This window comes from Pleurodeles waltl, chromosome 4_2, assembly GCF_031143425.1.
Source record: "Pleurodeles waltl isolate 20211129_DDA chromosome 4_2, aPleWal1.hap1.20221129, whole genome shotgun sequence".
Classification (NCBI taxonomy): domain Eukaryota; kingdom Metazoa; phylum Chordata; class Amphibia; order Caudata; family Salamandridae; genus Pleurodeles; species Pleurodeles waltl.
In genome coordinates, this window is record NC_090443.1 from 660,791,345 (window position 1) to 660,863,433 (window position 72,089).

The following is a 72,089-nucleotide window of genomic DNA, read 5'->3' on the forward strand; positions in this document are numbered from 1 at the left end:
TGTGTGTAACCTACGTATTTTACACCAGTTATTCATTCACAACATGTTTTGCACGTGTATGTGTCCCTCATATGTGTTCTTTCCTCCCCATAGGTACAGACACATGTGCGAGGGAGGGCCCCATCTCTGAACAGACCTCTTGTTGATTTGGATACCATGGTGGAACGTGACATAATTGTCACCTACAGACTCAATCGTTCAACAATCTAGGACCTATGTACTTTACTGGATCCTGTACTGAGACCGGCTAATCGAAATCAACATGCCATCCCTACTGAAGTGCAAGTGCTGCGATCTGTAATCCATTTTTGGGCTACGGGCTCATTTCAGGTGACAGTGGGCATGGGTGTAGGGTTCTCACAGCCAGTGTTCAGCCTCATCCTGTCCAAATTCCTGGATGCATTTGTACAACACCTGCAGACATATGTCCAGTTTCCCCAAAGGGCTGAACTCCCGGCCATCAAGTTTGGATTGCATGCCTTTGCTAACATACCTCATGTGATAAGTGCCATTGATGGAACCCACATAGCTTTCACCCCCCCAAGAGTGAATGAACAGGAGTACAGGAACAGAAAGAACTTCCACTCAATGAACATACAATTGGTGTGCACTGCTGACCAGTACATATCACATGTAAATGCCAGGTTTCCAGGCTCAGTTCACGATTCCTTTGTCCTGAGGAACAGCAGTGTGCCACAAATGATTGAACAACTACAAGGGGACAGAGGTTGGCTCATAGGTGAGTGTGTATGACACTGGATCAGTACATAGCTGACAGCCAGGCTGTATGCAAGTAATGGCAGTTTGTCTAAGTCCTCTTATGCCCACTTTTGCAGGTGATTCTGGCTACCCCAACTTGCAATGTCTCCTGACACCTGTGAGGAATCCCAGGACAGATGCAGAGAGGAAATATAATGAGGCCCATGGATGTACTAGGAGGGTGATTGAGCGCACTATAGGTCTCCTGAAGGCTAGATTTCATTGCCTCCATCTCTCTGGGGATCCCTGTGCTATGGCCCTGAAAAGGTGTGTAGAATAGTGGTGGTCTGCTGCATGCTGCACAACTTGGCTGTGAGGAGAGCTATCCCCCTACTAGAGGAGGAGGGTGCTGGACATCCAGGCCTGCTACCTCTGAGAGGGGATGAGAGTGATGGTGAGGATGAAGAGGGGGAAGATGTCTACTCCAGGAACCAGCTGATCCACCAATACGTCCAGTGACTATGAGGTACTGTTCACTGATGCTGTTGTCTGCACTGCATAATGTTTGTCTGACTCATTTGTTTGGGGCTGTGGTGTCTATAGTCGTTGACTTTGTTACCTGAAGACTGAGGTGGCATGTGCCATGGAGACAACCATGGTGTACATTTTGAGTTATTCTGTACACTGTTGTGCATGGGGTACCATTCCTGCAATAAAGGTATGATTATGAAATGTACTTGCTAATGCATTCACACTAACAATTGAATAATCAATGTGATAGGGGACAGACAAATTGGTGTTCATGTGTTTTATTACGTGTCACAATTTCATAGGTGCGCTGTACAGTGAGAGGGAGTGGGCTCATGGTGCATGTCCATACCAGGTACATGGGCTCAGCGATTGGTGGCAGTGGGTATTGGTTCATATGTCCCTTGCAAGTTGGCAGGTGTTCCAGTGCCATATCTGGGTCTGAGGGCATGTTTGAGTGACTGGTGCTGGGCTGCAGGGCTAGGGGTGCTGGTCTCCTATGTGTCCTCTGCCATTTCCACCAGTCCAGTTGCTGCTGCAGACGTAGAGAGCAGGTCTGTGTCCTGGGCAGTGGTAGGGGCTTCCAGGTGTGTGGGAGTCTCAGGCTAGCTTGGGTAGTGGTTCTGCAGCACCCCTGCAATGGTGGCCATGGTGGCTTTGAGTTGTTTCCATTGCTCCATGGCCTCTTGGTGTTGTACTATCTGCAGCCTTTGATTCTGCTCCAGGGTGGCCAGGATCTGGCCCATCCTGTCTTAGGTATGGTGGTATGCTCCCAGAACCACGGATATCACCTTCTGGGCTGCAGCATCCATCCTTTGGCCTCCCCCTTCGGCCACTGATGCCATCCCACTGGGCCTAGCCCCCTGTGCCTGTGTCCCCTGCACAGGTCTGGCAGTCACACTTGCACTGGGGCCATCATCATCCTGTCTGTTAGTTGGTGGAGACTCTGGCCTCTGTACATGTGGTCTGCCAGTCTGTGGCCTGGAGACACTGCTATGGGCTCGGTTGGCCAGAGCTGATAATGGTGGCTGGGTGGTAGGGGTGTCAGTGGTACCCTGGGTGGGGCTGCTGGAGGGTGACAGTCCAGGACTGTGTGACGGGCCAGGGTATTCCTGACTGTCCATACATCCCTCTTCAGTCTCCTGAGTGGGGCCTCTGTCTTCGTGTGGGGTGCTGGCACTCTTTGGCCTTTCTGTCCAGGTAGCATGGGTGGTGGTGCCTATAGGGGGGTGAGTGCACAGCCCTGCCATATTTTATGCTGTTTATTCCCCTGTCGGGCCATGCAGGGACTTTTTGTGGGATTATCCTTTCATTTTGGGATGTGGAGGTGCATTGTGGGTGCAGTAGTGCCATTGTGATTCCTTGCAGGGGTAGGGGACTGTGCACAGGGAGAGGGATGTGGGCCTGTTAGTGGGTTTATGGACATGCAGGGTGACTGGATGGTTATTGTGGCCTGGGTGGGGTAGTGTCCTGGTGGTAGTTGGAGGGGGGGGTTGGTACAGGCATTACATGTGTGGTGGATATGAAGTAATTGTAGATGACTTACCAGAGTCCATTCCTCCAGTGAGTCCAGTGAAGCCCTCCGGGTGCAGGATAGCCAGTACCTTCTCTTCCCAGTCGGTGTAGTCGGGGTGTAGGTGGGGGTCCTCCCCCAGTCTTCTGTACTACAATGTTGTGCCTGGATGCAATAGACCTCACCTTTCCGCACAAGTCTTTCCATCTCTTGCAGATGTCATCCCTTGTGCGTGGATGGTTTCCCACTGCATTGACCTTGTTTACAATCGTCTGCCATAACTCCATCTTCCTGGCAATGGGAGTGTGCTGGACCTGTGCCCGAAGATTTGTGGCTCGACTTTAAAAATTTCATCTGCCATGGTCCTTAGCACCCTCTCTGTGAAGCGTGGGTGCCATGGTGTGCGTTATGGGTGTGGTGTTCTCGGTGTATTGGTGAGGGTGCTTTTGTGTATATGTATGTGTGCCTTTTGTTATGTTGTATACAGTGAATGCGTGTAGTGTTGTCAGTCTGATTCGTGCAATTGGCGTTGCAAAGGATTGTTAGGGTGTGTATGTGAGTGTTTTTTAGAGTTGTGGATGTGTGTCAGATGTGTGGGTTTCAAACTTGCCAATGTGTGCATTTCTTACTGTTGGGGCCCAATGCAGGCTGTGGCAGTCCATACCGCCAATGGTCGTTCAACATCCACTGTCCGCCACAGTGATTTATGCATCATTATTTGGTAGGCGGAGGATTTGTCTGCTTGGCGGGGTGTACAGCCTTTCTGCCATCATGGGCCCTGGCGGTGGCTGGAGGTTGCAGAATCTTTGGAGATTTCTGTTTTTGCCATCATTATATGGCGGTGTGCTGTTCACCACCACTGGCGGTCTTCTGTTCACCGTCACCACGGAGGTCAGCGGTATTTCCCACCGTGTTCATAATGACTGCCTAAGTGTTTGTCAGAGAGTTCACAATCTAAAACTCCTGAATTGAGTTAGGTATGAAAAAGAGAAATGTTTGGCACTGACAGAATATTATGTGTGTAGGAAGATTGTTTTTTTTTTTAAATCTTACTGATGAAGCATAGGTTAGTGATGCGCCAGTTGGTGAGCTGGTGAGGTCATAAGAGTCTATAGTGGCTTCTGCAGGAGTGGGAAGAGCTAGACCACCTTTAGAGATTCTGATAAAAAACTCTAAATGATGCCCTGAGTGAGGAAGGATTTGACAATTGTAAGTAAGGTGGGAGAACTTCTCCAGATGTGCCTTTGATGAAGATGAGGATCAGACATCATCTTAATTTGTCTGCAAGAGGAAGGAGACTGAAAGAAGAACACTGTAGCATGAAAATTCCCAAATTAAAAGTGGAATGATGAAAAGTGGAATGCAGGCATTTTGACTCTTGTTTCCATCCACAGAGTAGAATTTCTTATGAATAATTTATGAATAAGATTTCATTTATTCTAGAAATAGATTAATTGGTGAAAATCTTATGAACTATATTGTATATAATGGTTTGATGAAATCCTCCTTGGAGTAAGTTAATTTTGTTATACTAAAATGTGTTGTTTCCTTTTGGGATGTATATAATTTCTATGTAAATAATTAGCATGTGAACTTAGTGATCATTATACAATTTCTTTATACTATTGCATGTGTGCTAATACCGTTTATTTGACTACAGGTAACTTTAGGTTACCTCTTTAGGGGAGATTGGAGGGTGCAACCCCAGTATTTGGCACCGTGCATTATAATATTATTGTTGTTATATTCATAGAGGAAGGAGCGCCATATCACTCTTAATCCACCAATAAGCAAGAAGTACAGTTGCTTTTAGGAAACAGCAACAAATGTAATTGTTAGACATTTTGAAATATGTATTACAAGGAAGCCTAATTGACTTGTGAATTCGAATTTGGGATAATTATTTTGGAAAATGTACTTTAAGTAAGTTACCTTTTCCCTGTCTAAGGCCTCTGGCGACCCATTTGCTTGTGCTTCAACTACTACTTGACAGCTGAAGAGCCCCCTTGATGAGGTGTAAAAACTTCACCTAGAGCAGGTCAAAGGCTTGGGTGTGGGAACATCTTCTTTTCCTGTGACAGGATGACTATGGATGCTTTGCCCAGGACGTTGATTAACTTCAAAGAGGCCTGCCCTATCACAGGAAATGTTAGCTGACACCTGGGCATGGCCTTTCGTTGTTTCCCTAGCCAGAAAGGCACCCATCCCAGTGTCAGAGGAGCTGCCTGCAGAACTGGTTTAGAGTAATCACAGAGGACAGGTTGGTCATTTCCCTGACCAAACCTCTGGAGTGGGCACACAGGTTCTGCATTAGGAGAGAAGAGTTTCACCATTTTGTATTTAGGCAGGGGGGCACAGTGGGATTGTTAGCAGTAGGATACACATGAAGTACTGCAAAATTGGGTAGAGTTGCCCCTAGGACATTTTATCCTATTGGTTAGAGAGAGGTGTGGAGTCACCCCTACCCATTCGCTGGTGCCAGGCATCAATGTAGCACCTGCAGTACTATCCTCAAAACACTTTCTGGCCCTTTGGAATAACAGAAGAGGACTGGAACTGCTGTCTGTGACCTGAGTAGAACCTAGTAGAGGGACCTGCTCTCTGTGGAGTCCAAGAGTCATAAGGCTGACATCCTGTTCAAGCTACAGGTACACAAAAAGCTACAAATTGTGTTTTCCGCAGCTGTCCAGATAACCAGTTCGGAATAGGCCTGCCCTGATCTCTGCTGCTTGCCTCTGTTGGTGTAAGTCTAATCTCCTATTGCTGTTCTCAAGGTCATGGATCTTAGACTAGTGTTAAATGGTTCTCCCCCTCAATTCCCCCTAACTTTTCCTGAAACCTGGGACCTAGACACTTATTGGTAAACATGCCAAACCTATCTGTCAAAGGTGGGTTGTAGGTAGACTGCAGGGCAATCTTGGTATGAAAAACATAATGGGATGTAAACTAGACACACTGTCATTGACTGGTATGTATCTCTACAGTTTTCAGAAATACTCAGGATTTCTGGGGTCCCCTTGATGCCAGCTAACCCCATGCTCGTAAGTGGGTGTTTTAATGAAAAGTTATTGCATTTATGAAATATTTTGACATTTGCAGGGTGTTCTGGGTAAGAACATATATTAGGATTGACGGAAGTTACAGTTCCATGGATTCTGCTAGGTGTCTAGTTTCAGGAATAAACTGTCTTGGGTGATGGCCAATTGTGAACTTGAATAATGCAACTATATTCTATGAAAGCAAATGAAAACAGGATGAAATCATATACAGTTTCAAGATGCACAGGCCATTCTGGGTAAGGCAATTTGCAGGGATTCAAGCTAGTCAAATTATACTTAATTATCAAGGGCTCTTATTACAAATGCTAAGGTATAATATTATTTCTCATATTACGGAAGGCATGAGCCCAAATGTTGCAGTTGTAGGAAAGTGAGCATATTTCGGAGTTTCTATGATCATTGTTTTGATATGAGCCAGCTGAGCCAGGGGATGAACACCTAAGCCCAGTCTCCATCTTCCGGGGACACAACACCTTTAAGGTAAAAAGGACAGAAGGTGCGGCTAGATGCCAAGACAGGACACCACCTACCTATGCTTTTTCATGCATTTCTTGTGTCTAGTGGGCCCCAGGTGGAGTGGGAAAAGTATGGGCTAAACCCCCAATGTACACTCCTAAAGTGTCAGAAAGACTGTTTTCGGGATGAGGTGTTGGGATGCAGTCAGCTGGTAGGATGTGCAAATATCACAACTTTCGCTTTAACGTTTTTCTTTCTAGTGACCTTGTGGGCTTTATGTGCTCCTGAAGCAGGCAGATTGGGAGTAAATACTGCAAAGTTTTCCGCAGGTTGACAAAAAGGCTTTCTGGGACACATTGAATTAGAGGGGCTGCCTTATAACAGAACGAGCTACTCACACCAACTGAGTGCACAGATTTAAGGTGAATATATCATCATCTCAATATGCCCACTAATGAATGGGAGCATAAAAGCTATCTGGTTCTTAGGTAAGTGGGTATGTGATAATGGAAGGATTTTCTTTTAAATGTTTTTCTCGTTATGGTCCAGTATTGTCTTGTATAACCTCCTAAATTGACACATTAGGGGTATGTCCCCCTGGCGGCACAAATACTCTCTAGGGCACAACTTGATGGCAGATGGTCCAGACCCCCTTCTCATTCCTTTTTCCTATATCTAATGGGGTTTTTGCCTATTAGGGCAAGGCTACTGGAATAAACCCCCAGATTACAACCTCTGCATCACTGAAAATACAAAAATGCTGAACAGCCTACAGGAGAAGCTCTAAAATTGCAGTCTGAGGTAGGGACCTAAATAGGGACCAAAGGGATTTATAACCCTGACCCTGAACATGACCTCTGCAATCACTGCTCTGCAGAAGTAGAATACATGATAATGAGGACACATTCACAGCAATCTCAGCAATGAGTTAAGTTAGTTCTGGTTCACTAGTCATTTTAAACTTCAATATATTATTTAGACTTCTTCATTCTTTTGAGTGGTTTTGTACCCTAGGGTTTCAGATTCTAGCGGTCTGTTTCCAGTATGTTTTCAAGGCTGACCACTGCCTATTTTAAAGTCACCACTTTGCGCTTTTTTATGAGACAAGTTGCCTTCTGGTAGCAGCTACTATATTCTTTGGTAAGTTCTGAGTTTGACCTCATCATTTTACAGCCCCTTTCCCTATTTTCAGGAACCTCAGATGAATCTGCACTGTTGTCTGGATTTTGTGTGCCATCACAGCCCAACCCCAGGGACAAAATTACTCAAAATTGTGAGGGAAGCTGCTCAGCCCCCCGCTTCCCCCAGCCATCACAGGTTCCGGCAAGCCCACTCAAAGAGCCAAAATTTGTCAAAATGGGAAGGGGCCCCACCTCTTCAAGTCTCTAAAGGCCAAAGGGATCCAATCCCCTGAGGCTGCTAAACTTTGTAAAAAGGAGGGGGCTATGCAGCCCCCTGTCCCTGAGTCTACTATGGCACTAGGGACACCGTCCCATGGGGGCGGCTCACTAGCTATATCCCAGGGAGGCCAGCCTTGAACCATAGCGGTTTACCTGTCCACACTGGTGAAGGAAGGGAAACCTTTGTTTGCACCCACCAGCTGACGGGAGTTTCAAAAATGTTCCTGCTGGCTGGGAGCAGACTTTTGATCTCCCTCAGTGTAGGCAGGGAAACAGATACAAATATTGCTTCCACCTGGAGGGAGCAGCATTAGTAGCTGCTCCCTCTGGCAGGGAGCAATACCAGCTCCTGCTTCATGCAAGGATCTGGCTGGGGCTCTGGAGGCCTGGGTGCTTGTGAGAAAGTAGCCTCTTTCTAGCATGGTTACCCCCACTTTTGGCCTGTTTGTGAATGTGTGTCAGTGTGTTTTTACTGTGTCACTGGGATCCTTCTAGCCAGGACCTCAGTGCTCATAGATACAAATCTGTATGTCAGTATGTTTTGCCTGTCTCACTGGGATCCTGCTAGCCTGGACCCCAGTGCTCATAGTTTGTGGCCTAATATGTATGCCTGTGTAGTGCCTAACTGTGTCTCTGAGGCTCTACTAATCAGAACCTCAGTGCTTATGCTCTTTCTGCTTTTAAATTTGTCACTGTAGGCCAGTGACTTCATTTACCAATTTCAATTGGCACACTGGACCCCCCTTATAAGTCCCTAGTATATGGTACCGATGTACCCGGGGCATTGGGGTGCCAGGAGATTCATATTGGCTGCAGCATTTCTTTTGCCACCCATAGGGAGCTTAGACAAACCCTTACACGGGACTGCCATTGCAGCCTGCGTGAAATAGTGCACACACTATTTCACAGCCATTTTCACTGCACTTAAGTCACCTATATGTCTAACCTTCACTTGCTGAAGGTTAGGTGCAAAGGTACTAGGTGTGAGGGCACCCTTGCATTAGCAAAGGTACCCCATATAGTTCACTGCCATTTCCCTGGACCTTGTGAGTGCGGGGACGCCATTACACACGTGCACTACATATAGGTCAATACCTATATGTAGCTTCACAATGGCAACTCCGAATATGGCCAAGTAACATGTCTAGGATCATGGAATTGTACCCTCATTCCAAATCTGGTATTGGGGAGCCAATTCCATCCATCCTGGGGGTTCCACCATCGACCCCTAGTACTGCCAAACCAGCTCTCTGAGGCTTGCGCTGCAGCTACAGCTGCTGCCACCTCACAGACAGGGTTCTGCCCTCCTGGGGTCTGGGCAGCCCAGTCCCAGGAAGGCAGAACAAAGCATTTCCTCTGAGAGCAGGGTGTTACACCCTCTCCCTTTGGAAATAGGTGTAACAGGCTGGGGAGGGGTAGCCTCCCCAGGCTCTGGAAATACTTTGAAGGGCACAGATGGTGCCCTCCTTGCATAAACCAGTCTACACCGGTTCTGGGACCCCTTCTCCCCTGCTCTGGCAGGAAACTGGACAAAGGAAAGGGGAGTGACCACTCCCCTGTCAATCATCACCCCAGGGGTGGTGCCCAGAGCTCCTCTAGTGTGTCCCAGACTTCAACCATCTTGCTTTGCAAGATGTAGGGGCATTCTGGAGGGCTGTGAGTGGCCAGTGCCAGCAGGTGAAGTCAGAGACCCCACCTGATAGGTCAATACCTGATAAGGTAGCCAGTCCCCTTCTCAGGGCTATTTAGGGTCTCTCCTATGGGTTCTCTTCAGATTCTGCTTGCAAGTTTTCTTCAGGAATCCTCTGCAACAACTTCAGACTCTTCTGACCTCGGATCAACCGCAGCCTGCTCCAATAAATGCTGTAACTGCAACAAAGTGTCTACAAGAGATACTTTTTTTCAGCAGCCTCAGCTCCAAGTCAGCAACTGCAACAGTTTCCACTGTGTGCCTGCTCTGGGGACTCCATGTCATCATCCTGCATCAGAAGACCTGAAGAAATCTCCCATGGAGTGACAGAGTCACTCCCCTGCTCCAAGCAGGCACCTTCCAAGATGACGACTGGTACCCTGGGACTCCTCTCACAATGACAAGCGTGCTCCTAAGGACACAGAGGGTGGAAATCATCATCTTCGACTGTCCTGAGGTCCTGCTGATGCAATTTGGACGAGGTAGGACCTTGCCTTCACCAAGAACGGCAGTACCCCTATGTACTGTATCTTCTTCGCATCCTGAGGCCTCTGTGCACTCTTCGCAAAATTCCTTTGTGCACAGCCTGGCCCAGGCACCCAGCACTCTATCCTGTGATGCTCAACTCGCTGAGTTGTTCTTCGGAGGCGTGGGACCTTCTTTTGTTGTGCTGCATGAACTGTGTTTTGCACCTCCTTTGAACCCAGATCCTGCGACTCCTGGGGGTGCTGGCTGGCATCTTGAGGGCTCTCTAAAGAGCTGAGAGCCCCCTCTTCCTCCTCACATAGAATTGAGGCCTCCAGGACCCTCCTGGGTCCATCCAGCACCATTTTGATGCAAAATTTACTTTTGTCATAGCCAAGGCTTGTTGGCGCCTTCCAGCATGAAATCTCATTTGCAACGATCTTCACACTGTGGGACATCTTTTGCATTATGCAAGAACCCACTGGCATCTTCCTAGGGTGGATTTCTGCAGTCTTCAACTAACTGGGGACACTTCTTTTGCATCCTCTTCTTGGTTGGCAGGGGCTGCTGTCCTTCCTGGAACGTCTTTCGACTTCTGGACTTGGTCCCCTTCCTTTGCAGGTCTTCAGGTCCAATAATCCAGCAGTTGTTCTTTGCAGACGTGGTTGGCTGCTGCAAAATCCCCAAAACGAAGTGTAGTGTGTCCTAAGGAAACTTGCAGTACTTTACTCCTGCTTTTCTGGGCTCTGAGGTGGGGTAATTTACTTACCTTTACTGTATTCTTACTCTCCCAGCGATTCTGCACACACTACACTTGTCTAGGAGGGAATTTGTGATTCACATTCCGCTTTTTTAGTATATGGTTTGTGTTGGCCCTAGACCTTTTTTCTCCCTTTACATTCTATAGGATTTCCTACTGGTCGCATTGTTCTATGACTATTTACTTGTCTAATTTTGGTGTCTAGTGTATATATTGTGTATAATACTTACCTCCGGAAGGAGTATTGTCTTTAAGATATTTTTGGTACTGTGTCACACAAATAAATACCTTTATTTTTGGTAACACTAAGTATTGTCTTTACTTGTGTATAAGTACTGTGTAACCATAAGTGGTATTGCTTGAGCTTTGCATGTCTCCTAGTTCAGCCTAAGTTGCTTTGCTATAGCTACCTCTATCAGCCTAAGCTGCTAAGACACTACTACTTCACTAATAAGGGATAATTGGACCTGTAATGCGGTGTAAGTACCCAAGGTACCCACTACAAACCAGGCCAGCCTCCTACAGTTTTCCCCTACTGCCCCCCAGTGAATGTATTGTGAGTGCCCTAGGTCTGCAACAGGGCACCCACTTTTAATTATGCAGAGCTAACTATAACCTGCGCCCTCACCTTGCACTGCTAATGACCTCACATATTACATCACTCATTGCATGTTCTATGACATCACTGATGACATCTCAAATGATATCCTTATTAGTCCCGAACCCCATCCCCGGGGCTGCAGTTAACTTAAAGTGGAGGGGGCTTGCTGTCCCCTGCTTGAGACTTAATAGGTCAGGGGGTCCCATCCCCTAGAGCCAAGCAAACATAAATGGGAGGGAGCATGCAGCCAGACTCCCAGAGTGTTAATAAGCCCTGGGGACCACGGTACCTACCGCTGCAGTTAACTTAAAGGGGACTGTACGGGCAGTCCCCCTACCTAAGCCAATTGTGGCCTCAGGGCCGCCATCCCCAAGAGCCTATTTTTCTGTTAGATGGGTACCCCGTTGCCCACCTGTGGTTCCTACCAAACAGCAAGTGGTGCCACGAAGGCAGCACCAGGGCCTCCATGGCCCCAGCTGGTTCTCTGCATGCTGCGGGAGTTGACATTACTCCCATCCGGCTGGGGGAGCTCTGTTTGCTTGTTCACCTCAGGCGGGAGCAATTGGAAAACTGAAGCTTGCTCTCACCTGGTGGGAGCATTTTAAAATCTTCCTTTGGGTAGAAGCAGAAATGGCTTTCCTGCCTGCACTCCTGTGAAATAGAAAATTGTACCCTGCTACCTGCAGGCCTTTAGGGAAACTATTGCATTTTGGAGATGAGCTCCCCAGGATACATTAATTGATCTGGCCACGGAGGATGAGTCCACAGGCCTCAAAAGGTACAGGGTGGCAAGCCATGTGACTACCCCTCACTTTAAACTTTGTTTGGCTCCAGGAATGGGACCCCAGGTGTTACAGGCGTATAGAACAGGTCTGGGTGCCCCACCAACCTTTGGAGTTTAATTTTGGGCCTGGGGGACGGGTCCCCAGGGCCTTTCAAGGCTCGTATGGGGGGCTTGTAGCCCCCTCACGTTTTTTGAATTTGTCCCTGGGAATTAGGTTGTCTGGACCTAATGAGGCTTGGGGAGGGGGCAACATGCCCCCTCCATTTAATTAATGTAATGGACTCTGGAGGATGGCATCCTCAGGGACACCATTGGCTTGGTGAGGGGGGTCCGCACACCCTCTCCCCTTAACTAAGGTACCCAGCTCTAGGGTTTGGGGTCCCAGAGCCCAAAATGTGCTCAAGGCAGGGTTCTTACTCATGTCCCTCCTCAATTAATTCATAGAAAATGGTGGGTGGCCATTTTCTATTTTTGCTGCAAAACCCAAGGGAGTCCTACAGGATTGTGGAAAAAAATGGTCGCTTTTCCAACATTTATGGGCACATGGAGGGATCCTTCAATGTCACATCCATAAGGGCTAGCAGGGAAGGGTATCCCTATTATGTTTTGTTTTTTATTGCAGGACAGGGCACTAAGTCCATGAGCCCTGAAAGTGCTACCAACCAAATTTTTCTTCATGCTGTTGGCAGCCACAGTAGTGTGCCTCCCATTGTAGGGAATTTGGACAAGGGTAAAAAGCTGCATGGGCCAATCAGTGCCATCTATTGTTTAAAATTGTGTGCAAAGGATCCTTGCAATAGTCCCTCAAATCCAACTGTTAATATACATTATTATTTTAAAACTTTAATATCTCATAAACTATATATAACTTTAGAATTTCTAATCTTTGTGTAGTTTAAGATGGTTTAGTATAGAAATAATAAATTACATTTCCTAACTATGACTAAGCTTTTGTGTTTGTTTTTTTCATTTTTTGTTTATAGGTAATAATACATATATTTAGTAAAAAGTCAATCCTAACAAACAGTTAACATTACACATTTATAAAATCACAATCGTTAAATCACCAAAAAGCCAGGGGTAGCAGAAGTGACATCACACTTTGACCAAAATGACATCCCAGAAAGTGACATCACAGGACTCGGATGTCTATCCAGGACAAGGGGCAGGGCTGATAGGGAAACATGTTGATACTAGCCCCTGCTAAATTTTGCCAATGGTTTGTAATTCAGTGAGGCCCCATGGTTGATCTTTTTCTGTAGAGCACAAAGCCTTATGCTGAATGTATTTTTTACATTTCCACTCTTTCAAAATTGTTTCTATACAGAATTATCACAAAAGGCATTCAAGGCAGGGAATAGCAAGGGGAAACACTTTTGGGACTTCCCCTTTTTCTGACAAATCATCCCAATGCTTTCCAAACAGCAGCAGAAGTGAGTTGCACAGTAGTTTTGAAAATGTCATGAAGATTTGTCAAACAACACCAAAGTTATTAGCAAAACAAAAAACCCTTTGCATATGGAAACTAGGTCCTCACTATAATTACCTATACATTCAAAAATCTGCAGTTGACGTCGTGTTATAGCTAGGTTTTGAAGTGAGAAACAAGCTAATGATTAAATAAATTAAAAAAAATGAAATTCACCAATTATAGTTTTTTACACTAACTATAACTTGAGAAACTCGTGGAGCACTGCTTATTACTTTACTTATTACATCACTCATGACATGTTAACCAACATCATTGATGACAACACCGATTATTTAAATAAAACATTGTTGAAATTACTAATGAGATCAACCAATGAGTCTGACAGTGTGCTATAGGCATTGTGACTAAGGAGCAATACAACAATATAAGTCAATGGTTGGTCTTTTATTAACTTGTTTGAAAGCTTTCAAAAGATGGAAAAGAAATTGGATATATTAGAAGTGTAGCACTTTTGATGTGTGTTATTGCCTTTATAATTTCATTCAACCAAAGGATGGGTGCAGTGGTGTTGGGTCACTTAATGAGAGATGGCCACCAAACACTACTGAACAAAATACTCTTTAGTCAACCTTTGTTGTGAAAGGTTGAAGGCTGAGCCAGTAGGGTGTTAGGTGGTCATATAGGGGTGGGCACCTGACCGCCTACAAGTAAGGCCTTTTGGCATGGGGATTGGCTATTTGTGGAGCGTTAGACACAGTATCTGGCCATAGCACAAGCCTACAGCTAAACCTTTATTGTGTGTTCAATACAGGGTCTGGTGTGACACCAGGCCTTGCAAACAATCTCCACTGCTCATGTTCAAAGTCTGTGGATGGTGAGTATTGACCACTCCTTGAAAGGAAGTTTTATTCCAAGACTATAGGGTAGCACTAGTCAAACTTGTTTTACACGAATGGCAGAGCTGAGTAATGCCACTGTCCAGGATGGCCATTCTTTCCTTAGCTCTGTAGTTGTGGGAGAGGAAATGAGGCCACTGCTGCAGACACCTTTACCATGGCAATGAAAAGGAGATGGGGTAGGAGAGATCACAACCCCTTAGTCCCTCTGACCCCATCACTTCTAACTACGGCACCAGCCCCTCAACCCTCCGCCGGAGCCATGCTCACAGAGGGCGCCTCTTCTCCTGCAGTGATACGGATTTCCCGGGTGCAGCGTAACTCTTCTCAAGTGCCCTCGGGGACTGGTTCACTGTGGAGACCTGGCCCAACATTTTGCACCACATGCACAATAGACACCACTTCACCACAACAGCAGCCTGTTTCAGCGATGATTGGGCCAGTCATAGCCCAAAGCGCCCAAGACCAATGAAGTACATCGCCTGCTTCCATCCACATCACCAGAAGAACATGGAAGCTGGGCCCTTGCCCCAGTGAGCCAACATGCCCCTGAGGTGAGGAAAATTGTGGCTGGGCGTCCTCCTTCACCTGCTTCCCTCCAGAGGCAGTGCCATTAAATCCAGACAAATGGAGGGATCAACTGTGTGCCTAGATCCCTTCCTCTTTCTAGGGATGGCTGCCCCCCACATAAAGTGGAGCCTATGGCACATGGGGGACATAGTTCTAGGCATCTGAGCCTACCTACGCTTCCCCTGGAATTCACTCCTGGTGGTAGAAGATCAAAGGTCCTGGGATCTTACTTTTACTCCAACAGACCCTTATCTCCAAGGATAGGCCTCCCTGTACTATCATGCTATTGATACTCTGACAAGCCTACTACCGAGTGGACTGCCAATTGTTTTTTTCTTTAATCTGCCCTCGCACTTATGGGCCAATATAAGGTCCTTATCAAGCATGGCTGCCCTTAATGGGCAAACGTCCTAGTGGCAGAATATTCCTGGCATGCTGATTCATAGCACCGGTCTCAACCTCTCCACGGTCCAACGATGGCAACCGGAAAACACGCTAGACAGCCTCTTTTTATTGAAGTGGTGGGTGGCAGCCAGCAATCTCCCACCCCTTCACCAACAGCAACTGCTGCCACATCTGACACACATCTGGAAGCCATTCTCAGAGAAATTACTTCCATTGGAATGTGTCTCTCTGCTATGGATGTGAGGCTCTTTCATACTCAAGTGGACTCCCTGCCTTAGCATCTCACAGTCTCAGAGGACAAGCTGACAGACTTTGAGAATACTCACCAGGAAATTTGGCCCATCAAACAAAAACTCATTGACATGGAGGGCCACTCCTGTCATGATAACATTTGCTTTTATTGAATCAATGAGAAACTGAAACTCTGTGATATGCAAGCATTCCTACTTGACCTTTTCCTAAAATGATTGTCCTTCAATCCCCTCTTGAAATATAAAGGGCTTACTAGATTCAGGCTCACCACCCACCTGATTCTGTGACCACCAAACCTCATCCCATTATTGCCTGCCTTCTAAGACATGCTTATACCTGACAGATACTCCTGAAGGCCGCAAAACATGTTCCATATGACTTGAATGGTCACCAACTTTACAGTGCAGCAGACTTCTCCACCGACACCAATGCCACATGACAATAAATCCTGGTCCTGCATCTCAAGCTGTGAAAATGGGATTTAAGTTTGGATTACTTGAACCTGCTGTCATGTGGATCACTATGGATGGACATTCCAGAGACATTAATGACCCACAGGAAATAATCCAATTCCTGGATGCCCTGAGTGACTCCAGCTTGCATATCATTTGTTCTCAACAAAAGGAAACAGATCCAGCAGCTATCCCCAGGAAAGCTGATATAAACTGTGGAGAAACTGATCTACTCTGAGGACAGGTAGAAACCTAGATCCCCTCTAAAACCTGGCTCCCTCCCGGGCCAGCAACCATGACATACATCCCTGAATAGGCTCTGGGACACCCGACTGCAACTTCCTGCACCCGGATGGAGCAAATTGACTGGATCTTTCCTACACTGTGCTTCAGATCCCTTCGCCCACTCCCATACACTATTACCATGCCTAAAACCCTTGCCCCTCTTTCCTATATCCGTCCACAGTGCTCCTTCTGAATACCCCGTTACCTTATCCTTCACAACTCCCCTACCGGGTGGATGCCACTGCAGATCATCTAGCCCCCTCTTTGGCCTATAGTTCGTCCCCCACTTTATTCCTTCTTGCAAATGGAAATACAACTGTCATGTTATTTGGGGGCTTCTTAGATTGCAAGTATTCATTATGGGTAATAGCTTTATGATGTTTATTGTGTCTGCCACGATATGTGATGCTATATCTACTTGAAAATATTCAGACGGATCCATTTTACTCCATACCATGTACGATCGTTAAAAATATGCTTTAGTTTTGGTCTGTGTCCCCTTTGGGCTACTGTAGTATTGGGTATCTTCTCAGCTGTCATGCCCCCTAGGGATTCCACACATCCTACAAGCACTAGGCACTACTCCTATTATACTACACCCTATGCTACGATAGCTCATTGGTACCCTTCCTCCCCACATGGTTAGATTGCGAGTCCTGATATCCCTAGGCTCCTCTACTCCTCATCCAATGGAGATTCAGCATACTATACCTGCTTAAAATGCCCTTCCCTCATTTCTCTCGAATTCCATACCGATTTACTTACACCAAAACTGACAGGTGGGTGGTGGCTTCCATAACCCCTTTCCTCGTTCGGTCCGATTAAGCTATGTGGACCCCTCGCATGGTGTCATCCTCTACCTTTCTTGCCCTGACTTTTCTCCTAAACTAGTAATCTTTCTTTCTCCCTCTTCCGATCGATTATATGACGGAACACCGAATTAAAAACAACTACTAACCTTAACAACGAGGTCGGAACACCGACCTCGTCCTTACTACTAATGATTTTACCATGAATGCCTTAACAACGATATTTCGTTGTAAAGGCATTCCTGATAAAATCATTAGCAATAGGCACCATTCACACTACATCCCTCACCCCACCCCCCCAACCCCACCCCAAAACCTAAAACCCCCTGACCCCCCACCCACTCCCCAAAACCAAAAATGCCCCACCCCCAACCCCACCCTAAAACCTAAAACCCCCTGACCCCCCACCCACTCCCCAAAACCAAAAACGCCCCACCCCCCCAACCCCACCCTAAAACCTAAAACCCCCTGACCCCCCACCCACTCCCCAAAACCAAAAACGCCCCACCCCCCCAACCACACCCCAAAACCTAAAACCCCCTGACCCCCCACCCACTCCCCAAAACCAAAAACACCCCACCCCCCAACCACACCCCAAAACCTAAAACCCCCTGACCACCCACCCACTCCCCAAAACCAAAAATGCCCCACCCCCCCAGCCCCACCCAAAAACCTAAAACCCCCTAACCCCCCACCCACTCCCCCAAACCAAAAACGCCCCACCCCCCAACCCCACCCCAAAACCTAAAACCCCCTAACCCCCCACCCCCTCCCCAAAACCAAAAACGCCCCACCCCCCCAACCCCACCCCAAAACTAAAAACCCCCTGACACCCCACCCCCTCCCCAAAACCAAAAACGCCCCACCCCCCAACCCCACCCCAAAACCTAAACCCACCACTTACCTTCGCCAACTCCCTTCTTTGTACCTTAACCACGCATGTTCGTTGTTCAGAACATACGTAGTTAAGGCACAAAAATACGAAGTCGTGGTTACAAAAAGCGCTGTTACGCTTTCGTTAACCACGACTTTCGTAATAAAAAAGTGGTAAAAAAGGATGTTTCCCCTTGCGATCAGCCACGGTCACTGCATATTACTGTTAGTGTTACTAACATTTCCAGTCCACACTCCCACCTATCAGTGTTGTCTCCCCAGCAAGCCTGGACTCACCACAGACAGTTTAGGAATCAGGAAAAGGAATGTCTTCATCACTATACGCATAACAACCATCCTAACTATAGAACCAATTGCATCACTTTAATTCTTCCTCTGCTCTTCCCCCTGAGGCCCTTACTCCCCCACCCATTGACCTACCACCTGCAGCCATCACCTCCCTCTCCTCTCTCCCTGAGCACACATCCCCTACTGGCACTTATTCATACACCTGTCACCTAGGCAACAGTGTCCACCTCCTCAAACTACTGACCACTTTATTCCTAGGAACATGTCATTACTTTATCACAGTGCCTGCCACCATGGCCTCACGGCCACTCACTATTATTTCCCATAATGTAAATGGACTGACCAGCTATATAATGCACAAGGAAACACTGTCCTCTTTAGCTTTGCAATGAGCAGACATTGCACTCATACAAGAAAAACACCTCTCACCATCAGAGGTCAATAAACTAAGAACTAGGTTAGAAAGATCATCTACTGCTGCACATCTTGGGGCATCCCACCCATGGCATCATCTTCTTTATCACCTCAGATATCCAGGAAAAGTGGAGTGGCCATCCTTAGACATAAAGCCCTACCCTGTACGGTACTAAAAACCTGGACGGATGATGATGGCTGCTATCATCTAGCAAAACTTAAGATCGGCTTTAAAATACTGCAATCTATGGGCCCTAAATCCACATTTCTCTTCCGTCTCCGCAGACCGATGACTGAGAAGGCCCCCCCACATTACGACAGGTGTGGACTCGAACTTGGCAACAGATATAATATTAGATTGGACAGGTCCCAGAGATAAATCTAATGAGGTAGACAGAGCCCTTCTACATGACCAATGTGATAACCATGGCATCTGGCTCCTTCTGCACTCGACGAATTGGGAGTATTCCTTCCTTTCAGCAGACCATGGTACACAATTGCTGATAGACTACTTCCTCATTTTCCAAAAGACCATAGTGAGTGTGAGAGACTGTATGATACTAGAGAGCTCCATATTGGACAATGCCCTGGTATGGTTGCATGTAGGCTATAACAATCTGATCCCAGTTCATAAGCCCGGATGCTTTAATATGGTGCGTTACCTGCCTCCCCAGGAGAAGAAACTAATGCAAGCCCATTTGCCCTCCTATCTATCTGACAACAGGGGAGACTATCTCCTCCTCTTGATCTCTGTGAAGCACAGCCAAAGCTATATTCGTAGACCAATTGATGAAAGATGTGTTGTGCGCCAATCACCAGTGGTCCAGCACCAACTTTCCCTATAGAAAGAAACAAAAAAACACTCTAGAGAATACAAATTGAAACCCTCGGTGGTGATCAGATGTGCCCATGTGCAGGCCAAAAAGGAGCTTACTTTGCCCCACACATCCAAAGCACAATATGCTCTTTATAAACTGAAAGCCCAACACTGTGAGAATGGAGAGAAGGCAGGTGGACTTCTACCAGTGCAACTATGACAAAGAGAAGCTGTGTCAGCTGTAACAGCCATAAAAGACAGCGCTGGTCATATTGTCTGCAATCGGCAGGGCATCAGCAATACTTTTGAAGCCTTCTACGGCCAGCTATATCTGTCTGAGCTCTAAACTGTTGCAGACTAGATGGCAGCATTTTTTGACAATCTATACCTCCCCAACCTCAATGATGATGGCAGGAGACTCGTTGAAGGAGTAATCACCAAAGAGGAGGTCGCCCAGGCTACAACAAACCTACCATATTATAAGGCTCCCAGGGACAATGCTTTTCCAGGGGAATTCTAATGGTGGATCAAAAATGACTCAATAGACGTTCTCCATGCCGCTTTCCAGGCAGATGAACAGACTGGCTCTCTCCTTCTCAGGACCAACACAGGGGTGATTACTCTCTTCCCTAAACCAGGCAAAGACCCCTTGCAAATTGGTAGCTACTGCCCAAATTTAGTCCTGAATTCTGACACAAAAATTCTAGTGAATAATCTGCCGACCCACGTCAACATGTAATTCCAAGTTTGATCCATGACTTCCAAGTGGGATTTGTCCCAGGAAGATCCTTTTGCAACCATCTTCGTACCCTGGCCCACCTCCTCTGGTTCTCTAAAAATTCACAGGTAACCATGATTGCCCTCTCGCTTGATGCCGAGGTGGCATTTGACCAGATGGAAAGGCCTACCTATTCAAAGTACTGCTCCATCTAGGCTTGGGGGAAGACTTTATTTCAAATATCCATTGGCTTTATGTTGACCCAATGGCCCTAGTCAACTGTGGAGGCTTTCTGTCAACCACCTTGCCAGTTAGGAGGGGAACCAGGCAGGGCTGCCCCGTCTCCTCCTTGCTGTTTCTTCTGGACATACAGCTATTGACAGCTGTCATCTGTCAATCAACCCAGATAAAGTATATCTTCACCACTGCAGGGACTACAAAAATACTCATGTATGTGGACAATATCTTACGCTCACAGATCTTGACAGATCTCTACCAGGGGAAAAACCCGGAACAACTAGTCCTAAACCACGAAGTAGTGGAAAACGAAAGCGAAACAACGCTTTCATTTCCACGACTTCCTTGTTTTAGGGCCTTAACCACGCATGTGTGAACCACGTACATGTGTGGTTTAGGCACAGAAGAAGGGAGTCGACACGGTCAAGGAGGAGGTAAGTTGGGCTGGGACTGGGGTTGTTTTTTGGGGGTGGGGTGGGGGGCTCGGGTTGATTAGGATTTAGGGGCGGGTAGGAGGTATCAGGGTTTAGGTTTTAGGGGTGGGTTGGGGGTTTGGGGTGCTTTAGGTTGTGGGGTGGGGACTCAGGATAGTTTTAGTTTTTGGGGTGGTGTGGGGGCTCGGGTGATTAGGGTTTAGGGCGGGGAGGGGGGTCAGGGTTTAGGTTTTGGGGTTGGGGTGCTTTAAGTTTTAGGGGAGGGGGTGGGGACTCGGGGTATTTTTAGTTTTTGGGGGTGGGGGCTTGGGTGATTAGGGTTTAGGGGCGGGGAAGGGGGTCAGGGTTTAGGTTTTAGGGGTGGGTTGGGGGTTGGGGTGCTTTAGGTTTTAGGGGAGGGAGTTGGGGTTATGGTTGTGGTAATTTTAGGGTTGGGGGTTGGGGTGGCTGTGGGGGTGGGGGGTCACGGTAATTTTTAGGGGTGGGTGGTAAGGGGGGACGCATGCTGGAACCGTGCATGCTGATCACTAATGCCTTTACCAGGAATGCCTTTACAACAAAAAATTGTTGTTAAGGCATTCGTGGTGAAGGCATTAGTGACAACAAAAAGGTTGTTGTTCCGGCCTCGTTGTTGAGGCATAGGTGGTTGAAGCACTTGTTGTTTCAACATATAACCCTCTACCAGCCCTAATGTCCTTTATTACATCCTTCTGTCTGTTATCAAGCTACAGGATGTCTCACAACACCACAAAAGTGTTATAATGGGATTTCCATTTCAAAGGAAACAGCGCCAGCTCAATTACTTCCATATCTTTATCAATATCCGTCTGAACAACATGGTCTCGATAACTAGAGGTGGGTGAAGAATTCCATTTGTGGAGTTTTCCCTACTTGGCACTCTGCACAGAGCGTGGAGTCCCAAAAAACTCAGCAAAGTGATGAGGAGCAGAGTTTTTCCTCTCACTCACCAACGTTACGTGCGAGTGAGAGAAATCTCTAGGTTTGGTGAGTGCGAGCGAGATTTCTGAATGTGAGCAGTCATGGTAGACCGGGTCTGCTGGTGTAGAGAAAGCTGATGCTTGGGTTGAGAAAACTGCCGCTCTAGTAGAGAATGTACTTGAGCCGCAGAAAGAGGTAAGCACCCTCTGGTGCACCGCGTGATGCCGTTCATGCTGATTTTACAGCACGAGAGAAACTTGTGCTGAAAATCGGTGTGAACAGCATGGAACTCCGTGCAGCGAAGCAATGTTTTTTCTGGACTTCACTGAGTTCCACTCAGCAGAACTCTGCAAACTCCACCCAGAACTACTGATAACCCGGACTCCCTTATAGCTAAAACTAATATTCAATACCGGAGATGCACCCATCTTAACCGCTCCTTGTGGAGGAGAATGCAAGCTGTTAAGATCATCATAACCCACTTCTGTATTTATATTCTGTGTATGCTGCCTCTTTTTGTATGTACTGCCATCCTAAGGATGATAGATAAACATATCAAATCTTTCATGTGAGGGACATGGGCCCCTATTCTCCTTAACCAAACTGCTGGTGCAGAGGAGAAGTGGTGGGTTGACAGCACCTAGCATAGGTAACAGGCTTCACAATAGGCACAAATAGTGCACATGGACTCACAGTCTCCAGATCCGCCATTTTGGGTCTACTGACACGAAACACCAATGTCACTGATCCCTAACCTCATTGTGCAAACAATGGTATGGACATTGAACCATACCCACAAAAAACTGCACACCTCTGCCTGACTACATCTAATGGACCCTCTCTAGAATAATGTGGATACTTGGGCGGGCAGCCACTCATTATTATGGAAAGCCTGGAAAATGGTGGGAATCCTGACACTACACGATATTACCCACAATGGTGAGTTGACATCATCTACGATCCTACACAACTTGCCTACATCTCAGGCAGGGCGCTACATCTAACTACAACACTGTCTCAATAGTATCCTAGTATCCTGATCATGGCATATTCCCTCCTCTCCCATACATCACTACTTGATGACCTGGGGAACGTACAAAGGGGTGATGTCAAGACTCTATAACTTGATAATCCAACATTGCCACTCCCAACCACTGCTAATGCACCTATGCACGCACTGGAAAGACAATCTACATGTGCAATACACAGAAGATGACTGGAAGGAAGAGGTAGCGATCCTGGACAGAGGTACATAGGAGGCGCGAATGAAATTCTGTCTCTTCAAAGCGATACAAAAATGGTACTGGGCTCCCTAGAAATTAGCAGTCTCAGGCCTCCTCCACCATACATGCTGCAGGAGATGTGCACAGCCATTATGCACAACCTATGTGACTGCCCGGTTGTCTCTCAACTCTGGTATTTGCAGAGGCAACACCATATGCCTTGTACCTGAACTTCACTCCTAGCTGTTTCAAGCTCTTATTATGCTGTACAATTTTGCTGACCTCCCTGACCTCTTCATACATGCCAGATGGCTGTTATCGACACCCTTCACCATGGCAAAGCTCTTCATACTGCACAAATGACTTGTAACCCCCTTACACACACGTGGAATGGTAAAAAAAGATGTATGGGGTAGTAGCCTATGAGAGTGTTGTCTACCAGCTCCAGGACAAGGAGCATGAGTTTGAAAACATTTGAGCCCCCTTCCTGAATCAAGGGGATGGCACACAAAGATACCACACTACATCACCATGATCATGTGATAATGAGCAGCTCCTATTCTATCCCTCTAGTTTTACAATATAGGACAACCTATGACATGAACTAGAAATATCTCACCTACCCCCTATCTCTCCCTCATTCCAATCCTATTGTGGCTGTCCCTCCGACCTCCTATCTTATCCCCCTATTTGGGCCTCGGTCAGCTGCATCTCTGATAGATAATAGACCCTCCTAGGTGTCCGTCCACATAATACTCTGCCTTCATTACCATATTGCATTCTTAAGGCATAATTTTCACCTTGGTTTCTGTTTTTGTTTTCCTTCCAGCTCTTCTTCATAATGTTTGAATGTTGCTTTGCATATTACACGTTGGCTCTGTGGACATTGAGTGTGAGGTCTGGTCAGGATACTAGGACGGTTCTTTATTCTCTACATCATGTAATGTCCTGAATAGGTGCAATATAAATTATGGTTTTCTTTTTGCATTTTTGCATTGCTGGCACACTTTCAATAACAATTGTTTAAAAAACACTTGTGTTACATATGGCTTAAAAGTGTGCACAGTGGAGGTTTGATGCTTGCAGATGATTGGATGCAGGGCCTTGCCGGATCATATGCACTGAGTCCAAGTCCTGATTGAAATAGATTTCAGGGTCTGGCCAAGTGGTACGACTGATATTTCATGAGTGATGTCATAAATTATGTCATGTAACATACCATGAGTGATGAAATATGTGAAGTCAAAAAAGTGAATGATGAGGTGTACGTTATAGTAATTTTACTAAAATATGAACGCATAGTTCAGTGTTTTTTTTTTTTTTTAACATAAGCTTTTGATTCATTTGTATAACACCACTTTACTTGTAGGGTTTTTCAATACATTTTTAAACATAAGGTAAGGTCTTAGCACCTGACCTAACTATTACATCACTATTGAGTTTGAGAAAAGCTATCAGGGGGAAGTGAAAATGTGGATCAGATAGACAAAAAGATACTAAAATCAAGGTGATAACCAAAAGAAGGGAAAGAAGGGAAATAACTCTCAGGTGATAAACATAGCATTGAAGGTCTTAAGTAAAACAAATCAGAATCTATCAAACAAAGGTCTAATATTCTGTCCCCCCTCAGAAAAGACTATGCAAACCTAAGTATCGATCTGTATAAATGAACTCATAAATTATAGCAAAGCAAATATTATAAATACCTTAACACTTCAATTCCACACAATAAAATGGAATCAATATCAAAACTCTATGGTGCTGTATCTGATAAAGGCGGAAATATTGTTAAAATTGATAGGGCAAAATATATCCAAGAATCAACAGACAATCAAGCAATCAGGATCATTATGAACTAATATTCTACAATCCAAAAGAAAACGTAACCAAGGAAGATAATGGGAAACTTCTAGAGTGGTTCACACACGGTCTATTAGATGAAAAAGAGTATTCACAACTCAAAATCGATACTCCACTGAAAGCTATATTATACCTCTGATCTTAAATCTATAAAGATCTACTCACTGACCTATGGAGGCTAACAGTGAGCTCTAAATACTCATTATTGGAGAATATGTCTTGATTCCTTAACATCTTTCTGTTCCATTATGTTCCAATACCTTCATACCTGAGAAATACAAGTGATTTTTTTTGCTTAAAACTTAAAATTAATGGCATACCATGGCAAGACAACTATTGGATGGTCACACTAGAAGCCACATCTATACATACTTTGATTCTGTATGAATTCTAAATATAGGCATATGAGTATTTTTTAAGGTCAAGGTTGAACTGCTAGTTACAACACACAAAATTGCAGGTTGATATGTTAGAATATTGTCTCAAACACAACTTCTTGTTATTCAATGGGGCACTCTATTAGAAACAGCAAGGAACTGCTATGGGCACATCCTTCCTACCAACCTACTCCACTCTTTTCATGGGTTGGTGGAAGAAGGAGTTGGCCAGTGCTGGACAGGACTTGATGGAACATGCCATTCTATGTTTTCATTTCACTGATGACCTATTTTGATATGGGATGGAGAAGAAGATAAGCTTATACAATTCATGGGAGAGTTAAACAAAATGAACAGAATATTAAATTGGCCAGAAGTTACAACAGAAGTGCTATTGACTTTCTTGATGTCTCGCTATATGTAGATGAGAGCAAACTCTGTAGTAAAATGCATAGTAAATTCACAGCGACTAATGGCATACTGCATACCATCAACAGACATCCGACAGCTCTCAAGTTGACTATCCATTATGGTGAAATATTGAGAGAATGAATAACGTGTTCAAAGGAAACAGACTTTGAGATGGAAACATGAAACATGATTGAGAGATTCCAGGTGAGAAAATACCCAACTTCTTTATTGAACAATGCTTTAGAAAAGGTAAAAAACAAAGACTAGGAATAACTCATAGTAGAAAAACACAATGACAAAATAGGGCCACGGATAAGCCAAGGTTTGGCCTCCATGTAGATGTATTATTGACTTCTTGATGGATAATAAGAAAATCAAAAAGATCTTTTAAAAGCACTGGAATTTATTACAAAGTGACAAACAAATATCAGAGGCAGCCTAAAGATCGCCATACATCACATATAAAAAAAAAAAACACATTGTGAGATATACTCATGAGAAGCCACATAGGACCATTGGAAACAAAGAAATAACTAGATAAATATTAATAATTTTTTTTAAATGTGGCTTATGCAAAAATTAGGAGAATGGGGCAAAATATATGACACTTTTGAAGGAACCACATTGACTATAAAAGAGAGAATTAAATGCCAAACATACTATGTAGATTATGTACTAGAATACAGTTGTACGCAAAAATAAAATTGACAGAATGCTGAAAAAACTGAAAGTAAGACTCATGCAACATATACATGCAATTAAACATAAGAATATAAATCAGTCATCCTATGACCAAGCATTTCTGGCTAACAATCAATGGAAGCCAAAATAACTTACATTCAAAAGAATTGAACATGTCCTGAAAAAGGGTGCATAATTGTGAGAAAGTATGTTAGAATCCAGAATGATTTTGCTATTTGGAAATGAAATTCCATGGGGTTTTAATTAAGCAAAACACAGAACAAGGTGTACACTTAGAAGACTTGGGGGGTCATTCTAACTCTGGTGGGCGGCGGAGGCCGCCCGCCAGAGTTGCCCCGACAGAACACCGCTCCGCGGTCTAAAGACCGCTGCGGTGATTCTGTGTTTCCCGCTGGGCTGGCGGGTGACCGCCAGAAGGCCGCCCGCCAGCCCAGCGGGAAACCCCTTCCCACGAGGAAGCCGGCTCCGAATGGAGCCGGCGGAGTGGGAAGGTGCGACGGGTGCAGTTGCACCCGTCGCGAATTTCAGTGTCTGCTAGGCAGACACTGAAATTCTTTGTGGGGCCCTCTTACGGGGGCCCCTGCAGTGCCCATGCCATTGGCATGGGCACTGCAGGGGCCCCCAGGGGCCCCACGACACCCCATACCGCCATCCTGTTCCTGGCGGGTGAACCGCCAGGAACAGGATGGCGGTATGGGGTGTCAGAATCCCCATGGCGGCGCGATTCCATAGGGCAGCGGAAAACCGCCGGTTTTCCATTTCTGACCGCGGCCAAACCGCCGCGGTCAGAATGCCCTGCGGGGCACCGCCAGCCTGTTGGCGGTGCTCCTGCCGACCCTGGCCCCGGCGGTCCTTGACCGCCGGGGTCAGAATCACCCCCTTGGTATGACCTTTATGATAACATAAAAAATGCAGCTTGCCCAGATCTCTCATGTTGTAAATACTTTAAACTAAATTAGTTTTGGACTCTTCTTCAAAAAGTAAATTTGTATTTATGCTGAACACATGAACGGTTTATAAAATGAATTTAGCTACATATCACACTTATTCATTTACACTTGCCTTACAGGGAGTTAGTACTTTGCTACCTAATTCAGTATGATATATTTATGAAATTGATGAGGGTGAAAAGTTGGACTAAAGTACAGGTGAATGATATCATGTGAATGATAAGTAGTTAAATAATTTGTCTGATTATTACAGGCTGTATCCAATCAAATACATTACCTTTTGGTGAAACAGGAATTTAAAAAACATGAAGTTCGCTGATATGCTCCTCAGGAAACAGCACCCTACATGGTATTTTAACTGACTGCATGCCAGAAATGTTTGCTTCTGAAAAACATGATTTCTGAACGCACTTTACATTTTTTAACACTGAATGAACTTTATGTGCCTTATTACAGTTTAATTGGATGCACTTTGGACCTTTTATCCTTTATCATATCATTTGAGTGCCCTGTAAATGCACAATAGCATGTTAACTGGGTGCATTGTTTGTATCGAGTATCACACTAATGCCATACATGTGATATGAACAATAACAACCAGACTAAGGTGGTTATTACAACCCTGGCAGTCGGTGTTAAAGCGGCGGTAAGACCACCAACAGGGCGGCGGTAAAAAATTTGCAATTACGACCGTGGCGGAAACCGCCAACAAAGACAGCCACTTTAACACTCCGACTGCCACGGCGGTACAAACAAACAACGCGGCGGTCACCGCCAACAGACAGGCGGGAGACAATGTACCGCCCACACTATTATGACAGGCCAATCCGCCACCTTTTCTGGGGCGGATTCACCGTGGATAAAAACACGGCGGAAACAGGAATCCCGAAGGAAAAACTCTCACCTCTACACACCCCACGAGGAACGAGGACGCCATGGATCCGGAACGCCAAATACTACCTGCAATAGTCTTCCTGCTCCTCTAACAGGAGCACGAACACCGGCGGTGAAGACCACGGTGAGTACTGCACCTACAACACGGGGGAGGGAAAAAACAGGGACACGCAACACGCAACACCTCCACCCTCACCCACCACAACACACACACTAATGCATATCAATACATCACAGTTACACCCCCCAAACCCCCTGGAAGAATGCAAAGACAATAGAAAATGAGTGTAACCACTGTAATATATTAAAAGCAAGTAGCCAGAAACATATATATACACCATGTACAAAATATATACCAAGCATAGTAGTCCAGGTAGTGCTCTAATAAAGTCCGTGGAACACTGGGACCACACGGTATGGGTGAGGCCCACACAAGATCCCCGACCATGACGGAGAGAACACTGCAGGGGCATCAGAGAGCAACTAAACAGGCACCTCAGGGGGAGGGAAAGGGGGGGCACCTCAGCTGCTTGAGTGCACGACGCCAAATCCACGAGGGGGCCACATGCCAACTGTTCAATCCTGGGGAGTGCAAAGCCACAGTCTCACAAGTATCTACAGTGGGTGGGTTGCCCACTGTTGAATCCTAGGGAGTGCAAAGCCACAGTCTCTCAAGTCTCTACAGTGGGTGGGTTGCCCACTGTTTAATCCTGGGGAGTGCAAAGCCACAGTCTCACAAGTCTCTCCAGTGGGTGGTTTGCCCACTGTTCAATCCTGGGGAGTGCAAAGCCACAGTCTCTCAAGTCTCTCCAGTGGGTGGTTTGCCCACTGTTCAATCCTGGGGAGTGAAAAGCCACAGTCTCTCAAGTCTCTACAGTGGGTGGGTTGCCCACTGTTCAATCCTGGGGAGTGCAAAGCCACAGTCTCACATGTCTCTCCAGTGGGTGGGTTGCCCACTGTTCAATCCAGGGGAGTGCAAAGCCACAGTCTCACAAGTCTCTACAGTGGGTGGGTTGCCCACTGTTCAATCCTGGGGAGTGCAAAGCCACAGTCTCTCAAGTCTCTCCAGTGGGTGGTTTGCATACTGTTCAATCCTGGGGAGTGCAAAGCCACAGTCTCACAAGTCTCTACAGTGGGTGGTTTGCCCACTGTTCAATCCTGGGGAGTGCAAAGCCACAGTCTCACAAGTCTCTCCAGTGGGTGGTTTGCCCACTGTTCAATCCTGGGGAGTGCAAAGCCACAGTCTCACAAGTCTCTACAGTGGGTGGGTTGTCCACTGTTCAATCCTGGGGAGTGCAAAGCCACAGTCTCACAAGTCTCTCCAGTGGGTGGTTTGCCCACTGTTCAATCCTGGGGAGTGCAAAGCCACAGTCTCTCAGGTGGATGACAGTCTCCACTGGTTCTGGAGGGGGCTTTGTGCCCAGAGTGCTTCATCCTGCCAAGGACAGAGGTAGTGGATGTGATACTCCACTGGTTCTTGAGGGGGCTTTGTGCCCAGAGTGCTTCATCCTGCTAAGGACAGAGGTAGTGGATGACAGTCTCCACTGGTTCTGGAGGGGGCTTTGTGCCCAGAGTGCTTCATCCTGCCAAGGACAGAGGTAGTGGATGTGATACTCCACTGGTTCTCGAGGGGGCTTTTTCCCTAGAGTGCTTTATCCTGCTAAGGACCGAGGTAGTGGATGACAGTCTCCACTGGTTCTGGAGGGGGCTTTGTGCCCAGAGTGCTTCATCCTGCCAAGGACAGAGGTAGTGGATGTGATACTCCACTGGTTTTGGAGGGGGCTTTGTGCCCAGAGTGCTTCATCCTGCTAAGGACAGAGGTAGTGGATGACAGTCTCCACTGGTTCTGGAGGGGGCATGATGCCCAGAGTGCATCATTCACCCCGTGACAGACTCAGTTGCGTCAGTGCCCTTGCCGCTCATGGACCAGCGGTGCTTGAGACGGCGGTGCCCTGTTCAGCGGTGCTTGAGACGGCGGTGCCCTGTTTAGCGGTGCTTGAGATGGCGGTGCCCTGTTCAGCGGTGCTTGAGATGGCGGTGCCCTGTGCAGCGGTGCTTGAGGCAGCGGTCTCCATTGCAGGGACTCAGCTGCTGGCGGTTCTTCATAGCCCAGCAGGGCTTTTGCTGGCGGTGTCCTTCTGTGCAGGTGGGCTTGTGCTGGCGGTCCTGTCCTGGGGAGCTGGGCTTGTGTTGGCGGTCCCATCCTGGGCAGCTGGGCTTGTGCTGGCGGTCCTGTCCTGGGCAGCTGGGCTTGTGCTGGCAGTCCAGTCCTGCGCATCTGGGCTTGTGCTGGTGGTCCTGTCCTGGGCAGCTGGGCTGGTGCTGGAGGGGGCCTCCTGGGCAGCAGGGATGATGGCGGTCTTCTCCGCCGTGCTGATCTTCCCAGACTTTCCTGGTTTCTTGTGGCCCTTCCCCACCTTGGAGGGTGTCACAGCTGAGTCCACACTACCACCGGGACCCCTGGGAACGGCTTTGGTGGCTGGAGTCTTTCCCCTCTCCCGCCGGGCACTGGGCAACTTCTGATGCTTCACAGGTGGGGGACTGTCTGTGCTGTGGCTCCGTGCCACACTGGCTGCCCTGGTGGCCGGTGCACTCCAGATTCCGGTGACTACAGGCACCACTGGTCCTGGAGATGTTGTGGCTGAGGTGCTAGTTCGGGTCCTGGGAGACGGACGGGGTGGGGGAGGTGTGGGAAAAAGGTCAAGGTTGGACAGGAAAAGTTTTTTTGACACACTGGGACGGGTAGCTGGAGGGGGTTTGGGAGTGGAGGAAGAGGTGGTGGTTGTAGGAGGTGTTCGTTTGCTGACTTTCACTGAAGGTGCATGCGCTGGAGTCTGTCGTGAGGTGGATGGCTGTTGGGTGGGTGTGTGCCTGCGTTTGTGTATCTTGGGAGGGGGCATCACAGACACACTGGGAGAGGACACAGGGGATGTGTGAATGGTAGTGGGGGTGGTGACTGCACGTGAGCGGGGTGTGTTGGTGGGTGTGCTGGAGACGGACGTAGTGGCTGTAGAGGTAGTGCATGCAGGTGTGAGTGAAGATGAGACTGGGAGGGAGGAGGGAGACGAGGAGGAGGGGGACACAGTGGAGGCAGTGGATGTTGGTGTGTCTGCATGTGTGTGATGCTTGCGTGAGTGCCTGTGGGATGTGTGGTGCTTATGTTTGCCTGAGCTTCCCCTGTGTGTTGAGGTGTGTGCATGCTGGTCTGTAGGTGTGCTTGGGATAGGATGAGGTACAGGGGATTGGGTTGGGGTGGAGGAAGTTGGAGGGGGGAGGCTAGACACAGGGACAATGGCTGCCATCAGTGCTGAGGCCAGAGTCTGAAAAGCTCGCTGAAGGGCCGCCTGACTAGAATGAATGCCCTCCAGGAATGCATTTGTTTGTTGCAACTGCCTTTCTATACCCTGGATGGCATTCAAAATGGTAGACTGCCCAACAGTGAGGGACCTGAGGAGGTCAATGGCCTCCTCACTGAGGGCAGCAGGGGTGACTGTGCAGGTTCTGAGGTGCCTGGGGCGAAGGTGATGCCCACCCTCCCGGGTGAGCGGGCACAGGGCGAAAGCTGAGGGGCTGCTGGGGAGGCGGTGCTGGGAGGGGGGGTGGTGGCTGTTCCTGTGGATAGGGGGGGCACAGATGTTGCCACCACCACAAGGGAGCACCCATCAGAGGACGAGTCCGTGTCACTGGTCTCAACTCCTGTCCCCGCCGTGGAGCTCCCCTCGCCCTCCATCCCACTGGTGAAGTCCGAGTCCGTAGTGTGGCCCTCCATGGCCATGTGGGATGCAGCCCCTTGGTGCTCCATTGCCACTGCTCCTCCGCCTGATGATGCTAATGCACACAAGAACAGGGAGATCACAAAAAGGGGGGGACGACAGAAGAAAGACATGTTGAGTGCATGCGCTACCGTTGGCGGACACGACAGACACAGAAGCCCCCTGCACTACGCCGCGCTCTTGGGCTCCACTGTTAATTTCCTGGGAAATGCCCTACAAGGCTATGGATGACATCTGCACACATAGATGACACAGGGGCATGACTAGGTGTACTTGGCATTCTACAGAGGTGTGGTGGGGTGTGGTGGGGTGCCACATGGCCTGCCTTATGGAGGGACCTTGCCTACGGAACTCGCCCTGGCCTAGGGAAACCCACAGCCCACCTCCCCCACCCAGACCCCTCCACTGGCGCAAAGTCAGCAGAATGAGAGTGTACTCACCCCCTTGTGTCTGCTGTGATTCCCTCAAGCGCCCATCCAACTCCGGGTAGGCCACCGCCAGGATCCTGAACATCAGGGGGGTCATGGTGCGACAGGCACCCCTCCCACGTTGGGAGGCCATCCCCAGCAGAGCCTCCGCCGTCTTCTTGCTCCAGCGGCTAATGTCCTCCCATCTTTTCCGGCAGTGGGTGCTCCGTCTGTGGTAGACCCCCAGGGTCCGGACGTCCTTGGTCGATGGCACGCCAAATATGTTTTTTCTGGTGGGCGCTGTCCTACATGAAGTGTACAAGGGGAAGAGCAAGTTATTACCAACTGCACCGTCAAAGTGATTGGCCCCCATCCCTACCCTTGCCATGTGGCACATGCATTCACCGTCGTTTCATACACGCCGCACTCTCCCCCCTTCCTTCTTACATCCAGCCCTCTCCACACAGCCCATACATCATGCTCCCAGTGTACTTACCTGTTTGTCTGGAGGACCGTAGAGTAGCGTGTACTGGGGGAGGACCCCATCCACGAGTTTCTCCAACTCCTCCGATGTGAAGGCAGAGGCCCTTTCCCCAGACACACGAGCCATTGTCTCTTCCAGACCGAGGTCACAGCAGCACTGGCAGTGTACGTCCTCTGCTGTCGAAGATCAGGTATCGAGTGATTTAACAGATAGAAAATGGCGGTCACGTCCACGGCGGTCCGTACCGTCACCGCCGGCGTATATCGTCATTGGCTCCTGGGACCTATAGGGTCCAATGCTAACCAGTGCAGCATTGCGCCGCGGTCTTCGACCGCCTACCGCCACGGTGTACAACACCAGCCCAGTTACCTCACATCCCATTGTCCCACTTTAGAGGTCAGGCAGCCGCCATTTCAGGGGCCCACATGGATTAATTTGCAACTGCGTCACACATACCTAGGCCTAGATTCAACACACATACAGGGCACCTTTTGTGTATGAATGGTGTTCTGTGTAAACTGTGGGTTCGTACCTCTGAGTTGTTTGACTCTGTGCTCGCTGTTGTCCTTCATAGGCACCGTCCGCTGGGACATGTGAGGAGATGGCGGCATCCTCCGGTGTACCGACCGTTGGTGGACCTGTCGACAATGGAGGAGCGACATGTGATTATCACATACAAGCTTGACAGTGCCACAATCCAGGAACTGTGTACCCAGTTGGAGCCAGACCTGATGTCAGCAATCCGCCATCCCACAGGAATCCCCCCTCAAGTGGAGGTGCTGTCAGTGCTCCATTTCCTTGCAAGTGGGTCATTTCACACAACAGTGGCCATAGCATCAGGGATGTCCCAGCCTATGTTTTCCAACGTGTTGTCCAGAGTGTTGTCTGCCCTTCTGAAACACAATGCAGAGCTACATCGTATTCCCTCAGATGGAGGATTTGCCTACAGTGAAAGGTGATTTCTATGCCCTGGGACATATCCCCAACATCATAAGTGCCATTGATGGGACCCATGTGGCTTTGGTCCCCCCCCACAGGAGTGAACAGGTGTACAGAAACAGGAAGAGTTATCATTCAATGAATGTACAGATGGTATGTTTGGCCGACCAGTACATCTCCCATGTGAATGCCATGTTCCCTGGCTCAGTGCATGACGCCTACATCCTGCGGAATGGCAGCATCCCTTATGTGATGGGGCAACTCCAGAGGCACCGTGTGCGGCTATTAGGTGAGCACCTGGGAGCAAGACAGTGGGAATGGTTGTCTGGGTCTGGGGCTATCCCTACAGGTTAGTAAGTGTCTAACAGTTGTCCTCGCCATTTGCAGGTGACTCTGGTTACCCCAACCTGTCATGGTTACTAACCCCAGTGAGGAATCCTAGGACAAGGGCAGAGGAACGCTACAAAAAGGCCCATGGGTGAAATAGGAGGGTGATCGAGCGGACCTTCAGCCTTGTGAAGGCCAGGTTCCGGTGCCTCCATATGACAGGTGGATCCCTATTCTACTCACCAAAGAAGGTATGCCAGATCACCGTGGCCTGCTGTATGCTTCAGAACTTGGCTTTGCGACGACAGATGCCTTTTCTGCAGGAGGATGGTCCAGATGGCGGTGTTGTGGCAGCTGTGGAGCCTGTGGACAGTGAAGACGAGGAAGCAGAGGAAGAAGACATGAACAACAGGGATTCAGTGATCCAGCAATATTTCCAGTGAGACACAGGTAAGAGTACAGACCTGCCTACTACATGTACTTTAACACTACTACCTCTCTACTGTCTGTCCTGTTCACCCAGTGTGTTGGCACTGAGTTGTCACTTTCCCTTACGATTTCACAGATGTGGGTCCCACTGTGTGACATCTGCTTAGATTCCTCATGGACTATAGCTGTGTGACATAGGTATGTTGACATTACAATTGTAAGAGCATTTTGTCACTGTAATTGCTAATACACTATTTCGAAATCACAGACAGACTCCAGATTGTTTTGTGCTTTAAGTGTGTTTATTTAAGTGCTCAATATTGGAGGGGGTAGTAAAATGGTGAGGGGTGATGGTGGAGGAATGTCCATGGTGGAGTCCAGTCTATTAGTTTCACAGGTGCATTGCCCATATGGGCATAGGAAGTGGAGCTGGGACAGTTTAAGTATGGACAGGGTGACAAAGTGGGACAGTAGGATGACAATCAGGTTGGTCTCATTTCTTGGCGGGGGTCTTGGCATCGTGCTCTGTCTTTGTCCTGGATCTCCGGGACCGTTTGCGGGGTGGTTCTACCTCTGCAGGGGGTGTGGGGCTGGTGTAGTGGTCCTGTGGCAGGGCGTGCTGTCCACTAGCGCCGGCGGAAGTGGTGGGAAGTTCATCGTCCATGCTAGTGTCAGGGGCCCCTTGAAGTGCCAGAGTGTCCCTCCTGGTTTTCACGAGTTCCTTCAGCACCCCAACGATGGTGCCCAGGGTGGAGCTGATGGTTCTGAGTTCCTCCCTGAAGCCCATATACTGTTCCTCCTGCAGACGCTGGGTCTCCTGAAACTTGGCCAGTACCGTTGCCATCGTCTCCTGGGAGTGGTGGTAGGCTCCCATGATGGAGGAGAGGGCCTCGTGGAGAGTGGGTTCCCTTGGCCTGTCTGCCTCCTGTCACACAGCAGTCCTCCCAGTTCCCCTGTGTTCCTGGGCCCCTGTCCGATGGTCCGGGCTGGTCATCTAGATCCAGTTGGACAGAGGTGCTGTCATCACTGTGGGCCTCTTCTGTTGGTGGTGTGGACATGTGTGGACCCTCCTGTCCAGTGACGTTGGGTAGGGTTCCTGCAGGGGTATAAAAGAATGGTTATTACATCTGTGTGTGCCATGGTGTGCAATGGGTGGGTGACCGTGTACCCCAGTGCTTGCATTCCTGTGTGGGACCTTGTGTGATGGTTTAGGGGGTTGTTTGGGTATGTGTAGTGGGCATGCTTTGGTGATGGGTGTCCAAGCTTTGTTGTTGCATGCAGAGCTTGGTGTTAGGATGTGTGGTTTGTGATGTAGGGACATTTGTGAGGAGTTAGAGTGATGGGGGTGAGGGTGGGGGTATGTGCTGGCATGCAGGTAGGGTGGTGGATGTAATAGTTAAGATTTGACTTACCAGAGTCCATTCCTCTACCTACTCCTGCGAGGCCCGTCAGGATGCAGAATCCCCACGGCCTGCTCCTCCCATGTTGTTAGTTGTGGGGGAAACGGTGGGGGTCCGCCGCCAGTCCGCTGAACCGCCAGGTGGTGTCTTGAGACCACGGAACGCACCTTCCCCCGTATGTCGTTCCACCTCTTCCTGATGTCAGCCCGATTTCTTGGGTTCTGTCCCACTGCGTTTACCCTGTCCACGATTCTTCACCATAGCTCCATCTTTCTTGCAATGGAGGTGTGCTGCGCCTGTGATCCGAATAGCTGTGGCTCTACCCGGACGATTTCCTCCACCATGACCCTGAGCTCCTCCTCCGAGAACCTACGGTGTCTTTGCCGTGCCATGGGGTGGTGTAGGTGATGTGTGGGGTGGAGTGTGTGGTGATAAGTGTGCTGATATGTAGTGGTGTGTTGTGTGAGGTGCGTGGAAGTTCTGTGGGTGATGGTGTTGTGTGCCTTTGGATGCTGTTTTTCTTGTTGGTGCTGTCTCTCTCTTGCCTTCTTTCGGAATTTTTGGTAGTAGTGGTTTGTGGGTGATGTGGGTGTGTGTTTTATATTGTATTGGGTGTGTGGGAGTGGTGTGTGTATGTGTATCAGGTGTGTGTATTTGGAATTGTCAAATGTGGCTGTGTTTTGTAAATGGCTGTGTATTTTGAAGGCGGCGGTGTGTACCGCCAATGGAATACTGCAGTTGAAAGACAGCCGTGTGGATTCGTGGGTCGTGATAGTGTGGGCGTATTCCTGTTGGCGTGACAGTGTCGGTTTTGTTATCGCCAGTTTATCACTGACCTTTGGTGTGGCGGACTTGTGTGGGTGTCTGAATTTTGGCGGATTCCGAACTGTGGGTCATAATAGCTGTGGCGGAATTCCGCGGCCGCGGCGGTGTGTTGGCGGTCTTCTGCACGGCGAAAAGCAGCTTTTACCGCCAATGTTGTAATGAGGGCCTATAGCACTTAAGCCTCATATGTATTGATGCACCCTTATGTGAACATGCTGAATGTAATCAGCTGTTCATTTTGTTTAGATTTTTTTAATGATTTGTGTTTTCAAGTCAGTATGATGATTAAAGTATTGTGATTTTGTGTGAATAAAGAACAATGTGGTTTAAACAACGTGAAATGGGACGTGGCTTGACTAGACTCTAATTTTAATGTTGTTACTTTTTAAGAGTGCGCCTCTTAATCATATTCCTGTAAAATGTAACATATGACTGTGAAACAATGGATGAGAACTATACACAGTGGTTCCCAGGCGGTGTCCGGGGGACCCCTGGGGGTCCACGAAGCCTCTTCAGGGGGTCTTGCACTGCTTAGAAAATGAAATAATATTAACATATTAATTAAGTGTGTATAAGAAAGTCGCTAAATGTACAAATTAAATTTTTTAAAACATACTGTAAATGTCATGGAATTTGAAATTGGGGGGTAAAAGGTAAATTAGTATGCTCAGATTGATTCGTGGGAGCAGGCAATGTGTAGCTTCAGTTGAATTTAGAAAAGCTCCAAACTTCCTATTAAAATTAAAAATGTAATTTATTTATTTATATTTGTTTGCAAATTGCCCTTGAACACTTAGGGCCATATTTTCTAATATTTTGCATCATGGTTACACTACTTTTATGGTTCATCCATGATGCAAAATGTTAGTAGATATTTACAGAGCCACGCAAGGGGTGATTTGTGCCACTTTGCCTGGCTTTGTAAAGAAAATGTAATGCAATGCAGCGCCTTGTGCTGCAATGTGTTACATTTCATTCTGAGAGGTGTTCCATGGGTGGAATATGGGCTTCCCATGCATCCATCCATGGATATCACGCAATCCTAAATTTACAAAAGTTTGTAAACCTGGCATTGCGTGAAATTTCTATGCCTCCCAGGGGATGGCGTAAACAGAAGAACAATATTTTTTTCTCCTCGTTATTTCCTCTGTCTATGTGTGCTGCAAACTTCAGCACACCTAGAAAGAGGAACATTTTCTTGAGAGATTGTTTTTGTGCAGGAAGGTATACCTGCACAAAAAATTATCATTGCAACGCAGGCACCCTTGCACTATGGTGCAAGGGTGCCTGTTGTGGAGTTAGGCTGCCTGAAGTGCGCCAGTGCAAGGAGAGAGAAGAAATGTTCCATATCTTTGTAAATATGGAGCATTTGGGCTTTCTCCCTTTCAAGCAACACAGTGCAGTAACTTTGCCTACTGCCCTGCGTTGCATGAAAGTTTAGTAAATATGCCCTTCAGTTTTTGTGCAACCCAGTGAAGGGTTGGTCACTCCTAGCTTTCAGGAGGTCTCATCCCATGGAGTTTGATGCCAACATCATTCAGTTTGCTTAAGTTGAAAACACTGTGAAAATAGGCTCTTTTGAGGATAAACACAAGCTTATAATATGTGATCACAGTCCAGTAAATCTCTTGGGAAGAGATTTGCTATTGAAACAGAATTGTGTTATCTTTTGTACTCCAGTCGGAATAGTGATCCAAACCGAAGATGAAGATGCCTTCTTCAAAGTATCAAGAAATGTCTCACGTTGTGCTTTATTGACCTTGCAAACAGTTGATTATTTGCCTCCAGATTTGAGAGAGACTGTTAAACATGAAATGTGGGATTTTTCAGGAAAATACATAAGACTGATAAAAGGTGTAGAACCCGTCCGAATTACTGTTATACCTAATGCTGAATTTCCAAGAACGCGACAGTATAATTTGACACCTGAGATGATTGCTGGGATAACTCCTGTAATCAAGTTCATAATACAGCAGGGAATTGAAGGAGATATTGGTGAGTCCTTGTAACTCAACTATCATGGGTCTTCAGAAACCGAGTGGTAAATACTGAATTGTAAATGATCTCAGAAAAATAAATAACATTGTTGTTCCTTGTTGCCCCGTGTTACCGAAACCAGCTGTGATATTGTTTCAGATTCCATGTGAGGCTAAGTGGTTCACTGTTATTGATTTGTGTCAAGCCTTCTTTGTGACACTGCTGCATGAGGACAGCCAGTCCCTCCTTGCAATTCAGCTCAGAAATAAGGTGTTGCCATAGTGCCAAGTCCCATCGGGTATATTGAGTCTCCTTCTATTTTTCATCAGATTCTAAAAAAAAAACTGAAATCTTTGGTCCTGCCTTGTAATTCAGTCCTGATCCAGAACATCAATGACCTGATGGCTGAGTCAGATACTCAAGAAGGTTGCAAACAGGATACTATTGTGTTGTTGAACCACCTGGCTGAGAATGGACATAAAGTATCGACCAGAACCAAGACCCAACATCTCACAAGTAGTCGACTTACTAAGCATGAACAAATAATTTTGTCAGCAGAAAATGTGACTATCAAATGCTGTGGGATTTTAAATCCTGCTACTATGTTGCCAATATTAGGTCAGGGAAGCAATGAAGATTGTGAAGGGGACCATGATTGCCTAATGTTACTGAACTGTTCACCAAACAGAGACCAGACATACGGGATGAGCCATTACCTGAATCTGATTATGTCCTCTATGTTAATGGTTCATGTTTGAGAGACAATGGAGCAAGTCTGAGAGCATCTTATGCGGTTTGTACTTTTTCTGGAGTTGTTAAAGCTTCCTGGTTTCAAGAAATATTTTCTATCCAAGTGGCTGAACTGATTGCTCTTACTAGAGCATGCTGCGTCTCTGATCAATTGTAAGAGCCAATCATTACTGATAGTCAGGACAGCTTTGGTGTTGTTCAGCACTTCGGACAGCTTTGGTCCCAAAGGGGGTTTATGATGTCCTCCGTATCTCCTATCCAGAATGGGGAACAAGCGAAAAACTTTCTTGATGCATTACAATTTCCCAAACAAGTCGCAGTGGTCAAGTGCTCTGCAGAATGTTCTGGAGGTGAGCACATGACTTAGGGCAATAGGTATGCCAATGAGGGTGAAAAATACTGTGCAGACAATGTTTGTACATTTAATGGTGAATTCACAAATGAGAGAATGGAGAAAACTAACTTCGATATTTTGTTGACAACACTTAATTGTGAGATGAAGAGGCTTCCACAGGAAGTGTCAGAGGAGGAACAACAGAGTTGGGTGAGGGCAGGTTGTGTCAAAAGATATGATGATATTTGTGTTTTGGTGGATGGACGACCAATGTTTCCAAATAGTGTGGCACTTCCTACGGATAGACATTTCCATGGTCTAGCTCACATCCGTAGGGATGCTATGGTGAGGTTGTTCAGACAGACTTGATTCAATCCTAAATGCAGATTGGTGGCTGAGGCTTTGTGTCATAGGTGCACTGTGTGCCAACAGAACAATGTTGGGAAGAAAACTGCAGTTAACTTGAGTCATATAAGAAAGTCAGGAAAGCTTTTAACAGGATAAAGATAAACTTCACTGAGATACCTGTGTGCAATGGATTGAGGTACGCTTTGTTCATTGTATGCATCTTTTGCCGTTGGGTCCAGACATACCCAACTAGCGGAAACAATGGTTTCACTGAAGCCAAATTGCTGTTAAGAGAACTCATTCCCAGAATTGGCTTCCCGACTTCTTTGGAATCAGATCGAGGAACTGATTTCAACAATGTGGTCTCAACATTGTTGTGTGCAGCAATACAGATGGAACAGAGATTGCATTGCAGTTATAGATCTGAGGCTTTGAGTCTTGTGGATCAGATGAATGGTACGCTGAAATCCAGACTGGCAAAAGTGTGTGCTTCAACATCTTTAAAGTGATCTAATTCTTTACCTTTTGTGTTGATGAGTCTTCTGTGTGAACCTAATTGAAAGACTTACTCCTACCAATGCCCAGCCTCTAACACCTAAATGTAACAATTGTTTTATGTTACATGAGAAATCATTCCACTTAGATGAGTCTAGAGGAGATTATTCAGCAAATGTATATTTTAAACTACTATATGAGTATATTAATACGATGAATGATAGGGACTGCTACATTTGTATGCAGTTACCTGTTTCTTTGTCAGAAGGTATCACACATCATCACAGCCCGTTGATTTATGGTATTTCTTGTAGTCTTTTTTTTAGCATATTTTAAAATGAGGGAAGCTTTCAATATTATTTTTCACATTATGACCTAATGTTGCCAGAAGTTCTTTTGTTTAAGCATGTGAATAGGAATACTTATTCTAAATTTTAAACTGCAGACATTGAAAATACATTTTTGAAATTTGTGAAAGACCGAAGGAGTGAATTAGAAGCCAAATCAAAAACAGATAAATATCTTAGAGCACAGCTCAAATGGAAGGAGGAAGAAATGGAAGACCAAGTACAGGGAATTTACCAGCTTTAACTTTGGACTCGACACACAAGTGGAAATTGTTTATAGACACATTGATCAGAGCTATATAGATCCTTTGTTCACAGGGAAGAGTGATTATGAAGATGTTTATGATGTGATATGAAAGAGTGAATTCTTTTTGGATGGAAAAGGTCCGGCGATGCCTGGAGTGTATTATGTTTGTGGACAGTATACATATTTTAATTTGCTAAAAGGATGGCATGGTACTTGTTATGTAGAAATAGTGTTTCCAAAGATCTATCATTTGGAACATTTTGAAGATCCTATGTGGAAGATGAAGCCTAGAACTAGAAGAGGTTCTAGTGCTGCAGAAATAGAGGGAGATATCTTTGGTGCACTGATTCCATCAGTAGAAGTGATTTTGAATGACCTGAAGATTAAATAATTGTCTTCAATAGTGGATGAGTCAGCACAGCAAATTCATTGTTGTTGGTGAACACAGAGATGGTGGCGATAAGTTTAATGGTTTTACAAAATCAACTTTATTTGTTACTCACAAAAGAGAGCGGAGTCTGTCGAATCCTGAAGGTTCAGCAATGTTGGACTTATATTCTGGATAAAAGTAAGGATTTGCAGAAGTATACCTGGAGTATTTCAGCACTAACAAAGGAATTGAAGGAGATGGAAGTGACAGGTGCATGGGAAACTATTGGGGCCTATTTTCTGCTATAGGCAGACGGTTTGGGAACCTGGGAAGTTGACTCTTAGGGTTTAATGTGAAGCCACTGTTGATTATTTTGATAGGGGCAATAGTTCTGTTGGTTGGATGCAAGACTTTCCAGAGAATGAAGAGTTACAAAGGTAGAAAGAGAAAGAGGGCTGAGGTAGAGCTGGAAAACAGTCAGTGTAAATATTACAAACATATGAAACGTTTGGAGGGGTCCAGGTGAAAACTGTTCAAAACAACAAGGTTTTAGAGAGTCTCATTAAAAAATGATGTGGCTTTGTTATGACAATACATCATTAGAGGAAGGGTTGAGAGAGCAAAACTTGGCTGTGCAATTATGTCTCCTAAAACTTTAAGCAAAGGAGTGGTTCTTTTCCTTTGTAAACCTGTGAAAATGGCAATGCATATAACATGGTGCACTGAAGTGCATACAAATGAACTGCACGTATGAATATAAATTTTCATGTAAACCACATGTATTCATTGTTTTGCAAGTATGTTTATTTTATAATTTTAGAAATATATTTCATAACCATTTTTTTTCACCATGTGTGGGAAATCGTTTTGATTAAAAAAGTATTCATGTTTATTTTAGCTTGGCCAGAGTGAAGGCCCGAGTTCTTATTTGCATGTTTAACCTTCCACATGAAAGTTGTTTTTATTGCATATATTTTTAAGCTGCAGGTGTCATGGTACAAGTCTTGGAGTTGATAAGAAGCCTATTATAAGGGAGAGATTCGGAAGCATGAGAAGGAGTGTTACCAAGAATGGAAGGAGTATCCTGGGTTGGCAGCTGTAACTCTCCTCTGAAATTCCTGAGTGCGAGTGTGCACCAAGGTCCAATGCAGACAACTTGAAAAGATGAACATGCCAATTAAAAAGTGTGATTTATAACTGTGCTTTTCAGTGGAAAGTTTGGACAATGATGCCAGCCCCTGGAAGATTCAAGATTTAAGTGATGGTTTAGCGAGTTACAGACGTAGATTTCCTTTACTTCCTGAATGAAGCAGAATCATGTCAGATCTCACACTCTTTTTTTCTAAGTGACTTCACGCTACTCGTATCTCTTGGCAGAAGTTCAGTTGTGCTGACCTTTTTGCTTTTTCTGAACTTCATAGATATTAGAAGAGCTAGGAACTTAGATCTAATGGTTAGGCAGTAAAACTTGGATTTGGAGTTAATGCATCAGACGTCTTTTCTCATTTTCTGCATTGCTGCTATTGAAATATTGGTTTTGCACATCCTGATTAAATCCAATGTTGTGTGACGCTTTAATTCTGCTTTGATAATTTTATACATCTATAAAATTGTTTTGAGACTTATTTATGTAGGGTTTGACTTTTAGTCTGTAATAAAGCCCTTTGAATGTTGTTTTTGGTATCTGAGATTCAATGTATGGCCAAAAATTTGCACTGAAATATATATTGGGAAATTCGATTTGTGTGTCTCCTCACTCCTCCAAACTTGGAAAAAGATTCCTCAGACCCTAGATCTAGAAATATTGTACAGAGCCAGATCAGCATCAAGGGTGCGTAGATGGAAGTTTTTAGCACTGCAATAAACTTATTTAGTAATTGTAGAGAAGAGAGGCACTCTTCAAGAAGACTGGAAAATTGTAGATGTGCCAATTTTGTAATGCACAGAATCCCGCAAGTGGCACAATTAACCTCCTGTCAGCCTTGCTTCTGTGTCAGAGAAATAATGAAAAGCTGTGAAGCGAAAGGACTGCAGATTACACATTCAGGGGAAGTATATGTTCCAAAGAGAAGCCAAGGTCCTCAATCTGAGAGCAGCACAACATTTCACTGTACAGGAAAATCACAAAAAATACATTTTACAGAGTATTAGGGCACCATACACAATAACTTTGTCGGTATACCCAAAATAATGCTTAGACATAAGAAAATAGCTTTCAATGGAAAATAGAGCTGAAAAACAATTAGAACACACCCTGGCAAGACTGACAGAGCCATTACAAAATTAGTATTTGTTAAGCAAGTAAGAAGTCATTCCAGTAGCAAAGGCTGTACTTTGCCCTAGTCCTAGGAGTTAGTTAATCTACTGAACAACGTGTATTCATCTCTAAAAGAACGATTGGGATACATTGCCTACTAGTGATGGTTTTAAAAGGCCAAGAGCATTGTCGAGGGCTTTCTCCCTGCTCCCGAGCAAGGCCGAAGGTCATGTTTTCGGAGCAAGAGACTCTGCCCACCTTCCTCTGTAGCATTTTTATCTGACAGGAGAGAAGCGGAGTTCGGAAGCAGGCGCAGCGGAGGGGAATCTGTCAGAGTTAAATTATAAGAGGAAAACAGTAGGTGCCCTGCTAGACAGAACTGGCATTTCATTGGCTGGCACGTGCACTGTGGATTTGTCTGGCACCTGGGGAAAGTACGCTTTTGTCCTAAGTAGTCGTCGCCTTGGAAACTAAAATATTGTTGAGGTGACTCACTCACTCACGCTTGCTTTTTGATGATTGGCAGACTTGATTATTGTTGGTTCCACTCTTATGAAGGGTGAGAGAATCTAAGTAATAAAGCAGGACTGAGTTTGTGAAAGTGATTTGCAAAAATAGTCAGGTTGATCGAAAACATTTCAATCGGCGTTCATATCTGTCCATGCCAAAGTAAACATTTAAGGAAATAGGCGGAGTTCGACTTGGTAATTTTACTTAAGACATAACACTATTTAGTGCAACGAATATAACTGAAAAAGTGTTTTCCACAACTGTTTAAGACCCCGGAAATGGAAGCCCAAAGCCAAAAAAATATTGTCACTTTGTGTTCTTTATGGCGGGCTGGACCACAGCAGCAATATAATCTGCAAGTGCGATTGAGGAGTCATTAGAAGTGTGGTCATAGTTCAGTGCGCCAAGCCACCTGAAGAAGTGATGTGGCCCAGACTAGCAGGGATTGAAAAGGGAATGGCTTGTAGAAGAGAGGGGTGCAACAGTACAGGAGATGCCTCGGTTTCCCAACTGCTCCCAATTTTTTCACACTTGTATCAGTTATGATAACACTACAGGTTGGAGGGTCACAACTCTGTAGTTCAGGAGCCATATACATAGCATCTTTCATCTCCTCAAAACTTGTTTCATACTCTGTAGACCACTCAAACTTAAGGGGTTATTAACAAGAGGCCTGCTACACCGGAGCATCACTTTTTAGATGTTTGGGGATGCAGGCCTCTCGAGCATATCGAGGGGCGGCACAAAGCCACCCTGTGTGGCTTTGCATGTCCTCATATCAATGAACAGCGTAAAGCGATGCATTGCCTTACTCTGCATCAAGGAGGCGATACATGGGCATTGCTGACGGTGTTCTCACCGAAACACCTATGGAATTTGATGCTGCCCCAGATTTGCAAACTCATGTAAACCTGTGGCAGCGCCAAAACCTTGTGTCTCCCCAGAGCTGGCATAACAAGGAGGGATGTTTTCATTTCTCCTAGTATTTTTCTCTTTCCATGTGTCCCGCATTCTGCAGCACTAATAGAATAAAGAAAATGCCTCCCTGGAATGTTTTTGTGCAGGAAGGTGCCCCTTCCCACACAAAAGCTATTCTGCCGACAGTGCAGACTCCTTTGCACATAGAATTGCGGCGCTGCCCTACGTCAGCAGTGGCTCAAGTCCTATTGCTGGGCTGCCCTACACCAAAACGAAAAGGCAGGAATGCACTGTATTTATGAGATAATGTGCATTCCTGTCCTTTCAGCCAGCTCACAATTTGGTGCCTAACACCAATGCAGACACTCTTGCACCATGGTGCACAGTTGTCTGCGCGGGATTGTTTTAGTGCAGTAGGGGGAACCTTCCTGCACAAAAGCAATCCATGGAGGTGTTTCCTTGTTCTATGTGTGCTGCAGGATGCAGCACACATGTAAAAAGGAAAAAACAATGAGAAATGAAAATATTTCTCATTGTTACGCCTGCTCTGGGGAGGCATACATTTTTGGTGCTGCCCCAGGTTTACTTGATTTAGTAAAACTGGGGCAGCATCAAAATCCATGGGGGTTGGGTGGGAACACCCAATGCAACACCCATGGAACACCTTCTTGATGCAGAGTAAGGCAACACATCGCTTTTTCTGGCTTGCATTACTCCATATCTATGAGGCCATGCAAAGCTACACAAGGCGACTTTGGGTCATCTCATAGATATGATTGAGAGTACTGCAACTCTGAAGTGTCTAAAAAAGTGACGCTCCAGCAGCACTGGCCTCTTGTAAATAACCTGCTTAGTTTTTGACTACTGCTTTAAGTGGTAGGTTTTAGCTACATGTTTTTTTTCTGAATCAGTCATATATCTGATACACAACCTGATATCATCATGGCTTTAAAGAAGACTTGCACATTTCATAGCTTCAAATAAAAGCTTTTGGTTTAATGTTTTCTACTGAAATCTCATTATCTAAGTATGTCACTCACTCTTGCACAAACTTGCACTTGGCAAGCAAAACCGTCAGATCTTTTTCATTCAGGAACTCCAAAATTAGCTCCAGTCTGTTTTCATGCTCACGCTTGTCTGTTCCCATTAAAGAGTATTATTGTGAAACCTCAATGGCCCTTTCATTTTTCCAAATAGATTGTATTTAAGTCTTTGAAATGCAGCTCCTCCAGATGGTAGTCCAAATGGAATCTTCTAAAACTGATAGTATCCAGTTATGATAGAATCCATTATGATGCAACCATGCTGACCTCCTGGTCAGCGCCTGCTGCCCTCCCCAGCCTCTCTGGCTGCTGCTGCCTCTGCCTTGCCTGGGAATGAACTGAGAGCTTGCCTGTCTCTCAGTTCGAGGCCCTCCTCCACCCACATGCTCCTGCCTGTGCCTCATCCCCTCCCCCACAAATTCAAAAGCAACAGATGATGGACGGAATGTAGAGCATATCAAACATTCACCCCCAATCAGAGACCTGGATATAATCCATCAGTTTTTTTTGCTTGCCATGCCATTACAGTTTGGACCCAGCATATGCAAATCGGTCTTGACCCTGGTCCGCATGGGAACACTCCAGCCCAAACTGCCAGGTCAGGTCTTCCCTGGACCAGAAACAATCATCCTGGGACCGGTCTCAGGGTATCACCCTTCATCAGCCAGGCTAGCTGGAATCTGGTGGCATAGCAAGCACAGGACCCACATCTGGGCATACCGTTCCCACTTGGGGCAATAAATGCAATAACAACAGATGAGGGTCAAGACTGATTTGCATATGGCTGGATCCAAACTGGGGTGGCATGGTGAGCAAAGGAAGGATGGATTAAAACCAGATCTGTTTCCATTGTTCAGCACTCTGTCCATCATTCTTTTGTGTTGCTAAAGTTCCCCTCCCCCACAAAGCGCCATTCCCGCCCTCACACCTCCCAGCTGACCGGATCCCATCTCCCCTTTTTAATGCGGCTGTGACAAAGGTGCACCAAAGGCAAGCCTGTCTGCGCCTGTCCATGAACCGTCAGTGCCCGTACTGCGCCTAGTGCCAGGAACCATGTATCTCCGACAAGCCATCCCCTGGCCAGCATCCATTACGACACTGTGACCCTCCACCACCTTAACACCGGACGTCCCAGTGACTGCTGCATCACATCACCCAAGGACACCCACAGACCTTTTTCATGCAGGAACTGCAACTTCAGTGTGGGCCACAAGAAGCAGAAGGCACTCCCCACACCCGGAAACACCAGCACCCACGACAACCCCATCAACTGCCTCCTCCTGAACATCTGCTCCTTCCACAAGCACGCCACTGAACTCTGGGATTTGATCGAAACCATCCGACCGGACATCGCCTTCCTTTCCGACACCTGGACCAACCCCATCTTGGGAGCCCAGATGGATACAGCATCCTAAGGAGGGACCGGCCCTCCCACCCGGACGGAGGACTCACCATTGTACACAAGTCCTCACTACGTATCAAGGCCAACTCAGAAGGACAGTGCACCACCATGGAACACCTTAATTTCCCTGTCCACACCAATCACAACTCCTCCAGCCGCGGCACCCTGGTCTACAGACCACCCGGCTCCCGCCCAGCATTCATTGATAATATTCTAGATATCAACCCCCCCACGCCCTGGTATCTGATGACTACTCCCTCCTCAGCGACCTGAATTTCCACCTCGAGGACCACAACAATCCAAACACCTCCTCTCTACTCGACAACCTCGCCTCCCTCGACCTCAGACAGCTGATCACCACGCCCATGCACAGGACACACACTGGACCCTATTTTCACCTCAAGCAACTGGATTACCATCAAGACCATCTCCACCCCAGACTGGACTGACCACCGCTGCCTACACTTCACCATCATGGTACCCAGTAGCCGCATCGGCGCCCCCAGCACCCCCCACTGAAAATGGAATGAAATAACCAATGAGCTAGTCACCACAACTCTCTCCAAATCCCTCCCTCTAATGACATCAATTCCTCAGCACACACTCTCAATGTATGGATCACTGAATGTGCCGACACTCTAGCCCCCCTTTGTCTGACATCGGCCAGGTGCATACCAAAGAAAGCCAGCTGGTTCACCACCAAACTCCAAGAATCCAAATGCATCTGCAGGCACCCAGAGAAAAAAGCAACCACCATCCACTGCTGACACATCAAGAACGCAAGAAAGAACGCACTCTGGGAACGCATTAACTTCTCCACACACAACACAAAGGAACTTTTCTCAGTCATCAACAAGTTCACAAATCCCTACTCCGAAGCCACCAGCATCCCCTTGTCGCCAGACCTGTGCGACCAACTCACCACCTTGTTCCACCGCAAGATCCAAGACATCTGTGACAGCTTTCTCCTGGAAAAACAACCCAGCACCAGAACCCATGACTGACCCACCCCCCAGAACCAAACTAGACCATCCGCAGCTGGTCCATGCTCACCACAGAGGAAATAGAAAACATCATGACAGCACCCACTCCGGAGGTCCAATGGACCCTTTCCCACATTTACATCAGAGCCAGCACATCCATCGCCCCTGAGCTCCGGAGCACGATGAACAGGTCCATCAACACTGGCGCCTTCCCCAAGGACTGGAAAAATACCAAAGTACACCCCCTCCTAAAGAAACCCTCAGCCCACCCATCAGAACTAAAGAACTTCTATCCCATCTCTCTGCTACCCTACCAAGCCAAAGTACTAGAGAAAGCCATCAACACACAACTACGAAATCTCATTGAGGTCAACAACTCTCTGGACAGCTCCCAGTTCAGATTCTGCAGCAACCACAGCAAGGAGACAGCTCTTCTTGCAGCCACCAATGACATCCGATCACTTCTAGACCGTGGCCACACTGCAGCACTCATAGTCCTTGACCTCTCAGCGGCCTTTGACACGGTCTCCCACAGAACACTATGTACCAGACTCCACGGCGTAGGAATCTGTGGAACAGCCCAGAAATGGATCCACTCCTTCCCCCCGGAAGGACTCGGAGGGTCAGGCTCCCTACCAATCAATCAACCAATCAATCAACAGACTTGTAGAGCGTGATTAGTCACACGCTAGGGTCTCAAGCCGTTAGGGGGCAGAAAGTGAACAGTCTTCGATGATCAGTGCTTCCGAGGGCAGTGGGCCACCATGAGTTGTCCCAGTCGGAGGGGTTGTTGCCGATGACGAGGACTTCTGTTTTGTCAAGATTTAGCTTGAGGCAGCTCTCCTTCATCCAGGCGGTGACTGCCTTCATTCCGTTGTGGAGGTAGGCTTTGGATGTGTGCAGGTCACTGGTGAGGGAGATCCTCTGCTGTGTGTCATCAGCTTATGAGACGATGTTGAGCGTGTGGTGTCTGGCGATGGTTGCTAGTGGGGCCATGTAGTGGTGAAGAAAGTGGGGCTCAGAGAGGAGCCTTGCGGGATGCCGCAGTTAATGTAAGTGGCCTCTGAGTAGAAGAGGGGGAGTCGGACCTTTTGGGTCCTGTCCGGGAGGAAGGAGGTCATCCATTCAAGTTCCCTGTTGTGGATGCCGGCGTCATGGAGGTGAGTCCATAGAGTGTTGTGGGAGATGGTGTCGAAGGTGGCAGACAGGTCAAGGAGGATGAGAGCTGCGGTGTCACCCCTGTCTAGGAGGATGCAAATGTCATCTTTGGCAGCGAGGAGGGCAGTCTCGGTGCTGTGGTTGCTCCAGAAGACTGACTGTGAAGGGTCCAGAATGTTGTTGTCTTCAATGTGTTCGGTGAGTTGTCTGTTGACAGATTGTTTGACGACTTTTGCTAGGAAGGGGAGCAGAGAAGCCGGAAGTTCTTGAGGTCATCTGGGTCTGCAGTGAGTTTCTTCAGAAAAGGCTTGATTTTGGCATGTTTCCAGATTTAGGGAAAGGTGATGGTTTCGAAGGAGCTGTTGATGATGTGCCCGAGTTTGGATGCAATGGTGCTGCCTGCTCTGTTGAAGATGTGGTGTGGGCAGGAGTCGGAGGGTGAGCCGGAATGGATGGAGTTCATGATGCTGAGGGTTTCTTCATCAGAGATGTTGGTCCAACAGAGTAGGTGATGGGGAATTGGAGGAGCTTTGTTGGTGGGTATCACAGTGATGGGCGTGGGGTGGTCCTGAGCCAGGAAGCTGTTGTAGATGTCTGATATCTTGTGGTGGAAGTAGGTGGAGAGGTTGTTGCAGAGTTCTTGGGAGGGGGGAATGTCCATGGAGTTTACTCTGGGGTTGGTCAGTTCGTTGGTAATCACGAAGAGCTCTTTGCTGTTGTGTACATTGCTGTTGATGCGTTCCTGGAAGGCATTCCTCTTGGTGGTCCTGATGAGTTGGTGGTGTGTGTTTATGGCTTTTTTTAAGGCGTTGTGGTTTGTGGGGGTCTTGTTGGTGTGCCATTTTCTTTCGAGGCATCTGCAGTTTTGTTTAGATTCCTTGAGGGCGGGGATGAACCAATTGGCTTTTGTTGATGTGCGTCTGTAGGAGGGTTTGTTGATAGGGGCTAAGGTGTTGGTGAGGTCTGAGATCCAGTTGTTGAGGTCTAGGGCAGCTGTGTTTGTGTCAAGGCCTTCTCGGGGGTGAGTTATTGAGGCTGGTGATTAGCTGGTCTTTGGTGATCTTGTTCCAGCTCCTGGGGGGATTCGGTGAGCGAGGTGTTGGTCGGGTGGTTTACGAAGATAAAGTGGATACAGCGGTGGTCGGTCAATTGGAGTTCGGTGGTGTGGCTGATGGAAATGTGGTTGCTGGCGGTGAAGATGGGGTCGGGTGTGTGTCTGGCGGAGTGGATGGGTGAAGTGATGAGTTGCTTGAGTCCAAGGTTGGTGAGGTTTTTGAGCAGTGTTGTGGAGTTGTTGTCGTTGGGATTCTCCAGCTGAAAGTTGAGGTCCCCGAGGAGGATGTAGTCCTTGGAACTGAGTGCGTGGGTGGTGGTGGGGTCGGCAATGGAGTCGCAGAATAGGGGGAGGCAGACGGCCTGTACATGAGGGTGCCCTGCAGTGTGGTGTTTTGATTAGTTCCAGTCTGGAAGTGGAGGAATTCCATGTTGGTTGTGGTGTCTTCGATGCTGGTGGAGAGGCGCAGGGACTCTTTGTGGACGAAGGCGATGCCTCCCCTGGGGCAGTTCATGCAGTCTTTGTGGATGATCTTCTAGCCATCAGGGATGGCAATGGCAATGTCCAGGGCCGAGGAGGGGTTCAGCCAGGTTTTTGTGAGGAAGGCGAAATCTGGGGATATTGTGTCAATGAGGTTCCAGAGTTCGATGGCGTGCCTGTGGATGGAGCGTGTGTTGATCAGGATACATCTGAGGTAGTGTTCTGCTTTGTGGGTCCTTGTGTGTGGATTAGAGTTGCAGAGGCTGGTGAATCTGCAGTGGCAACAGGTGAAGGGTCCCTTGGTGTCTCTTGGTGAAGCCTGCTTACAGTTGTTGTCTCGTCCTGGGTTGAGTGCAATGTGTGCTGCTGGCAGATGGGATTCCAGGAGATCTAGCGCTGGTTGTTGTCAGGTCGCGGACGGGAGCAGACGGGCTTGCCTTTGGTGCGCCAGCGGCACGTCCACTGCATAGCTGCACGGCGGCCGCTGTTAAGTAGGGATGGGGGAGGAGAGAACAGCTGGGAGGCGGGAGCGGGAAAACAATGTGAAAATGGTGGGGTCAGGCTTTGGGAGCAGCAGCGGCGGGCAGAGGGAAGCGGAAAGCATTGAAAGAGAAAATCAAGGGTGAAAGTGAGAATAAGCTGGAAAAAAAAGAAAAAAAACACAGAATGGAAAATAAAAGGCAAAAAGCGGCAGCCCAGCTGAAGAGCAGAGCTTTCCCACTAGCCACCAGGGTTGAGGTGCAGGTAGGAGACTGGGTGTGGCGGGAGGGCCTCAAACTCCTCATGGGGGTCAAAGTTCAAGATGCAGATGGGCTGCACTTGCTGGTGGAGCTGCACAGAGGCAGAGCAGTTCACTGACCAGGTCAGTGGGGTTGCTTTTCCTATCACGCAATGGCTGCCATTAAGTAGGGAGAGGGGGAGGAGAGGAGAGCTAGGAGGTGGGAGTGGGAGCGGAAAAACATCATGAAAAAGGGGGGGTCAGCTGTGGAGTTCCCCAAGGATCCTCTCTGAGACCAACTCTTTTCAACATATGCATGACCCCACTCTCAGCCATCGTCAGAAGCCATGGAATGAAGATTGTGTCATATGCTAATGACACACAACACATCATTTCCCTCACAGAAGACCCAGACACAGCCAAAAGGAACTTCCACTCGGGAATGGAAGCCATCGTCACCAGGATGAGAGAAAGCTGCCTCAAGCTCAACTCTGAAAAGACAGAGCTCATCATTTTCGGAAATGCCACTTCAGCATGGGACGACTTTTGATGGCCCACATCTCTCAGCACCCCGCCTTCAGAGACTGAGCATGCCCACAACCTAGCCATCATTCTCGACTCCTCCCTATCTATGACCCAACAGGTAAACTCAGTCACCTCCTCCTGCTGACGCATCCTCCCCAAACTCCGGAACAGATCTCAGCAGACTGCCGCAGGACAGTCACCCATGCCTTAGTCACAAGCAAACTTGACTACGGCAACGCCCTCTACACCGGCACCACAGCGAGAAACATCAAAAAGCTGCAACTCATCCAGAACGCCGCCGCCAGACTTCTTGTCCTTAACCTCCCACGCCAAGAACATGTCTCCCAGCACCTGAGGACCTTCCACTGGCTCCCGATAGAAAAACAAATCACTTTCAAGCTACTCACCCACACGTACAAAGCCATACATAATGTCAGACCCGCCTACCTGAACCATTCTTTCTCCTTCCACATCCCCACCAGATCCCTTCCCTCCACTCAAATGGTTCTGGCCACTATCCCTCGCATTTGAAAAACCACTGCTGGAGGCTGATCCTTCACCTACAACTCAGCAAAGAGCTGGAACAACCTGCCCCTTATACCTCAGACAATGTACGTTCTGCTATCAGCATCTAGGGGAACTATCTGATATGCCATGAATAAATCAAGGGTATGGAACAATTTGATTCCCTTCGCTAATGTCTATATCTAATTGATTTATAGCAGAGGGAGACTGTCCACAAAAATGCTAGAACTGAAGTTGCAAAATACTACAAAGAGTCTAACACAGCTGTGGGCTTGTTGTGCAACTTCCAAATTGGCCATTCAGTCAGATGATTCTATGGGTTTAATTATGCCATCTTTAGCAAGCTTCTCAAGCTCTTTAAACACCTATTTCTGGAGTAATATGAGAACAGTCCTGGCCTTGTGGATCTTTGGTATTTATTGTCCTTGAGTGCAATCTTAACCTCAAATCTTCAGACAGGGAGGTGTATTCTTTACTGAATCCATACCCATGATATTCAGCACCACCCTTTCTCTTATGCTCAGTTCATTTGTGCATTCTAGGGACTCATGTGCACTTGAAGACTTCTCTTCTGCTGCAGTTAACACCAGACATGTTTGTAATATTGTGAAAAGCTCCTACAAAGCAAGTTACATTCTGACAATCGCTAACATTTTGTGTCTCAGCAGGACAATTAGGTGCCAAAGGACTGGCACTGTGAAAACATGCACAGTTTTCTCTGTTTTACTGTGACTACCATTACCTTTGAAACCTCCTATATGCTTCTTAGGGTTAGCCTCTGCAATCATGGCTTGCCTGTACATTCACCCTCCTTCTTTACTGCCTAGGCACATCTTTCAGGGGCCTTATTGCAGCAAGTGCTCTGGAGGTGCAACCAGCATATGCACCTGCTTTGTGCACCCCAGGGGTAATTTGTATTACAGAAGGGGCAGCAGACTCTTGTGTGACCCTTTCTGTAATACAGATAGTGTTGGTGTATATGCAGTGCCAGTGCTGTCAATAGAGGGCCTTCCCTTATTTGCATTAGGGTGTGACCCCATACATCTGAGGGGCTCACTTTGCCTCTGTACCTGCGCTGTACTTTAGACATGGGTGAAGAGGCAAACATGCCTTTAGAAGGCACACTGAAAATGTGTCACAAAAAGGTGTTGAACTTTCAGTGTGCCTCATAAAGGCTGCTCTCTGGAGGGGAAAAAGGGGGTACCATGGATCCCCAGACATCTCCTTGTAATCAGTCAGTTACTCACTGCATCTGGCAGCAAGGGGATCTCTCTCTCCTTTTTAAAGTGCAGGTGGGTGCCCCGTGCACAGTAAATCATGTAGCTGCTCCAGGACTAGTTATATTCCAAAGGACGCCTTTCCTGCCACATGCAAATGTAGCTAATATCCACGCCTGCCTCTTCCTTGTCCAGCCAGCTAGTCAGGCTCCAATCACAATGGGCCCCTTTTTGACCATACAGTGACAGGTCTGCTGGAGATTTACTTTTAACACTTAGGCCCATATTTATACTATGTTTGCGCTGGATTTGTGTTTTTTTTTTTTTACTGAACTCCATATTTATATTTTGATGCTAGAGCCGTCTAGCGTCAAAAATATGAAGTCAGCATCATTTTAAGGATGCGTGAAATCACCTTGCGTCAATGAGATGCAAGGTAGACGTTCCCATCCAAAAAATGACTCAAAAACCTTAGCGCCATATTTATCCAACAGGGCAAAAATGACGCACGGGTGGGAGGCGGACCAGAAAAATTACGCTAAACCCGATTTGCTTCACAATTTCATGCCTTGGTCAGGGCAGGTGTTAAAATGAGGCTAACACACCACTGCTGAAGTAGAACACACAAAAGCAACTTCATAGCCCAACAGGACAACATGGAGGTGCTACTGATGCAGCTTGCAAGATGATGCAGAGCACAGGACCAACAGAAGCATCCAACACCACCCCAACATGGCCCCAAAGGCAATGCAGAAGGCAGGAGAGGGTCTTCAGCAACAGGACAACTCTCCATGGTCTCAGGGAACAGGACATCATCCGGAGGTATAGACTCAACTGGGAAGCCATCCAGCAGCTGCTGCACCAAATTGAGCCACAAATAACAGCCAGACTGCAGACACCACACAATATTCCACCGGTGACCAACCTGCTAGCTGTCCTGCATATGTTGGCAAGTGGCTCCTTCCAAACAACGGGTGCCCTGGTCGCTGGGGTATCACAGCCCTCATTCTCCCCCTTCCTGCCCATGGTCATTGTGCCATCATCTCCCTCACACCCCGCCACATCAGCTTCCCCAACACCCAGCAGAAGCAGCAGGAGATAAAACAAGGGATTTATCAAATCCATTGCTCCCTGCATGTGCTCGGTGCAATTGACTGCACCCAATTCCGGATCGTACCACCTGCAGCAACAGAGCATCTATTTTGGAAGAGAAAGCACACGCAGTCAATCAATGTGCAGGCCGTAGTTGACCACCAGGGATTGTTCACCAACACCTTGGCCAAGAATCCTGGGAGTGTACATGATTCCTTCATATTCTGCCACAGCACAATCAATCAGCACTTCCAGGATGGACAATATGGCAATGGCCTTCTTGTCGGTAAGTCCATAAACCTAGCAATAAACACACAGCACAGCAACCCTGTAAGACACACAAAACATACACCACTACATTGACACGTGGGCAATATGACATTGAGGTGTGACACAGGTGTTTATGTTGTACACCCTGACACAATGGGATACACACCTATGGACAAATGACGGCTGCCACAAACATCAGTGGCCACTCTAGAGCTACAAGGGGCCAATGTCAAAGCACACAGTGACAATGACATGGCCTGAACTGGAAGTACAACTTGGAAGATGAACCATTTACAATTACATTAGGCCACATAATCAATCCGACACCCTCCCAAGCAGTATGTAGCATGGAAGGGGTGTGCAATGTGTGTTGCTGCAGGTCTAACACCATGAGACACATAGCATGATGATGCTGACTCACATGTAGCTGACATGGAAATACTGAGGCAATCCCAACATCATGCATCACTCCTGGCGTGCCGTTGCCAGGTAGCACTAAGGAAGTGAACTGTGCTATGAACACATATTGATGTGCCACTAATGAAAACTGCACACTGCTGCACACACTAAAAGAGCCAATTGTCCATCAAAATAACATATGTACAGAGAGATGACCCTTCCTGCACAGATACATCCACCTCCACAAGGCAGTTAGCCATGATAGCTGGAGCAAGTTTGATAGTGTAAGTGCACGGTTGCACATGAGCCACTGGCAGAGGGAACAACAAAGGTTTGCCTAGAACCAAGTCACACATGGGACAATTGTGCATTGTCAATACTGAACACCTCAGTGCTGCCAACTTATGGAGATGTGTTGTGCATTGTCACCCAGCCAAATCAAAGAGCCTCACTGTTGCATTTCATCTGCAATGACTTATGTCTAATTGGATGGGATGTCCGGGCCATGTAGTGCAACCATGTTACCACCACATCGGAATCTATTGTGTGTGTGGAAGTATCATGTCCCCTCCAGTGAAAGCACACTAAAACATATAGGACACTACACAACGCATGGTACATACATACTGATGAGCAGTTTGGAAACAAAATCATAGATACCAGGTGAATGACACAAACACAAGTTGTCAAGTCACACAACCCACTGCAGAAAAAACCTCACAGAAGCCCAGGATCTCACACAATATCACAAACCCATATGAGTCACAGACGACACAAGATGTCAACTGCCATGCTACATGACATTCCTGTTGCAAGCACTAACAAAATACTCACTCCTATTATTATTATTGCAGCGAATCAGGGTTACAGGATCCAGCCATGGATCATAACTCCATTCCCCAACCCAAGCACAGCAGCAGAGCTTGTCTATAAAGGAGCACATCAGAGGACATACACCATTGTAGAAATGACCTTTGGCATCCTGAAGTCCAGATTCAGGTGCCTCGACATCACAGGAGGTAGCCTCCTATACATTGTTTGCAAAATCATACTTATATGTGCTATCCTGCACAACATTTGTGTGAGGAGGACCATACCCCCATATGAGCCAGAGCAAGAACTGCCTGAGAAGGAGGAGGATGGTGCCAGGGAAAATGTGGGGGAACAGCAAAACACAGCTGCAGAAATACGCTGCAGATAGCTAATTGCTCACATTATTTTTTAACAAATAGTCACTCTACACACCTTGTTATGATATGTAATTAAACACCTTACTTGATCACAGAATCCTGCTCTGGTTTGTTCTTTCTCCTTCACATGTTCTTTAAGAATGTGAGTATTACCTCAGGGAGCATGTTACAAAGACAAATCTGTCTACTTCTGATGCAACATCACATGTGATGGGTATGATTTTACAGCAAACATCACACACATATAACAAATACTCATCTTTTGAATTTCACATATGAAGAACAAAGTCAATGGACCACAGCATATCACTCACATCCAGTTGCCAACATGGTCTACTGTAGCACATGACACACAACTATGACATCTCGAATCATAAGGGACTTAAGCACCCCATATATGAGGCAGTGGATGTGAAATATCTGTGGAAACAGGAATGTATGAACAGATCCCTGACATTAGTAAGTCTGACATTTACTAACTCTGCAAAGAGATTGTGTGACAAGGGGGAGGCATCATTTCTGAAAATGGAGAGCATGAGTGTCCCAGGTATGACAAGCAATGTTCACAACACATGCCCTGCGCAGTCCATCCAAGAAAATAAGTACTACCACTGCCATGTGTTGAGTCTCTGCCCTCCCATCTCTAGGGGGAGCTGTAAATTGACTATCTGTTCCCTCCGAATCTTCATTAACACTCACTCAGAGTCCCTATCAGTTTGCTTCCCTTTTCCATATGGCATGCTATAGAAGAACTACATTGGTTTGCATGGACTTCAGGTCCAATAATGCTCTGCCTGGTAGTCGGTAAGACCTGTAATCTTCTATCCATTGCTTCCTATGGGAAAAGTCCGATTGTACCTTTATACTGAATTCTCTCCACCAGGACTTGTGAGAGACTGAAGCTACACACACCTGTGACCTCTCTCGTGCAGCCCAGCCATGTGACTCTGCCCTGGCCTTGCTGCTGCCTAGACCTGCTTAGAAGCTGCCATTCCCTGAAGCTCCTCGTCGTGCATTGGGGTACGATTCCTTTGTGTTCCAGACCCCTTGTTGGATTGTGTTACAGTCCTGATTATGCCTGAACGTGCTCTCTGTTTACCCAGTCCTGTTCCTGCTTGTTCCATTCAGAGTCTGCTCCCTGTTTCTCAGCCTTGTTCATGTTTGTTTCTGCCAGAGCCTGCTGTCTGTTTCCCAGCCTTTGTCTCAACCTGAGCCTGTTCCTTGTGCCTGGCTTTGCCTCCTAGTTGGTTCCCTTGCTTTCTGTTTCCTCTTGGGATATTGTGTCTGGTAAGTGTCCTATCAGTTCTCACCTGTCTAGAAGTGTTTTCCTTTGTATTTGGACTGGCACCTGGTTTCCAGGAGACAAATCCAGCCCCCATCCTTTGTCTAGTGTTGCATGTAGTCATTAGTGCCTAACAGTGACAGTCTGCTATGGCTGTATTCCAGGAATTGCCACTGTGTATTCAGCCGGACCCACAAGGGCTAGTCTTGTGTATGTAAGTACAATCCTTGTTTGTGCCCTAAGGGTCCAGACACAGGATCACTTCTGCTGCCTCCTTTCTATGGGGCTTGCGTGGTGACTATCTATAAGATTATTCTGCACAGAGGCACTGACATTCCCTTTTGCTGTGGAAAGTTCTGAGCCCTACCCTGTGTACAATCTTAGTGATAAGCCCTGCGTGTTTGTCCATTGCTTACCTGTTCCATATTTGTTCACACTAAGGTTGCTTTGCCTTCACATTTCTGTTTTCTCTGCCTTACCATAGCTGGTTTCTCCCCTTGTATGCCTTTAGCTGCTCTTCTACTTTGGTACACTACTTCCTTGCAAGATACTTTGTGAACTCAAGGGGTGGCCCTAACGGATTCCTAACTGGACCCACACGAAACCGTAACACCATGCAGGCCAATCCTGAGACAGGGTACACATGCCCACACACTTGAACTGGACATGTCTGTGGAAAGCACGTCTGAAAATATGTGAACACATGCAGCCAGGTCAGAAGGTCCACCACAGCAACATAAGTAACATAGTTAATTCTTATGAGTCAAACTAACGTGTACCTAACATTTGATGGGTAGAATTAAGGCAAAGTGACTCAAACATGTACACATGGCTGACAAATGGGTAGTTCACACACAAGTCACCATGAAGTCGTAACCAAAAATAAATTACATGTGATGGGTAACATATCTGACATAGCACTCATCAGCCATCCTCAATCATCCCTGAGTTTTGTTTGTTGTGTGAAATGTAATGTCCCCAAATTCCAACAAATACACACATCAATTAAGTCAACACATATTACAAACACATATTATCACTGTTGTAGATCACTGATTGCCATCAGATGTAGATAGCATTTGAAATACATTCATACATGAGCATTACATCCAATGCATTGCATGCCCTTCCTTCAGAAACACACATATTGTTACCGATCATTCACACACAAAAGACACAGTTGCATGCTCTACCACATGTGGCCATCCACTATACCACACACTGCAGGCCATACCATCCTATCTTCATATTGATACTGGGTGCATTCATGTTAAATAATTGAAAATCACGAAATCACAGTTTGAGCCAAACATTTTGTTGCAAATGCTTCGAAATATCAAATGTAATATAAAATATAAATGCTAACTAACCATACACGGGGCCTTAGCGTTAATTCCACCTGTGCACCACATGCATTCAGATATCCATTGAAATTGAAGTTTACAGGTAATGTGTAGTATTTTGCCACACATTTCAGTTATGCGTCGAAAATATTCATGCAAACATCGTATGCGTAAAAAAATACACGCTTGACGGAAAATGGGCTGCAAAGGGGACAGGAAGTGATCTAATAGGAAATCCTGTTTACAGGCATGGTACAGTGGGTGTACTTTCACTTTGCAGTCTGGGCTTTTTCTTGACTGTGTGGCTGTGTCCCAGTGTTGCTGGTGTCTGTATTGCGTTTCTTGTATCTTGTGGTGTCTCTCTTGTGTCTTTTGTGTATTCTGTCTGTTTATTGTACCTGTGTAAGTGCTTTTGTGTCGTTTAGTGTCTTTTGGATTGTATTTGTACTGTCAGGTGCCTGTTTGGGGGTTCGATTAGTTGGGTTAGTTGGGGTTCTTAGGTTTGGGCTGTAAGTTTCCTTTTTTTACATTTATTTTCCTTCGTATTTACACTTTTTCTGTTTGCTTTGTTGTGCAAGGACATGTTGGGAAGGGCGAGGCTGACCCGCATGGGGGAGGAGGAGCTTTGGGGCTTTGTGTGGCCGGTATGCCACTTTCTGCCATTGATGATGGAGATGGGTGGGCATGTTATGCAGGGGTATCACACAGAGGCAAGGCAGCTGCGGTGGGGCAAGGTGCTCTACCACCTCAAACCGGAATTCCACATGAGCAGGAATGAGCATCAGCTGAAGAATCGCTGGGCTGACCTGGTGGGCAGAGAGCAGGATCAGCTGGGCCACCTGGGTGTGGTGATCTGTGGCCCTGTTGGTGAGTATCACATTGACAAATGTATACAGTAGATTGCTCCTGAGTGACAGTAGCAGATGTCCTGACGTGCTGCATGCAATGTTTGTGGCCATGTTGAATGCAAGCAGAACAAACTGTTAGTGTCTCCATCACATGTTCTTTAAGAATGTGAGTATTACCTCAGGGAGCATGTTACAAAGACAAATCTGACTACTTCTGATTCAACATCACATGTGATGGGTATGATTTTACAGCAAACATCACACACATATAACAAATACTCATCTTTTGAATTTCACATATGAAGAACAAAATCAATGGACCACAGCATATCACTCACATCCAGTTGCCAACATGGTCTACTGTAGCCCATGACACACAACTATGACATCTCCAATCATAAGGGACTTAAGCACCCCATATATGAGGCAGTGGATGTGAAATATCTGTGGAAACAGGAATGTATGAACAGATCCCTGACATTAGTAAGTCTGACATTAACTATCTCTGAAAGGAGGTTGTGTGACAAGGGGAGGGCATCATTTCTGAAAATGGAGAGCATGAGTGTCCAGGTATGACAAGCAATGTTCACAACACATGCCCTGCGCAGTCCATCCAAGAAAATAAGTCCTACCACTGCCATGTGTTGAGTCTCTGCCCTCCCATCTCTAGGGGGAGCTGTAAATTGACTATTTGTTCCCTGGGAATCTTCATTAACACTCACTCAGAGTCCCTTTCAGTTTGCTTCCCTTTTCCATATGGCATGCTATAGAAGAACTACATTAGTTTGCATGGACTTCAGGTCCAATAATGCTCTGCCTGGTAGTTGGTAAGACCTGTAATCTTCTATCCATTGCTTCCTATGGGAAAAGTCTGACTGTACCTTTATACTGAATTCTCTCCTCCAGGACTTGTGAGAGACTGAAGCTACACACACCTGTGACCTCTCTCGTGCAGCCCAGCCATGTGACTCTGCCCTGGCCTTGCTGCTGCCTAGACCTGCTTAGAAGCTGCCATTCCCTGAAGCTCCTCGTCGTGCATTGGGGTACGATTCCTTTGTGTTCCAGACCCCTTGTCGGATTGTGTTACAGTCCTGATTATGCCTGAACGTGCTCTCTGTTTACCCAGTCCTGTTCCTGCTTGTTCCATTCAGAGTCTGCTCCCTGTTTCTCAGCCTTGTTCATGTTTGTTTCTGATACTGGGTGCATCCATGTTAAATAATTGAAAATCACGCAATCACAGTTTGAGCCAAACTTTTTGTTGCAAATGCTTCGAAATATCAAATATAATAGAAAATATAAATGCTAACTAACCATACACGGGGCCTTAGCGTTAATTCCACCTGTGCACCACATGCATGCAGATATCCATTGAAATTGAAGTTTACAGGTAATGTGCTGAATGCAAGCAGAACAAACTGTTAGTGTCCCAGTACTGAGATGTAGTCCACATGTCTATGCATGTTAACAATACAGTCGCGAGGTTTGTCGAGTCATGTACGACTATCACTTAGGGCCACATGTAGCAAGCTATTTTTAATTGTCACAAACAGCCTAATTTTCAGACTTTGGCCCTTATTACAACCTTGGTGGTAAATGCTGTGGTGACGCCCGCAAACATACAGTGACCGCGGTGGTATTCCGCTATGGGTATTATGACCCACACTAAGAAATCTGCCACTATACAGAAACACAAACAAGTCGCCCAGACCAAAGGTCAGCGATAAATTGGCGATAGCAAAACCATCACTGTTACGCCAACAGGATTACGCCCACAGTGTCAGGACCCACGAATCACTGTGGAGGTCATTCAACTGTGGTAAACCATTGGCGGTACACACTGCTGTGCTCAAAATATACACACACTTACAAAACTACACCACATTGGAAAATTCAAACTACACACACCTGGCACATACACACACCTCGCCCACACACCCAATCAAATATAAAACACACACCCACAATACCCACAGCCCCTTACAATGAAAAAAAGATAGCAAGCAGAGAGAGACAAGGCAGGAGCACCCACTCAATCAGAGGCACAAAACATGATGACCCATACACCATCCACGTACCTCACACCACACACCCCAACACATCACCCCACACACCCTCACACATATCACTCACACCACATACATGGCACCCCAAAGACACCCCAGGTTTTCAGAGGAGGAGCTAAGGGTCATGGTGGAGGAAATCAACCGGGTAGAGCCACAGCTATTTGGATCACAGGTGCAGCAGATGTCCATTGCTAGGAAGATGGAGCTATGGTGGAGAATCGTGGACAGGGTCAATGCCGTGGGACAGCACCCCAAAACAAGGGATGACATCAGGAAGAGGTGGAACAACCTACGGGGGAAGGTGCGTTCTGTGGTTGTAAGACTCCAGAAAGCCGTACAAAGGAATGGCAGTGGACCCCCACCTCCTCCCCCAAAACTAACAACATGGGAGGAGCAAGTATTGGCAATAATGCATCCTGAGGGCCTCGCAGGAGTAGTAGGAGGACTAGACTCTGGTAATTCAAACCTTTACTACTATCACCCCCCAACCTGCATGCAAACACATACCCCCATCCTCACCCTCACTCCCATCACTCCACCACCTCACACATACCCCACTATCATAACCCACCCATCCCAATACCAAGCCCTGCATGCCACAACAATTCATGGACCCCCATCACAGACTTGTATGGACACCCATCTCCACAGAATGCCCAGTAGAAAGAATCACCCAGCCCACAAAATCACCACGCACACAAGGCAAAGCTGACAGGGAAATCACAACCATACAGGGAAACACACCCATGCACAAGATGGCACACGCAGATACAATAACACTGCATTTGCATCCCCACAGGACCCCTAGTCAACGTCACCGGAGAGGACTTGCCAGCTACATCCAGTACCACCCAAGAAGAGGCCCACAGTGACGACAGCAGCTCTGCACGCCTAGATCAAGATGACCAACTGGGCCCATCAGGGATCTCTGGACAGTCACTTACCCTGCCAGAGCCCCAACCTACCACAGACCCTCCCCCCTCAGGAACCACCACCACAGCACCCACCCAGCGAGCCCATGCCACAGTCTCCAGGACACATCAATCAGCAGTGTGTCCACCACTACAGGGACCCCAGGCAACCCTACAAACACAGGACGATCAGGGACCTGGGGTCAGTGGCAGTGGGCAAACGGTTCAGGGGACAGAGGCACAGGACAACAGGGAAGCTGGGAGGACTGCTGTGTGACAGGGGGAGGACAGGCCCAGGGAACCCACTCTCCCAGAGGCACTCACCAACATCCTGGGAGCATACCACCATTCCCAGGAGACCATGGTCCAGATACTGGCCAAGCTGCAGGAGAGCCAGTGGCTGCAGGAGGGACAGTACCTGGGGATCAGGGAGGACCTCAAATACATCTACACCATCCTGGTCAGCATTGCAGGAGTGCTTGCTGACATGGCCAACACCATGAGGGAGGAAATCGCACACCAACGGGCCCCTGACACTAGCCACACTGAAGAACAGCCCTCCACCTCTGCCGGCGCTAGTGGACAGGAGGCGCTGCCACTGGAACAACAGGCCACCAGCACCCCACCCCCTTCAGAAGGAGAACCATCACGCAAACGGTCCCTGCAATCCGGGCAGAAGCCAGAGAACATTGCCAAGACCCCAGCCAGGAAATAAGACTCTCCTGATTGTCACCCTTCTGTCCCACTCTGTCACCCTGTCCACCTTGAACTGCCATTGCTCTCCTTCCTATGCCCCATTGGACAATGCACCTGTGATACCAAGAGACTGGACTCTAACTGGACATTCCTCCACCATCGCCCAAGCCCATTGCACATCCCCCTCTACGTATTAGCACTTCCATAAACACCTTGGAACAAATACAAACCTGGAGTCTGTCAAATGATTCAAATCTGTATTAGTACAACATTATCAAAGCATTGCAAGTCATATGTACAGTTAAATTTCCATTTTAATGACCTTTAGTGGGCAGCAGTAAACATACCAGGAGCCAGAGTGGGCCACAGAGATCTGAAAATAGAGATGCCAAAGGGTACAGTAAGTGGCCATTGACATAGGGAAATCATGCTGCCATGTGCAATGTCCAACAGAAAACTGAAAAGTAAAGTGAAGTTACAGTGTCTTACCTGTGAGTCACTGGAAGAACTGCTGTATTATATTACTTTTACTTCTGTTGTCAACATCTTCTTCCTCTGCCTCCTCTTCCTCACTGTCCACAGGCTCCACCGCTGCCACAAGACCATCTCCAGGCTCATCTTCCTGCAGAAATGGCATCTGGCATCTCAAGGCCAAGTTGTGCAACATGCAACAATGATCTGGCACACCTTCTTGGGTGAGTAGTACAGGGATCCACCTGTCAGATGGAGGCACCGTAACCTGGCCTTCAGGAGGCCAAAGGTTCTTTCAATTATCATCCTTGTTCGCCCATGTGCCTCATTGTAACGTTCCTCTGCCCTTGTCCTGCCATTCCTCACTGGGGTCAGTAGCCATGAGAGGTTGGGGTAACCAGAGTCACCTGCAAATATTAAGGGTCAACTGTAAGACACACACTAACCCTTAGGGACAACCCCAGACACCAACTTATACAGGGTGGGGACCTTGGGCTCACCTATTAGCCACCTCCGGTGCCTCTGGAGTTGGCCCATCACATTTGGGATGCTGCTATTCCTCAAGATAAATGCGTCATGCACAGAGCCAGGATACTTGGAATTCACATGGGAGATGTACTGGTCTGCCAAACACACCATCTGCACATTCATAGAGTGATAGCTTTTTCTATTCCTGAACACTTGTTCATTTCTCCCGGGTGGGTACAAATGCCACATGTGTACCATCAATGGAACCAATGATGTTGGGGATATGTCTCAGGGCATAAAAGTCAGCTTTCACTGTGGCCAAATCCTCCACCTGGGGGAATACGATGTAGCTGCGCATGTGTTTCAGCAGGGCTGACAACACTCTGGTCAACATGTTGGAGAACATTGGCTGAGACATCCCTGATGCCATGGCCACTGTAGTTTAGAAGGAACCACTTGTCAGGAAATGGAGTACTGACAGAACCTGCACTAGAGGGGGGATACCTGTGGGCTGGCGGATAGCTGACATCAGGTCTGGCACCAATTGGGCACACAGTTCTTGGATTGTGGACCGATCAAGTCTGTGTGTAATGATAATGTGTCTGTCCTCCATTATCGCAAGGTCCACCAGGGGTCTGTACACCGGAGGATGTTGCCATCTCATATTCAGCCTCAGCGGTTGAAGCCTATGGAAGAAAACTGCGAGCAGAGGGTCATATTCACACATCTATTGCAATAATGATGCATTTTTTCCTTTACAGAACCAGTATGTGACTCAGAGAGTCTGTTGCTTTGCCAATGTCTGCTGTGATGCAGTTAGGTGCCATGCCCTGTGCCCCCTTGAAATGCCGGCTGCCTGACCTGTGAGGAGGGACAAGTGGATATGAGGTGTGTAGGCCCGCTGCCCAACTTCACATTGGTTATCATTGGGCCCTATGGGCTCCAGGAGCCAATGGCGATGTATGCCGGCGGTGACGGTACGCACGGCCGCAGACGTGACTGTCATTTTCTATCTGTTCACTCACTCACTTCCTACCTGACCTTCAACAGGAAAGGACCTACACTGCAAGTGCTGCTGTGACCTGTGTCTGGAAGCGACAATGGCTCCTCATGTGTCTGGGGAGGAGTTGGAGAAATTGGTGGATGGGGTCCTACCCCAGTATCGTTACTCTACGGTCCTCCAGACAAACAGGTGAGTACACTGTGAGCATGATACGTGGGCCATGAATGTATGGAGTGCTGTGTGTGTAAGCCACATGAAGGGGGGGGGCTGAGGCATCTTGGCCAGAGTGCTGCATATATGGTGGACAATGTATGTGCATCAGGGGATGGGACGGATCTGGTGGGCCATGAGTGTGACGGTCTGGACGGTTGACTAATTCCCCTTTTTGCTGTCTTTCCCATGCAGGTCAGCACCCACCAGAAAAAGGTTATTTGGTGTGCCATCCCCAAGGAGGTGTGGACCCTGGGGGTCTTTGACAGGCGGAGCACTCACTGCCACAAACGGTGGGAGGACCTACGCCGCTGGGCAAAGAAGACGGTGGAGGTCCAGCTGGGGCTGGCCTCCCAATGAGGAAGAGTTTCCCATCGTACCCTGACCCCCCTGATGTTCCGCATCCTGGCGGTGGCCTATCCGGAGTTGGATGGGCGCTTGAAGGCATCACAGCGGCCACAAGGGGGTGAGTACAGATTCTGAATCATGACTGTGCGTGGGTTAAGGTTTACCTTGGTGGGGGATGTGGGCTGTGTGTGCCCCTAGGCCAGGGCGAACATGGCAGGGTAGGTTCCTTGTTGGGCAGGCTCTGAAGCACTCCTACCCCAATAGTGTTAGTGGGCATCTACTACTGGGCAGGGTCCTGTGGGTTTCAGGTGTGCAGCTAATACCGGTAGGCATTGTACCCTATGGGCTGGTGACTTTCTTAGTAACTGGTAGTGCATTGCCTAGTGCATAGGGCTGCCCCTGTGTGTTGTGTATGCCAACGGTAGTGGTGTTGCTGGCATTGACCAAGTATATCCTCTGTCTCTCCCCCCTTTTTGTTTTGTCACCCTGTCCTTGTGTGCATTAGCATGCCCAAAATTGTTTCAGAGCAGGCAGTGGTCCCACAGACCACTGGCTGCTTTAAAAAAATATTAAAGTCATAATATTGGTTTTTTAAATGCTTTCTGTTTACGATTGATTAAATAAGGCTGCATTTTGTAAATAAAAATACATCTCTATTTGAAAGCGGTCACAGACATGGTGTTCTGCTGAGCCCAGCTGCCCAGCATCCCTGTGAGTGCCGCCATTCCCAAGGGGTTTGCAAAATGAGACCTACCTCATTAAAATTCATGAGGTAGGTCATTTGCTACCCCATTTGTGATTTGCAAACAGTGCCATTGACAGTGTTGTAGCTTAGATCATCCTACTCCCAAATTGTGAGTTGCTAAGTCTCGCAATGTGTGATTCACAAAACCTGATCTTTGTACATGTGGTCCTTAGTCATACATTTCAGGTGCAATGACAACACTTGTGTCCATGCATTCTGTCCATGATGATCAGGTAAGACACTGTCAGCATACCACATTTCACAGGACAGCAAAGTGGGCAATCCATGTTTAGCACCACATTGTCATCATTACACACACATGACCCCTACCATTCTGTTGCTAAACGGGGAATACATGGCTTAGTAGACACTGCCAATGGGGCATTTGTTACCTACATACAACTGTGCCACATCTGTTATGGACCACTGAATGCATGATAATTGCAGACTGAAAATTGAGCCACATGTCCATCACACAAAAACTCAGTGTCCCTTGATGCACAAGCCACAATACCTGAGTCACATCAGTTTTCCACACAAAATTGTGCATCCCTGTATTGTAATGTACAAGTAGGACTGTATGGTTAACGGTCCCCAGCATCTAGCCCCATAAGTTGTACTCCATTTAAGTGTCACTTCTGTGGTATGCAAAATATGTGCATGCAGGTCAAGGCCAGACATGTGCTGGCATCAAACTGGGTGTTTTGGGAATTGTGTTGGCAGATCAGGTGTTGATGGTTGTCCACAATTGGACACATGAATGTAGATGTGAATGACCTATGGATACTGTATACCTAGGTGACAGCCCTCCTCATATATGTTCCACTCACTAAATCCATCTACAAGTGGACATGCCTTAATGGTTGTCCTCAACAGTTGTGAGGATGGATTGCATGCCCATCCCCCCTGAGGCACAGGGGTAGGCGAACAACATACATGTAGGTAGATGTGATAGTCACAGTGTAGATGACAGTCATCTCATTCAAGCATGCATGTGTCCCAAACAACACTGACCCCTTATGATTTGCAACTGCATACCATCTTGCCAATTAAACCCACAAATCACTGGTGCCTTGAAGTTGATTCAGATGATAAAGATTAGTTGACCTGGCCCATGTGAAGTAGTTGCTGCCTTTGCATTGTGACACATTGCACTACATCAGTGCACAGATCACTTTATTTGGTCCAACTCTTGTGCTTTGCTGTGGTGTGAAGGACATGATGGGTAGGCAGCATTGCCATTACATTCATCAGGGACATTATATCATCTGGAGTGTGATTTGGAATGCATGTGCAAACTGAGCGAGAGTGTTAGATTATCATCTGTACATGCATCACACAATGATGACACTGATAGTTGCCTGTCTCATTTTTACAGCTGCCAACATGGATCTAGCGGAGATCAGGGCTCTCTAGAAGCAGGCACTGAGACACAGACACATCTTGGATGTCGAGTCTGGGTAACGAAGGATGGCAAGACACTATCAGAGAGAGCGAGACACAGGAGAATGGTGGGCTTTCAGCCAAGGGGGACCGGCATTGGCTACAAAGGTTGTAGCCACCACCACAACTTCACCCAGTACCACAGCGGTCACCGTCACTTCAGCACTACCTGCTGCACCGTCAAGCTCTCCACCAACAACCACCACACCGGCTGCACCTTCAACGTCTGCAACACAGACCACCACACCTGCTGCACCTTCAACGTCTGCAACACAGACCACCACACCTGCAACAATGGACATGGCCGCAATTGCTGAACTCCAGAACGACATGAGGAAAGTGTTGAAAAAGCTTGACACAATATAGAAGGATGTGGACAAAAATGCCTGGAGGCTCAAAGCAACTAAAAAGACACTGAGGAGGGCAAATCTGTGAAGTATTGTCTCCCCTCAACCCTAATTCAGTCCCCTCCCTCCTCATTCCTCATCCTGTTTTGTAGTGGGTTGAAGAGGTTTGGTGATAGGTTAGAGTAGGGTAGTAGTTTAGATAGGATGAGTAGGGTTGGGGGTTTCATAATATTACATGTTAGGTTTGTTGGGTAATTTTGGGGATTTTGGCCCTCATTACAACTGCGGCGGTCTTGTAAAAAGACCGCCGAAGCCCCGAGCGCCACAATACGGCCAGTGCTGGCGGTATTGGTGGCACCCTATTTTGACATTTCCGCTGGGCCAGTGGAAAAGTCACATCAACATTGCAGCAATGTTGATGTGCAGCGGGTGCAGCGATGGGGCTGTGCCTGGGGACCTCTGCACTGCCCATGCCAAGTGCATGGGGAGTGCAGGGGCCCCCAGGGGCACCCAAGTCCCCCTTACCACCAACCTTTCCATGGCAGTGTTTACTGCCATGGACAGGCTGCCGGTTGGGGACTCTGCAGCCCTGGGGATTATGACTGCCTGGCGGAAGCCTGGCGGTATTGTGAAGGGGCCGGCGGTATGGCTGTGGCTAATGCACCACAGTCATAATACACTGGCGGAATCCCGTGATGACCCCCTTTGTGTATTTAAAAAAATAAATAATATATATATATATATATATATATATATATATATATATATATATATATATATACAGAAAATAACGCGAATAAGTCAGCCCCAAACGCGGCAGGCTGTAACTGGGTCGCGAACCCTAAATACTCAACAAATTACTTCTTAAAAAGAAGAAAGGGTTACAGCCACTCGTGTCATATACATATATATATTTGTTTAGTATTAGGTAGTATATGTTTAGGTTATTATATGTTGTCCTGCATGTGTCTCGTCATACAAGGGGGTGGGGGTAAATGTTTAGAGTGTGTTGTTAAATGTGGTAAGATTAGCATAGGGTAGTTAGGGCCTAATATATAGGTAGGATATAATAGGTTAGTATAGGTGTGTTACATAGTCTTAAGTTCTGTTTCGTACATAGTTATTAAAGATTTAGGTACTCCCTTACTGCATGTGCCAAATGCTTGGGGCTCAGGGTCTTTGCATGAGTGTACAGTGCCAATTGTCTGTTGGCCTGTCTATTCCATACTGCATCCACATCCCTCTCTTGACATGTTAATTCCCACTTCCAACTGAGCTGTCACATTGCCAGCTACAACAAATCTAAATCTCAATGCATCTGCCATCCATTGTACCCACCACTCAACGTGACTATGGTTCCCATGTATTGGACAGGTAGGTGTGCTTTTTAAGCTGTAATATTTTTGATCCTGTGTTGTGATTTTGGGCACTGTGAGACGTATGCCTGCATCCTGAAGCTCATGTCAACACTGCTAAGCTGAGTAGTGCCAATTTCAGATGAGATAAAGTATACAAATTTCACACATATGTGTTTTACTTGTACTCCCAGCTCATGTTATTGGCCAAACACTCCTACACAGCCATTCCTGCTGTATGTTGTGGGTGAGGCATGTATGTTTTAAAGCAAATGTCACATACACAATGATTTGATTGTAGGGGATGTGGCTGGCATTGACTTTCATCTTGTAGATACCTTGGCCCTGATTTATACTTAGTGCTTCATTTGCGTCATTTTTTAATGCAAAAGCAGCACAAATGTACAAAATACAATGATAGTTTGTAAGTTTGCCCCGCTTTTGCATAAAAAATTACACTAATGCAGCACAAAATAAATTTAAATCAGGGCCCTTGTGCGTAGATATCTGCCCACTATATTTCTGCACTCTGGTATTGACACTTTGTGACCATAGACATGTTACATGCATTACAAATCTCTAGCAAAGTAGATGTGTCACATTACACAGAGACAAAGTGGATGTGTGGGTGCTGTTTATTTAAAAGTGTTGTAGGGCTGTAGTGCAACATTTACATAGTCAAGGTCTGTGACCCCATTAGTGTAAAGCATTATAATGTAACGCAACACAAATGCAATTTTGAGGGACATGCCATTGGACATACTGAGATGAAGTGTTGTTCAGTGCAGAGGAACATTAATTTATTGTCAATGGAGTAGTGAGAGACAATTGCAGTCCATAGTGGAAAGGTTAACAGTGTGTTGGTGAAGAGTGCATGTCACCAACTGTAGCAACACCGGCATGTTGTCAAGCACAGGACAAAGGAAAATCAGTGCTCATGTGGCATGGGCTGGTGCTACCGGGTACTCCTACTGGTGAAGATGTTCTGTTCCACATCTTCAGCCTCTGATGTGTGTGTCGTGTCCTCTGCCCTTGATGGTGGTACTGGTGGGTTTGAGGGGGCCACACACACTTCAGTGGTTGAAGAAGTGGACACCAAATTCCTGGCAGCTGTCATCTGTGGAACTACATATGGCATAAATGCAGCAA